This window comes from Pezoporus occidentalis, unplaced genomic scaffold (assembly GCF_034315485.1).
Source record: "Pezoporus occidentalis ecotype Australia unplaced genomic scaffold, CSIRO_AGI_Poc_V1 ctg333, whole genome shotgun sequence".
Lineage (NCBI taxonomy): Eukaryota > Metazoa > Chordata > Aves > Psittaciformes > Psittacidae > Pezoporus > Pezoporus occidentalis.
In genome coordinates, this window is record NW_026915302.1 from 261,778 (window position 1) to 321,985 (window position 60,208).

The 60,208-nt window shown below is 43.7% G+C and overlaps 4 long non-coding RNA genes across 6 annotated transcripts; all 4 read right to left on the reverse strand.

Annotated features, from left to right (window-relative positions):
* Positions 1-11,863: 11,863 nt before the first annotated feature.
* On the reverse strand, positions 11,864-22,574 carry LOC134169130 (uncharacterized). 3 transcript variants are annotated; one of them, XR_009966784.1, is made up of 4 exons: positions 22,381-22,574; positions 14,430-14,539; positions 13,970-14,253; positions 11,864-11,960 (listed from the first exon to the last, which is right to left on the reverse strand). It is a non-coding gene; the product is annotated as an uncharacterized LOC134169130 (long non-coding RNA). The 3 variants fall into 3 exon arrangements; XR_009966786.1 differs by having other exon boundaries at positions 11,864-12,023; XR_009966785.1 differs by lacking the exon at positions 22,381-22,574 and having other exon boundaries at positions 14,430-14,560.
* Positions 22,575-23,180: 606 nt separating this feature from the next.
* LOC134169131 (uncharacterized) lies at positions 23,181-28,440 on the reverse strand. The gene is made up of 3 exons (XR_009966787.1): positions 28,287-28,440; positions 24,240-24,371; positions 23,181-23,312 (listed from the first exon to the last, which is right to left on the reverse strand). It is a non-coding gene; the product is annotated as an uncharacterized LOC134169131 (long non-coding RNA).
* A 1,274-nt stretch (positions 28,441-29,714) lies between these two features.
* Positions 29,715-36,585, reverse strand: LOC134169132 (uncharacterized). The gene is made up of 4 exons (XR_009966788.1): positions 35,765-36,585; positions 34,369-34,427; positions 33,062-33,267; positions 29,715-29,876 (listed from the first exon to the last, which is right to left on the reverse strand). It is a non-coding gene; the product is annotated as an uncharacterized LOC134169132 (long non-coding RNA).
* A 4,520-nt stretch (positions 36,586-41,105) lies between these two features.
* Positions 41,106-46,847, reverse strand: LOC134169133 (uncharacterized). Its single transcript, XR_009966789.1, has 3 exons — positions 46,490-46,847; positions 42,987-43,131; positions 41,106-41,873 (listed from the first exon to the last, which is right to left on the reverse strand). It is a non-coding gene; the product is annotated as an uncharacterized LOC134169133 (long non-coding RNA).
* Positions 46,848-60,208: the final 13,361 nt, after the last annotated feature.

A 60,208-nucleotide genomic window follows, 5' to 3' on the forward strand; every position in this document is an offset into this window, starting at 1 on the left:
AGCTCCCTTCCTGGTCTCTTGACACGTTGCAAGTTAGAATCTTGCACCACAAAGCCTGAAAAGCTTCCTAAAGGACAAGATCTCAGTCGCAAATCCAGTTTGGCATCAGCTCCTGTTTCCTAGCTAAAAATGTGTTGTTTCTTAACTGTGGTTACTCCTACCTTGCTAGAAAGCAAACCCTTTACTCACCTTGTGATGAGACATTCCAGGCGTCCAAAAATTCTCAAAAGCCCCATGTTGCCTAGATTTACAGTAGGAAGGTTTCCATCAGTGTTGACTAAACAAACCCTGTGAGTGTTAGTACTGAGGGCTCGCTTCTAATCTAGCGTAAGATCATGAACAAAAGCAGCTAGTAGAGGATGCAGTTTCTTATACTCTTATTTGTAGTCTCACATCTGCTGCAGTCATCTAAAAAAATAAATCCCAGCAGAGTCAAGGGCCAGGTCATGGGGCCTTGAGTACACCTGAACAGTGTATATCCATATGAGCATTTTGGTCACTGTGATCTATTAAGTCCACAAAAACATATGTATCTCAATTTATGCCTTCTGGGAAGGCTTTTCTTAGGATGTTATTTGAGCAGGTACGTACAGGTAATCCTCAGGCTTGTGTGGAGATGAAGAACATAAGCCTGGGTGGGACAGATCCATGCCCACACCAGGAGCTGAGCTTTGCAGCTTATTCTGATTTTCAGTTCAAGCCTTACTGGGCTTTGGCAATGGATGCTGGTCTCTCCCCAACCTGCTCCACTGGCTCTCATGGAAACCTGCACCATTTAAGCTTAGCCAAAGTTAGAGCCTGAGGATGCGAGTGCCTGGCTTCTATACAGGTCACAGTGGAACAGAGGCATCTGCCAGTTTTACCCAGCTCAGACCAGTGACAGATGGGAAAATCCCTGATGCTTAATTCCCAAGAGTTATCTGCAATGCACAGTCTTTCCAGTACAGTAACATTAAATAGCTACTTCCCTTGTGTGTTATCAAGGTTGTTTGAACAAAGAAAACCGTATCTAAGTTAAGCACACAATAGTACTTCCAAAGCAGGAGACTCTGATGCTCACCTCTGCCCAGAAAGCCAACAGCAGCCTTGCTCTTAAAGCTATGGTGATGACAAAGACGAGTGACATTTGTTTAAGTTACAGTTCTCCTGCTTTCTAGGTTAATTGCCATGCAGGAGCAGTATGTTGGCTAATGGGTCATTACACAAAGGTAACACATCTGAAATGGAATCCCAGCTGCAAGTACTGGCAGTGATCCTCCAGGATCAGAAGTTACATACAGAAGACTCCTTTCTTTAACAGCCATGCTCACGAGCTCCTTATTTCTCAGATAGCTGCAAGCTTGGAGAAGCAAGAAGGCATTACCAAAAACACAGTCTTTACTTACTGCCAGAGCATTATCTCCACCAGCCACTTCCCTTACTGAGGAGGGACCACAGGAACAGCAAAAGCACATGCTGTGCTCCCCAGACTGCCTTTGAACTATGAAATGTCAATTGTCAAGTCACCTCTTTTTCCATATCCAAAGTTTCATTGTTTCAGTGCAGATGCAGAAACTTATTCTAGCTCCTGGAACATGTCAAGGGCTTTTGGCGAGGCAGTGGGAGGTAAGGAACAGGAGCCGCATGTCCCTCTGTGAGAGCTGATCCTTCACAAGGAGCAGGTGAGGTTACAGAAGAAGGAAACACCTCTCAATGTGCACCTGAATGAATTCTGTAGGAGCTAATTGTGCCCCAAAGTCAACAACACTCTGAAGGAGCACAGCTGGGACCAGGCACTCACCTAGTGATGTCCCCTTATTTTCTGCTGATGTCTTTGGGTTGTTTTTCTGTATCGTCTCTGTCTGATGTGTTGTTTTTTTCCTGTGTGCGTAATATTCTTTTCATCCCCCCAGATTGAATTTTTTGACTTGTTGGCTTTATCGCTTAAAATTTTCGTAGAGTATTTGGGTGTGCTGCTGACAAAATAATAATTCATATTGTATCAGTCAGTATCACTCCATTGTCTTAATCTTTCATAATGGTTTTTCTGCAGCTTCCAATTTTCCCCAGAATAAAACAAATTACTTAGCAAGTGGAATATCTTCTTGTCATAATAATTTAATATTAAAATGTCAATAAGATTTGGTACACACAGCAGAGGGCACAGAGGTACAGAGACAGAGTAGAAATGAAGTAAACTTAATAAAGTGAGTGAGAAGGTGCAATTGGGATTGAGTCTGGCTCCTACACTGGATATGAAAGAACCTTTTTATCCTGCAGTGCAGTACAAGCATTGTGTAAGCAATAATATGATTGCAGGAGCACTTATGCATGCTGCCTGCCCACTTATGCTTAGTTCAAGTCCAATACCAGCGTCCACCCCTGGGGCTGTGTATCCTCACCAGGGAAGAGATGAGGGAGCACTAGGTGCTGACAGTACATGGCACATCATGGCAAATAGTGGAGAAGGAGGGGATGGCCCGTGACTGGTCACGGACCCTGGCTTCTGCCCAGCACCATCAGAGGGGGCTCTTATGAAGCAGTTGAACAGTTTTTGTGGCTTGTAGGTAGATGAAAGCACCAGCCTGTGATTCAGCATCCTGATCCAGACACTGGGTTAGGATCCGTGTTGGGGAGTCTGATCATGGCATGCACTAGATCAGACCTGAGCACTCAGTTTCATTTTGATGCAATCCTGGAAGGGTAAATTCTCCTTCTGATTCAAACTTACCGATTGCACTGGCAGATGAATGCCAAACGCTGTGGATTTCTCTAGAACATAGCAAGCTTCCTAAAATTGTCTGGAAGGCTCAGGAGTACATCCATCCTTTCCCTCAGTACAAGGTGGACAGCAGGACAAGGTTTGGGAACAGTCCTGCTCTTCCCTGGGCAAATCCACATACCTCTGTAAAAAGAAAGGGCAGAACAGCAATCACAAACCCAGAATGATTCAGGTTGGAAGAGCAATAGAGATCATCTATTCCAACCCACTGCTCAGAGCCAGGTTAACTTCTAAGTGGCATAAAATCAAAAAGGAAGCAAATTTGCATGAGCTCCAGGAGCTTATTATCTGGCTCTGTTATGTCTTAGACTATAGGAAAGCCATTCCTATAGCTAGCAACTCTTTTCTCTTTGCAGCCATAGAAATGGGTGTTACATTTAGCAGCTGACTCTTTCCACACAAATATATCAGTATTTGAAGTCCCCATTTTCAGCACTTAATGTCTATTTCTGTAAAAATGGGACATAGGTCTGGCTTTGAATGTTCGGTCTTTTCATAGTCCTTGGGAGGCAACAAAGAGGAGAGCTAAAGAAACCAAAAGGCTATGCTTGCCTGGTTTCTCCCTTTTCACAAAGGAATATTCTATGCCGTAGTTATTGCCCTGCATAGCAAGTGGGTGACACTTTCATGCTATTTCAACCAAAGGCTAACCAGGAGTTAGCTCAAATATGTCTTGCTCTCTCCTACAGGTATTCACAAGCAAGCACAAGGGTGCCTGCGCCACACAGGAGGGCAATGGGACACCAGGGAGCTGCAGAATGTTCCCACCAGCTCAGAGCATCAGAAAGTTGGTGGGGGTCATCTTGTGCTCACAGTTTTTACAAGGATCAATAAGGAAGGTTCTTCATCCACTCTGGGAGGCTTCTGCTTATTAACTGCTGCCCTTCTGTGTGTAAAAATAAAATTGGTAAACAGCAAAGTCCTTCTCACAGTCACAGTATTGAATGTCAGGATGACTTAACTGTCAAGAGCTATACACAGAGCTGCTAGAAAAGGAGGAGTTTTTGAAGCCTTGTGCCAGTGGAAGGCTGTTTTCTGCTGTGCAGTTTCTTTCCCAGTTCTCAGTCTGTACCAGTTTAAAACCACTCAGCACTTTCCTTGAGAGCTCATTCAACAGGGCTAATTGCTCCGATAATAGGAAACTGATCCTGATGTTCAGCCAATATTTTCCCATCCTCCCTAGTGAGCACTTTCTGGCTGCCACCAGGAATCCCTGCCTCTTTTTCTATCTACATGTTAATGCATCTATCTACATCTTAAATACTTGTGGATGTTCACTGCATTTCTGCCTCCCCCAGTCAAATTTTAGCTCAGCAAAACTGCCACAATACAGCTTTTATTTATCAGATAACTGTCACTCCTTCTTAATTGCTTTTGTTAGCTTCTTTCTGGGGTTAAAATGGTCATAACTGAATACAATTTTCTACATGTGCCCAGCTGCTGTTTTATAGACTGTATTCACAGCCTTTCTCCCTGGCTATGTCTCTGCTCATTCAGACCCAACAGTGTGATAGACTCACTTGCAGGCATGCTGCACTGCCAAAAACACATTCTCAAATATAAACCATTTGGGTCCTTCCATAGTGCCTCTTCCTGTGTGTGTACCCCACATACCAATGCCAATGAACGTCACCTACCAATCCATCCATCCATCCATTCATTTCATCTAATTGTATCTTGTCTCATTTCTTTCCTTCCTTGGTCCATCAGTGTTTTTTCCAGGATGGTTTTCCCATTGTTGTTTGCTCTGCCTCCCAATTTAGGCATCACCTGGGAATTTAATTAATGTGCTTTTTACCTGCTTTTCCAGGTCATTAATAGTGCTTTTGAGCAAGGCTGGATGTAATAAAACTCCCAGAGGTAATCCTAGTACAGCTTCCCTAACTAGACATTGCACACTGATGCCTGTTGTGCACAGCTTTCTAGATGCTTCCCAACCCATGCAAAATGGCTTAGTTCCAAGGCAATTAAAGTGAGGTAGTTTTCAAGGGAGGTTTTGTGGGCAATTAAAATTATTTACCAGAGTAGACATAGATTCAGATACAGACATAGATGATATAGATATTATCGATATATAGATATAGATGACATAGATACCATAGATATATAGATATAGATACAGATATATAGATATATATCACAAAGTGACCTCATACTGTAAAGGTTTAATGTTCCTGCATTTTCACATTTAATAAAACTAGCCCAGCAAGTTTCCTTCTAGTAAGAAACAACACCCACTCCCCCTTCTATATCCCTCCTCTTCCCTGAGATTTACACAGGGTTTGCTTGCCTATTGTGCATCAGTAACCTTAATGTTAGCTCCCTACCAGGGATTTTCCAGTTTTCTCATTCCATTCTGCATCCTGCCCTGCCTGGTTCTGTCTGGGAGTAACAGCATTTTAGCTGAAGGACAGTGATGGGTTTCTCCCTCAGGGACACCACCAGCCTCTAGTACCTGTGATCACACTGTGTGCTAAACACGCATCCATGGTCCTTCACGGATCCACACCAGCCTCCTCCCAGGCAGATTGTGTTCAGACATGTGTCTGTGTTCAATAAAACTCACCATGGAATGAGTCAGATGTCCCACTGGCACACAGATTGCTGATTAGCAAACTGTAAAAGTTACCTATGAAGAACTATGTCTAAAACCACTCAGTTGTACGCGCTGCGTTACGTAGCACTGCTGCTTTTCAAAGGATTGCCCTATACGTGAAGAAAAGCCCTTTAGTTCCTTACTCCTTCTGCAAAGGACTGAGGAGGAAAACACTCAGAAATTATTTGTAGGATTATTTATCAAAATCATTTCAAAATATTAAGGGGGCTTGAAATATCTTCAAAGCTCCACAGAGTGAGATAGTTAAATCAAGTATAAATTATGCATTATTATCTGCCTATCACACAGAGCAGTGTTGCATCCTACAGGGTACTGCATGTTCATTGGTGGGCCAAGAACTTCATAGAAGTAGAGCTATCACCAATTTATAGCCAAACCTAATGAAGCAGTATGTGTAAAGCACTTGGGACCTTCAGTTAAAAGTATTATGATACTATAGCACTTAGGGGCATAAAAGCCAGTCTGATAACCAGTTGCAGAACAATTAAATCCAAGTATGTGTCCACACAGAAACAACAGAAGTGGGTAATTACACATGGCTGACAGGAAGAACGTGAGCAAGAGATGCTGCACCAGTGCCTCTGCTCTGTGGCAGTCCCAAACGGCACTCAGAAAACATTTCAAGGGGATCAAAGCTGCCTCATGGGCACTATACAAATTCACCATCGTAAACACTGAATAATACATTACAGTAATCTGATTGCTATTGACTGTTACAGTTGCATGTGTGACCTTGGGCATACATTAATCAAAGGGAGCCGTTCATATTTCCATCCTGTATCCTGCAGCGATGTGCAAAACTCATCTCAAATCTCTGCTTGTCCCTGTATCTCTTTCGGTTCCATCTGATGTCACTTGGAAATGCAGGCTGGTATTTGGAGGGAAATGGCTTTTTCTATCCTCCCCTCTTTGTTTGAATACACACACATGCGCCAATATAGAATAATAAAAGCAGGTACCTTTTTGTCCACCCAGCGCTCTCTGAACCCAATTTAGCAAGTGGTGTAATCTGAAAGAGCATTCAAACTTTAGAGTAATTGGTTTCTCAGCAGAAACTATAACTAATCCAAGGCTCCATTTGGAATTTCACCAAATGTGCTTATTATTTACCCTAAGAAAGGATACATTGTCAAAATAAAAGATCCCATTGCTTTCATCTACCTAGCACAATGCAGTGTGTATAATGTGCTGCTCCCACAAGGTGCATCAAGCCTTAGACTGGAGAAACCAATCTCATCAGTTCCTTTTCCTTTTCTCATTAACAGAAGACAGTGAATACAAGAAAGAGCTGACAATGTGTTGAAAGCAAATTGAATAGGCATTGCTTTGCCTGCAGTGATTCTCTTATCCTTCCCCCAAGGCTCTCAGATGATACTTAGCACATGATAGTGCAAAAATCTCAGGTACATGCTGACTGACATGCTGCCTCCTGCCCCAAGGTGGTCTTTGAGTAAGGAGAGCCTTCCCCCAGGCTGTGTGTTTAATCCCAAGTGAAGGGCTCTCTCAGAGCTTGGTGTAAAAGTTATAAAACCAGACTGGGTTTGGTATGGTTTCAGAGCACTGGCATGCAAACACATTTTTCTAACAACTTTATTCCATCACCTGAGAGCTAAGCACAATAGTCAATAATTCAAGGTAAAGGACTAAAAAAAAGGCTGGGATTATTCCCCAAGCAAGTATTGTAAATTCAGACCATTTATATTCCAGATCAAATTTAAACAAGTTATGGTAATACCAATACTATATGAGTAGTTTGCTCTACACCCACAGCTATCTGCTTTTTAACTGTTTGATTTAAAAATAAATAAAAGTTTTAAAAGCCTTGCAATGCCTTTACTCCAAGCTCTCTCTGTGCTTTGTCAGAGTGTCGAGGAGCTGCTGAAGAATACCTGGGCCTGAAGGAGACATAAAGAGGAGCAGGCTGTATGCTCACTGCTGACAATCAAGCAGTCCTCCCTCCTGGCGATGTGAAAGCACAGAACTTAATTAAGAAGGCCCGTTTTGTCTACAAAGCCTTTTATGGTCCACGGCCTTTGCTCAGATACACTTACTTTTTCCATCAGTCACATCAGGAGCTGCGGGTTGCTGCAGAGCGTTGCCTGGGGACCCCCTGGAAGCTTTCTCCTTTATAAATCTTTCACACAGGTTCTATTACCTGGAGTGGACTTCCACAGCCTGCTCCCTGCAGACCTTCATCAACCCTATGTGCATATGCCACGATGAAGAAAAATAGCACATGTAGACCACTCTTCCTCCTCTTTTCATTAAGCAGCAGCTCTTCAGCCCGTAACAGTGTTTCAGGATAAATTAATAGATGTTTTAGAAGTGGTCTTAGAAAGATGCACCAAATTTCGTAAGGAGAATCTCAAGGCCTTATTAATCCCTTGGTTACAGCTATGAGTGGCCAGGGAAGCTGGAGAAGAAATGTTAGATGTCGGACCCCCTTGGAAATGAAAAGTGATTGCAGAGTTGTGATGCCTTTGTGGGCTGCTATCTCAATACAGAATGGTCATGCATTGGAAATCACGCTGCAAAAGGATCTGTCTTGTCCCTACTAACTTCTCTCCTCACATCCCACAAGAAAAACTTTATTCATCCCCACATGGAAGTCCAAAAGGGAGAACTGCTGGATGTAGAAAATAAGAATGTTTCAAGGGTAAAAACTAACTCTAGGAGAGAGATCCAGGAATTCATTCCCCTGAACTCGAGGTTCAAGAAGTAATTTGAAAGAATGGCTGGAGACTGCAATCTGCAGTGCCTGGCTATGTTGTCCTCCTATGAGCCATACAGCTGATCTTAAAAGCTGCTCTCCCTTCTCACTAGGAAAGGCTGGAGTTAAGGAACCTCAATCTCACTTACACAAGTTTATAGCCAGCATAACTTCTGCCTCTTGTGGGTGTTACTTTTGATTTATACTCATGACGCCAAGAAGAAAATCAGATCAAGGGAATATAAATCAAACAGAGATCAATACTGAGCATCAAGGTACTAATTCTATCTCCTGAAACAACCCATACAAGCTGCAGGAGGCTGGGAGACAACTCCCTTGGGGCAGGCACAGCAGATTTATCTCAAGCTCTGGTCCTGGTACAGGGGAGATGTTGGAGGTGGAAGGGGATGGGTCTGCACTGAATGCTATTAAGAATCTGTGTCTGTCTGGGCTGTCAAGCAGTCTGTAGGCAGCTTTGGGAGGTTGTCATAAATCAGTGCACCCTTGCACTGGGGACTGGTGATGAGAGCCAACTTGGTTTAAAATCATATTTCACTGTGTTTTGCTTTCAGGAACCACTACAGAACCTCAGCCTCATGCTTCTTCTTATAGAAGGTCCACAGGATAAGAAACAGTAGGTGGCTGAGAGCTCTTCCCCAAAACCAAACTCTCCCAAATGGCATAGCAATGTCTTCTTCATCTCCCTCCAGTGACACCACAGCAGTAAAGCTGGTCTTTAAAGTGTGCTGAAATGTTTCATGACTTGAGCAAACGTGCACTGGCTGGAAAAAGGCTGCTCTGTTGGTCCATGGGAGGACACAGTGCAGTGGTTCAGTGCTCTGTAGGCAGCGCACAAAGTGCCAGGCAGATGCTCACATGAGCCAACAGCTTGTCTGCTGGAGTCTTAATTTGATTTTAGGAGACATAGTAAAAAGAATGAGGCACTTTGGCTGCTTTATGCTAGCACTGGTAAATGTGACTCTATAGATTATAGAAGTCTGAAATCAAAAGGCTCAGAAGCGGAGGAGTGGGAGAGAAAGAAAACAGGCAAGTATTTCGTACATTAGGAAATTTTACACCTTATTGATCAAAGCACAAATTGTACAGGGCCTTACTTTGTAGAAATTTGCAGAGAAGTGAGATGGAAAGGGGAGGTTTGTTTGGGGTAGAAGAGGGGCTGGTCAGGAGAGATTGATGGCATGTTAAATTGCAATAGCTGATAGCATAATTAAGTAATAAAACTCTCCAAGCAGTAATTATAGTACATGTCAAGCAGAGTTATAAGGCAGGAGGTCAAAGGGCAAGTGATTAACCATCTGAGAAGTGCAACAATCCCCTGGAAATGCCCAGCCCAGACTGCTGTTGCTTCAGTGAAATACAATTTAATAAGTGGCAGAGAGCAGGACCAGCTTCCTGTTTCAACTCTGAGCTGATGGCAGCGCCTCCCATCGGTCTCCAGTATCCATGAAGAAGAGTCAGGGGAGCTGCCCAGGGCCCTCATTATGAGGCTGAACACGCGATTCCTTACTTTGTGCCTGTGAAGCCCAGACTTCCCTTGACTTCCCCTCCTTGGAGCTGGGCTGCGGTACCCAAGACAACGCTGTTTCACCTGTCCCAGCACTAGCTGAAGCCAGCACACACTGAGCTGCTTGATTTTGCTCCAGACAGGACCAGGAGCAGTCTGCTGAAGATTCGTTTTAGAAAGCTCTTCCTCACTGTCCTGTTGCAATTGCAGCAGTCTTCTAGCAAAGGTGTGGTGCTTTATTTGAATGGATCTAAGATCTCTATTGAAACATGCAGAGGATAATTCCTGTTCCTGTAGATTTCACATAGAGACGTTTCTACTTCATTAGTTCCAAAGAAATAAAGGAAAAAAACCCTGATCTCTATCTCAGTACAGAGATACATAAAATCGTATGTTTCTCTGAAAGTCATTCTGCCTGCTGCTTCAGCAATAAATCCATTAATGAACTAAGATACCTTCATTCAGACTTCAGAAACTTGTGGCTGGGCTGAGCTCATGACCCTGATGGTTTTTATAGGTCAGTACTCCTTATGTACACTTAGACATCATTCATACAGATGCCAGTCTTCTGCTGAGCTTTGCTGCCCTGTTGCTAAGTATAGAAAAAAGGTCTAAATTAGTTGCTTTTTAATTTCATGTGCTTCTTACTCAAGGAAAAGGAGTTCTTGACTTAACTTCTTTAAACACTTTGCTATTTTTTATATCTCTCTATCATCACCCCTTATTCCTCTAACGTCTAAGATATATTGTTCTAATCTTTTAATCTCTCTACACACTGCGGCTTTCTATTCCCTTAATCATTTTCACTACCTTCCCTAGACCTTTTTCATTTCTGTTCTATCCTGCTGTAAGACTGGAAAGCAAAGCTGAGCAAAGTATCCATGCTGAGGTGTCACTTCATGTTAAAGATACGCAATAATTTTGTGCTTTCGGCTAGCTTTTTCTTATACAAATGAACATTTTGTATGGCCACCATTTCTTATTAAATAAATGCCTGTTGGAAATGTTACCTTGTTCCTCTCCTGACTACCTACAGTTAATTTAACACCAGCGTCACATATGAGTAGTTTAAATTGGGTTTCTTTTTCCTTTCAGTATGCTTCACCTTATGCTTACTTCAACTGAGCTGGGCCCTGAAGTGTAGCCCACCTCGCTCTTCAAGAGACTCCTGAAATGATTTTCAGTTTTATTGCTGCTTTTGGCAATCAAAATCATTATTTTGGCTCAATGATCGGGCTGGTCTGGAGCATTACAGCACCAGTCTTACCCTGACATGGTTATTACTCCTTCCTTCGGAATAGAAACGATGCCCATGTAGCTGATCACTCTCCCAAGAAACGTTTGTAGGAGACTATTTAAAACATCCTTGTAGATGGAAACTGTTGAAAACCTTCTCCACACTGCTGCAGGAACATGAGGAAGTGTCATAGACTGGAGAAAAAATGATTATTTTTTCACAGAACAGTATGGGTTTGTCCATGAGATAACATTAAGCAGCATTTTATAACTACCATATTTTTAGTTCATTTATTTGATTAACGTGAGTATTGTTTCTCCTTGCTTGCCAGGTGTTTCTTAATATGAGAACTCCACAGATATTATGTAGCTGAGACTCCTGCAGCACACTGTGCACCTGGCACTACATAAGCAAGCTGGTGTGTTTGCTCCTGACTTATGGTCAGAGAAGTAGCATCTTTCGGCTCTATTTCCATGTCTGCATAATGCAGATCACAATGTTGACTTTTTTGTTTGTTAAGTACATTGAACCCACTCATAGCAACTAAATTACAAAGACTTTTTCATCTATCCATGTGATGCATGCAGGTACTGCAATATCTTTCTATTTTGCAATAAAATCCCCTCTTAAATCGTCATAACACCAAGTTTCCATTAACCCTACTGACTGTAAATAACCATCAGTGCTAGAAGGACACTTACTGTTATTTGCCATTTCAAATGTTCATAAACACAGCCTTATGAGCATCCAAGGAGGCTGTGTAGGCACAAGAACCTGCCTGTAACTTCCAAGGACCACAACACTCACCACCTGCATAAGCCAATAAATACATAAATAAGTCAAATAGTACTAATTTCAATGACAAAATTTAACTCCTCACTTTAATAGGTAATAAAAATTCCTGCCTTCTTCTCCCTTCACCCACACTCTTCCCCAGCCTCAGTTATGAATCACTTCTTTGTTCCAACATAGTGGCAGAGGAATGCTGTCTCCAGTGCTATTTCCTTACTGTGTGTACGTGTATGTGCATAAGAAACTTTTTCCTCCTCCTTTGTTCTCTCTTGGGTCTTATTAAACGCAGCACTCTCCAGTCCCTTGTGGTGAGCAAAGCTGGGGAGGATGAAGGAGATGCTCCACTGGGTATAACAAAGAGGTTTGTGGTAGAGCTGATGGCTGCAAAAAGGTAAGAGTTATTCCTGGAACAGCAGAGGGAAGGAAGTATTTCCCTCTGTGAGGATAATTCTGGAGTTTATTATACGAGAATGAGGAAGGGATTCCTTAATAATGCAGAAATTAAAGAAACTCAAAGTACGATCATCATTGCTACTAACGGCCTTACAACACACCTTTAATGAAGCGTGAGCATATATCACATTTCCAGCTTGAAAACAGGAGCACAAACACCATTAAATAGAAACTCAATTATACAAAACTCTGTAATGGGTGTTTCTATGTTTTGGCTGTGCATTAAGCAATGTTCCTGAATTGCCTATCTTTGCAAGTACTGACAAAATTAAATCATTCAATCTTTGTCACAAATGTTTACTGAGTAAACATGACAAAAAGTCTGCAAATACAGGAAATCTATTATGAGGCTAAGTGCTTCCTTTGCATGGTGGACCCTTTAAATACCCACTTCAGTCTCAAAACCGTATTTCAGGAGGTACCTTTCCAAACAGGGAGGTTAGCTGAGCAGCGTGCCAATGATGGCAAATAGGCAACCTAAAATAGATGAGAAGGCTTGTTGAGATAAATTTCTAACTCTACAGCCGGCAGAAAATAAAAGATGGCAATTCATGCAAACAGGCTTCAAAATGCAGCACTTCTTTGTGGTTAAAGATACTGACACTTCCTGAGAGTTTTCCTCTTTTCGAGCACAGAGAGAGTACGTGACCCTCCCTGTGGGCCTGGCATTAGAAAACTCCACGTGGGAGTTTTGGTTTCTGGGAAATGGCGAATTCTTAAGCACAAACCCGAGTTTGGAAAAGCCAGGTTTTCCTCTGAAACGGCAATCTCAGGTACACTAGCTGGCTGTATTGAGTACTTGGTTACTGACTATCACAGTCTAAGTGCTCCCCCGTGTGTTTGCTCTCACCCTCTTGCTGTAATTTTGGCATAGAAATTCCCTACAAGCTTAATAATAAAAAGAATAAAAAGCTGGGTGAAAACTCAGCACATTTCAGCCCAATTTCTAGCTCATCTCTATTAAATACCAAACCTTTCTCAGAAAAACCTTAGATATTTCGGGTTCTTAGTCATGGTCACACTTCTGTCTCTCTGGGGTTTTAGGAATCAGTCTCTGAACTGCCTGATGGGTGGATTGAAGCAGGTTCATTGCCAGATCAGGTCTGTGTGGGATGGGAGAGGTGCTGTGGAGTTGTCATCTGCCTCTCAGATGCCCCCAGGACTGGAAATAACTCAGAGGGATGTGGAGGCAAAGGAGCATTTTCACCCTGTTGTGGAGCTCAGAGAGTCTCTTCAGGAAGACCCTGTGAAGAATAAAACCTTTTCTGCCAAGAACTTGGTCCAACACACTGAGCAACAGCAAAGAAAGCATCGCAAACTGCACACGTTGACCATTTGTGCCAACCAGATGTCTTGGAAACCCATCAGAAATGAAGCTGTAGCTGATAAACTTTCCTTTTGTATTTGTTTGCTGCTCGTTATGAGGGCTTCAGGACAGCCCATGTGCACTTGGATAACAGCAATGGAAAGTTTTCAAGTTCTGATGTGGTGTCTGCTCTGGAGGAGCAGAGTTTGCTAAATCAGGCTGCAGTGCATACACCAAGTTACGTGACACAGCCGTAGATGAAGGGCAGATATATTTCTGAGTTTGCTATCTGATGTACTCCATTGATTTTCTAGGCAAATCTTTTCAACTCTGTGCCTAAGATTACTCCTGCCTTCAATGAGCAATGTGCGATATAAAGTGGCTGCCTCTCACAGACCCTACGGGCCTTTAACTGAGGTTTGTAACATCAATTTCGCTCAAGATGTCACTAATAATTCAAAAGCAACAAGTGGCATAAATGAGCCTTGTACCTGTGAATAAACATTTAGATTTGCAGCAATCATTTTTCACCTATAAAAGTAAAGTTTGCAACACCATGTCCTTGTACCTTGGAAAAGTCTTCCAGGATCTCTCCTTACCCAGGCATCAAGAGTTCTTCCTCTGTCCTGCAGACTCCAGCTTCCCATTTCACACACAGCTTTGTAGCCACTAATCCATTCCCCCCGCATGGTATTACATGGATAATTGTGTAGATACTAGACGTCTTTCGGCAGACTTACTGGAATATCTTGCACCACCATACAGCACATCTCTTTTATTTAAAAACTTCAGATGGTCTGTTTAACATTCATCTTTTTTGACATTCTTCCATCGATTCACTTCGGCGACTTCCTAAGCAGATGCAAGAATACATTTTAGCTGAATTTCAGGGGATACTTATTGCATGTTAAATACCACCAGGCAATTATTTAATGAGGTTTAACAAGTATGTAATAGATAGATTACTTATGACCTAGATGTGAAACCTCAACGAATATGTTTAATCAATTGGCATTCAATTAACATACATTAGGCTTTTCCTGCAGCACAGTGCTTTATTTTAGCTGTCTGGCTGACAGACCAGGCTTGAATACTTGTTAACCACTTACTGGCTGTAAGTTTAGGTTCAATATTGTACCTGCAATTAAAAAAAAAACAACCAAAATTATTTGCAAACCTGCTCTTGGTGAGTTTATGGGCCTGTAATTACCCATTTAGAAGTGTAAGTCTCATTTGGTGCATCAATATTCTCTATCATCTTCTCAACATTCACAATTGTTGGGACCTTTCTCTGCCCCAGGCAGTTATGTCCATACCTTGTCTCTTATTCAGCAAAAGAAACTAGCTAGACCCTTCTTTTGAATGTCAACATTTTCACTGGCTATGAGAAGGTAATATAGGATTAAAGTGGCATATAAAGGAGCATTAGTGATGGATGTCCTAGGGTGGAAACATTACAAACAACCCAGCAATTCCTCTTCATCTCTGTAGTGCTATAGCTTTAAAAGCTTAATAAGGAACAACAAATTTGTATGGCTCTTTGTCCAGTTGTATTCATTAATTTGCATGCAACTTGTGCTTTTTGTTCTCACCATCAGTAGGAAAACTGTCTCTCTTCAAAAACTGTCAGAAATACATAAAGCACTATTAAATAATGTTGAAAGCAAGCTTAGCCAGGAAAACTGATGAGAAAGGAATTCATTTTCACACCAAGTGCTACAGAGGCTGTGTGACATGTCATGTCTTCAGCTTCACACAGGGATTTGGAAACACCCTTGTCCCACCTCTGTGAGCATGAACAGCTAAACCGTTTGCTTCATCTGGTTGATAAGAGCAGAGGAAGGCAGAAAGCATGGGTAATGCTGAATAATAAACAGGTTGGTTTTGCTACAGAGATGTATATCTACAGCATGTTCCACGCAGAGCTCTGCAGTATGGTTTCTAAACTCTGTCCTTTAACCCCAGTCTAATTCCCCATCTGACTTTCCAGGCTTCATGTCACCATTTGCTGCACAAGGAATAAGGCAGAGTTTTTGGAAAATGGAAGGTGGTTTTGTGAAGACAGAAGCCACAGTGGGAGAAGTGAGAAAAACGACCCAAATCTTGGCGTACTTCTAACTGGTTGAAGAATACATAAAATACCCATTTTGGTTCAATTTCCCATCTTTCAAACAGAAGCCTCAGTGCACTCTGAGGGAAGAGCTGGAGAGGAGGTTAAAACATTGCAGCATCCTCATGCGTACTCTCTGCACATCAAATCATAGAGTCATAGAATAGTTAGGCTTGGAAAGGCCCTTAAGATCATCTAGTTCCGATCCCCCTGCCATGGGCAGGGACACCTCACACTAAACCATGTCACCCAAGGCTTCGTCCAACCTGGTCTTGAACATTGCCAGGGATGGAGCATTCACAACCTCCCTGGGCAACCCATTCCAGTGCCTCACCACCCTCACAGGGAAGAATTTCCTCCTTATATCCAATCTAAACTTCCCCTGTTTAAGTTTTAACCCGTTACCCCTTGTCCTGTCACTACAGTCCCTAATGAAGAGTCCCTCCCCAGCATCCCTATAGGCCTCCTTCAGATACTGGAAGGCTGCTATTGAGGTAAGACAGAGCGTGGGCTAGAGGAATAGCTGTGTGCCTTTGTCCTGTTTGAATTCACATCTTTATCTCGGAGGAAGTTTCTTTCTAGAAATTCTGTGGCTTTGGCTGATTTACCATGTTCTGTACTTTACAAACACGACTTTCCAGCACCAGATCTCACAGTTGCAGGCAAACTTGGGTATCAAGATCTGAAAGGCTGCAAAGCAAGAAGATACATTTTGTTCTTTTCTTCTGCAGAAAGGACACCCTGCAAGATTAAAGTAACTGGATTTTGATCAGCATTTCCCATTTGCACTGGGCTCTTTACGAATTGAAATGTAAAAGGTCAAAGCTCCAAAAGCATTTTTCATTTCTAAAGAGGTTTGTTCACCACTGTAATTTAATAGCCATGCCAAAGCTGATAAGATTTTGGAATCCGTCCATGGCGTGTATTGATGTCACAGGTCAAAAATAAAGGCTTCAATGTAATTTATTTCTCCAAGCACAGTGAAGATAATAACTCAAGCACAGAGCAATATGTTAAAACTAAATTATATTCAATAAAGATGACTTATGCCAGTCTTCTAAAAACTAAATACACTTGGCTCAACCCGCATGTGCTCATTACTCTGCTATGATGGCCTCCAAGAGGTACTTTGGCATCGTGCAGTGGCCAACCTATGATTCTGGATCTAGGCTGCGGGGTTTGAGAGCACTGCAAGGGGATAAAGCTTGTTCCTCCTTTCTCTGTTGCAAATCTGACTTGAGAGAGCATTTTCCTGCACCAGCTTCTCCTTCTGTTTTGCTTTCTGCTGGATGGAATGATGCATAAGAACAAAAATTCATTCCTGCTATAAATAGTCTGTGCATGTGATACAAGGGGGAGGAGAGCAGATGCTGCACACATAGCTTCAACTGGAATGTCATGCTTCAGCACTGAGTTAGGGATGGGGGAAGGGGGCTCTTTCCAAACACTGGGAAAGAAAGAAAAACACTTTCCAAACAGAATAGGTACACAGCAGAGGCAGCCATATACAGCATTTCCTCTATCACTCACACTGTAATTTAGAGATTCTAACACTGAGGTCCAGCAGTTGGCTCATTCTTAGTCTTTCATCCACTGATCTGAAGGAAATGATTGACAGTGATTCTGTTCTCCCATGTGGATATTTACTGGATGCAGGAAAACCAACATTGTCATCAGTGGAGTGTGGAACTTCACCCATTCATCCAAACAGAAATCAGAGTTTCAGTACCAACCCTGAATTATCTTTTAGCTTTTGCTCATTTTTATAACTGTTTTAGCACATTGCTTCTGGTTGTAAGAGTTTTTCACATGATCAAGAAGTTCTTTGCATGCCTCTCATTTGAGGTAACGAGATCTGATTTGGGCTACTGGCTTCTGACTGGAAGCCACCAGACTATTTTAGGCAGTAAATCTTCCTGTGAATGTGTAAAGTCATAAAAAGGTTGTATTTGATTTGAAAGAATTTCATAGGTTTGTGCCATCACGGTTTAGTTCTCAAGACTCTTGTAAGAACTGAAGAGACAAACTGTGCCTCCCAGATGCAGGGCTATGGAGCTGTCTAAGCACTGGAGATACCATCAAGGAGAACCCAGATTGCTCTGCTCACAGCCCCTGACTGAGATATACCCAGGGAGAGGCAGCAAACCTGTGATCTCAGTATGCAAGCAAACACCAAGGATGCTGCACTGGATAAACCTAGAGGATCCGTGACGAGCTCTAGAATCTATAAACCAAAGTAACATCAGCTGGTGTGCTGCTCCAGAGCTGCACTTATCTGTAGCAGCAGAGTCATGCTGGGAGCAGCAATACCTCTGCACAAGTTTGCATGGAGTCTGAAATCTCTAGGTTACGTGGATGATTAAAGTTGTAGTACAGTGTCTACACAACTAATAATTTTCAGTAATTTGTGTGTCAGAAGAATTGCTTATACACTGGTATCTAGTGAGCCGATTGTAATTTACCTGACAGCAAACACCTACAAAGAAGTACAGGCATGAGTGGAAGGGTCAGGTCTGTAGCTGTTTCCAGACTCTAATGAAAATCCTGGCATGACTTCCTCTAAACAATGGGAGATTTCAGTTGGGAAAAATCAAGCACTGTGAGGAAAAGCAATCAAATAGCAGTCTTCATTATGCAAATCAAAACGGCAAAAGATTGGTGACATTTACCCTGCTCTCACAGCTGCAGTTGCAGAATGACCATTGGATACAGACTGAATGAGGCCAGAAGGAATCATAATTTGCATGGGAAGGTTTAGGATTAAACTAAAAAGCAAATAAAGTCCTAATTCATTAACCAAACTGACAGTGAAAGGCTGTAAGACAAGCACAGAATCAACTTCAATTTGAACTGAAAAATGAATCAGGCACTACAAGGCTTTGATTTACAGATCATACATCTTCCTGCAGGATGCCATCAACCAGTAACCACCACTGCCAGCTTACAGGTAAGTAAACCTCAAGTCGGGGTAGGAGAGGTCATCTAGATTATGTGTGAGAGAGTTGAGACAACAATATCAGCTTCTCTGAAATGATACTCACAAACGCAGGAGCAGAAGTTCTCTATAAAACAAAGAACAATGCTGGAAAATGCCACGTGAGGCAAGACAAGAGGAATGAGATGGATCATGAAACCAAAAGTGGCTTCTCAAAGAAGTGACAGGAAAACACTTCATCCAATTGCTGAGGTCCTTAATACATGCTACAGCAGCTGGAGCCCCTTTTAGGGATTAATACAGAGAGATTTTTAACAGCCAAAAGCAAAAGGTGAAGTGGCCAAACCACTTTTAGAAAGCATAAGACAGGCAGAAACTGTATGGAGCTATTAAGAAAAACAACAGTGAAACACTGCATAGAAAACTCAACAGCAGTTTTGTTGAGGTCCATCAGGGCTGCTGATGTCCATCAGTCACTGTTTGCTGGGAACACAGGGACAAACACTTATCTGCTCTGCAAGGCCTCAAAACCTGGTGCCTGCAAAGCTCTGCACCGGCATAGCAGAATGGCTCTGCAACCACGGCAGAGAAGAAACAGGGTGAATTGGGGTTTTTTTTGAGTGTTTTTCTTATCAAAATAGTACAGTTGGTTATAGTAAGGCCTGCAAGGAGAGTCTGACCCAGAGGACTGTATGTTTACTATATGAACAAATCAAAAAAGCATTGATTGTAATGAAGGAATAAATAATCAGCAGACAAGTCCCTAGGCTCAGGGAAACATCATTTAACTTCTATATTGCAAATAAAACACTCAACAGTGTCCACTGCAAGTGTATCTGGAGGTATAAGCCAATACAAAGATGTGCCCTCTGCCAGGTGTTCTCCCATGGTCAGGGTGAGCACAGTGGCAGCTTGTTTGCCTGATGCTACCGCAGTGCTGAAGTCAAAAGTGAGTTCTCCCACACCTACTACTTGGCCTTGCCCCCAGCTTCACTGCAAGAAACAAATAACCATTTCCCTTATGAAATGCAGAACGTGCTTTCAACGACAGCTATTCTAAGAAAAAATAATCAAATATTGTAATGACAGCATCACTCTTGTAAATGACAGCTTAGCCAACACTGAAGTGAGGACCAGAAGGCTTTGCAGAACTGTGGGGAAAACACTGATAATATTCACATTGAAAACACTCTTAGCACTCACTGCAGTAAAAACTCAAGAACAGCTTTAGAAGGTAGGGATGACAACCAACTTCTTTACATATGCTGGCAGCAACTATCTCCTGTGCCATGGAGATTTCAGAAAGGAAATAAGGCTGTGAATTAGCAGACGGGCATTGCCTGTACCACCTTAAAAATATTTGGTTATTGAAATTCCACAGCTTAGCATCAGAAAGGGCTTTTTTGCCTTTTTCATTTACATCTTAACATATGGATGTGAGAACTGAAAATCCATAGCAGATACAAGCAGATATGAAATGCCTTTGAAAGCAAATGCCATAGAAAGCTCTTGATAGCAAGCAAAATTCCCTTGTAAAAAATCAGGGAATGATCAGATCTCAGCAATCACACTCTCTGAAGTTATCCAAAAGAGAGAGTGTGATGTGTCTGCTAAGGAGAAGGTCAGCACAAATGCCCACATCTGGACCACAGAAAGAATATGTGGGGGATCTGTCTGAAAGGTCCCCTCCTAACTCTACTCGCCCTCTAGTCAGAGGAGAGCATTTAGTACATTTAACAATATAAGCTCCATGCAAAGGTAGGCTGGATGTAGGATGTCTTTTAAAAACTGCTGGGGAGGTCTGGAATGAATGCAGTGGTGTGAGACAAAAACTGTTGCATTGAGCTTAAAAATAAACGGATGGGTAGGAGGGGTGGATAGAGCAGGGAGCATCTGGAAGCAACAGAGGAGGAAGGAAATAGTCCCTGAAAGAAACATGAAGAAGGAAAAGCTGCTGATAACAAAAGGCCTGAGGGAGGGCAAATGCAAAGGGAAGTGATTTGGAAAGCAATAATAGGCAAACCAGTTAAGTAGGAAACTGGCCAGCTGAGAAGTTTCAAAGGTGTCTGTATGCACATGCGAGAGAAAGAGGACAAAGGGAATAAAAAATAGTATGCAGAAAATGAGGAGGCTGCGGTGGATGAGGAGTGCTGCTCCGCAGACAGCCATGGGGCACTGCAAAGGACGTACAGCACGCAGCAGAGCACATGCTGGGGTCAGAGCAGTGAATCAAATGGGTCAAAACTGATTCTGAATTTGCTAATTCCTTCAGGACCATCTAGACAAAACACTGAGGGCAGTAGTTCTGGCTTCCTGACATAGCTCAGCTTGCTCAGAGGGGGCATCTCACACACTTTTCCTCTCGAGGTCAGGAGGAAGCAGAGCGTTAGACCACATTCCCATTATTAATACCCATCAAGCCTTTTGGCTGGCTTCCTAGATCCAGGATGGATGATCTACAAGTAGATCTGAGCGACAGGTTTTTCTGTTTTGCCCACTGGTATTACAAGACTTTTTGCCTCTCCTCTGCAATCCTCCCTGGGGGTCAAGCAATGCGGAAGGGATGCCAGACTCTCGCAGCCCATCCTCTTAGGGAATGTGTGCTCCCCTCTGGTCTTGATGCTCTGCAGCTGCACAGCCTTGGAGCAGCTCCAGCCACAAGTTAGAATTAATTTGCTATTAACTCAGCCTATTTCTAATAAAAAAATAATAGCAGCACTACTGGGTCAGACCAAATGTCCATCTGGCCTAGTTTCCTCTAAAGAAAGAGTTGCTTGATACAAGGTGAGTAGAGGTGGGTGAACATACTCAATCAAATTCTATAGGTTTAACACTGTTTAGTGCAAGGGGAAATATATTTCTGCTGCTTATTATGTTCTGCAGCAGGTTCAGGACTATTCTGCAACTAAACTGATAGATCAGTAGTAGTGAAGGATACTAAAAACATTGGTTTAAACAGATTTCTTTGTTTGCTAGTCAACCAGCCATGGGGCAAATGCTTGCATCACATAGAAAGTGAACGGGGTCAGGACTCTTACAAACAGACCTCAAGAAGCATGAGAAAGGTGACTAATTTTGGAGGCACTGTAGCTCCAGAAGACTGGGGTTGTCTTAGGCAGGGCAATGGGAAAATCCAACAGAGAGCTGAGGTCTCTTATCCCCACTGGCCTTGATCTCTGTCACAGAGCAGGTTTGCAGACAGGGGAAGACTTCGAAGCCTTTTTCTGTCCCAGCAAACTGCAGTAGATGTAAGCTCAGGCAGCACACCTGTGGTCCCATCCACCCAGCACAGCCCAGTTACAGCAAGAACAAGGATTCTGGCTTTCAGTGAGCACATCACTTCCGCTCAAATCCAAGCTTCTGCGATGAGCTTGGCACCCCCAGCACTGCTGCACCAGGGGAGCAAACCCCAGTAAAGTCTGTGCATCAGCTGCTGGTAGCCAGGATGGTCCACGCTGATAAACAGCAAAACCATCTCCTGTACCGGCCACCGAGGGGCTGGTGACAGCCTAATGGGAAAATATCACAGGGCATAAATATAAAGGCATCCTTCCCACTGCTAGCGGCTCATTACAGCTCTGACCTCCAGGGATACGGGCTCATTTCTGTAGCTGGTGGAATTAGTGGTTTACATACAAATTATCTGATGAATGTAGCCTTGTTTTCTGTTCATGAATCATTCATGACCTGAGTCAGTTTTGGCAAAAACATGCTTTTTCTGTAAGTGTCCTCTGAATCCTTGAGGAGCACTGAGCTCACGCATGTGCACAGCCTGCCCATTACAGCTCTTTGCTACTCACAGCCTGTGACCAGGCAGGTAACTCTCCTGATCTGACTTTTGCCTCCTTCACTTCACAGCTTAACTGTTTAAAACCAGGTGTAAAATGATAATGCTGAATAGCAGTTTTCTTCAGACATGAATCCCTCTGCTTACCTTCAAAGATGTATGTGTCAGGAACTGTACTTGTTCTTCAGACTTCCCTATAGGTAAATATCTTCTTTACATGCATGTGGGCTGCCATTACACAGCATACTCCAGCACACAGTACTCAGGGTGCCCAGTCCTTACCAATAAACATTGCATAGGAATATGTTCTGTGGTCCTGACACCCAGGTCCTGTTGGTTTCTTGCAGATCCATTAAAACACATGGTAATATACCGTTCACACTTCATATTACATGGCTGTTAAAGGTGTTTGTCCCACTTCTGGCTATACAGACTTGCTCTAATTTCAAGCCTAAAGTAATTATTGGCTTATTTAATCCATTTGTCTTCATGCCTTATTAGTCCTTATCACTGTTATTTCTTCTCAGCAATAATTTTCTCCTTTGGGTGTTTGCCTCCCTGCACATTCCACTCTTAGTCTTTACGTAGCTAAACTCAGTGCTTTTTTCTTCTCTCAGATGAATGGCCCTTGCATTCCTCTGATTGTCCTAAATCCCCTCACTGGACCATTTATGATTTGAATTCTTCACTCTCATACTTAGGGGAAGAGAACTGCGCACACTCTTCTGATGAGGTCAGACTCTGTAAAATCAGCTTAGTGCTTCCCTAGACTTCCAGCCTAAACTGGAAATCCAACTTGGGTATATCTGATCAGTTTTTCTTCTGGCACTTAGTAGTTAAAAAAATAGACATCCAAGTGCACTTGGGTTTTTCCTCATCCTCAGTCATTTCTAAAAAATAGCTGAAATTGTCACTGCTGCTCCATAAATACTTGTCCATACCTTATAAACTAGTGCATTTTGTGCCTTTTCTATTACTTCAGCGTTCAAGGTCAGTCTTCAGTTAAGAGCCCCATCTTGGTTTGCATTGACGATGCTCCTACCATCTCATGGGCTGTGACATTGGCATACTCAGCGTTCCTTTCCAGGGTCAATACAAAAATGAAATATGCTCAGTCCCACTACTGATCCTCAGGGATGTTTACCACTAGCCTCACTTCAGAACGATCACTCCCTCTCACTGTCTCCCCTTCAGCCAGCACTGTACTCACTTTACAGTTCCTGTATAAATTCTCAGTGCTTTCACTTGAGCTGATAATTTCCCATGTGGCTCTATATCAAATGATATCTTTGGTCTAGATAGATGGGGTATCCTGCAGTTCCTTTGTCTAGAAAGATCATTTATCTTACCAAATTTATCACAGATGGACACGGTTTGCCCAGAAGAATTTAATCAGCAACAGGACAGTGGCTGACTAACAGAAAATCCCCGGAGCTCTGCTGGATGCACACACTGCTCGAGGGGACCCCAGGGCCACAGACAGTATTTCCTGCACTGCTGCCCCTTGAAATGACCCACTCTGCCACCAGCAGATGTGACTAGGTGGTGACTCTCATTCCTGGTACGGAGGTTAAAGTCAACACAAGTGATGTATTTCCATACATCGAGCAGATACAGCCCAGCACTCCAAGGAGAGGAGCTGAAGCATTTACCTGCTTTATTTTGGTTGCTGTTATATATCTATTTGTTTATTACAAGAGAAAAGGGGCACGTTTTTTATACAAAACTGATATGTTTAGTGCTTTCATTTTATGTTTTGAGCACTTAAGCTATTCAGTGTTTAAAGGTAGTCTTGGTTCTTTATAACTCTATGCTGACAATAAGAGTCTAAGATAATGGAGCCTAAAGAGAGATTTTGCTGTTCCCATATTGTTTCTGAAATATGGAGCAGTCAAATGGACTCAGTAGAAGGTTTCTAACAGTAAATCTTCAGAAAAAGTGCCTTTAAAAGTAAGGTAGAAATGCTGGGGAAGGGAAAATGGCTTCAGATTTTGGTAAGAACTCACCAAAGTTTTATGAGATTTCCTTAGAGGCCCTGGAGCAAATTTTCTCTAATTGTGATATCAAAATGCCTCTCCCGTCCTCGTCATTCTGGTGCTTTGGACCCATTTCAGCAAGCTCTTCAGTACTCAGCATTCCTATCAATTGGAACAGAAACCAAACATGCTTAAAATCAAGTATGGGCTGATCTGGTCTCTGCTGTGAATGAAGAAGCAGACTTCTGGGAGAGCTGAGAAATGGGATGCACTTGTCCAAGTGTCAGCCTCCCTGCAAAGTGATTAAAGGGTGTTCACTAATAAAGGCCTCTGCGCAGGGTAGTCTAAAATTCAGATCCATCCCAGAACAGGCAGGGTGCTGCCATGTCCCATAGACCTAAGCACACTGAAATCCATGCTGCTGGAAGGAAAACTGCTTCAGCCCTTCCCCATCTCACTATTCACATAAAGAATGAGAACCCAAGGAGGAGTATTTGACTTTTCCTCATCTTCTATGCCTCAATTGCCTTGCACTAGGCTGAAGAGGGAATGGTTAACATGAGCCATCCTTTCCAAGCCCAGCAATCACTGTCCCAGGTTTAGAAAGTTCATGCTGTCTTCCTTCAAGTCTGCCCCTGCCACAGGGTATCCTGAACATGCATCACAAATATTTTCTCTGTTTCTCAGGTTCATAATCTTCCCCAAATCCTGCCTGCTGATCGCAGCCCAAACGTTCATTGTTTCCATCCTGCTAAGAAGTCCTCCTCCCTCTTGGGTGTCTGGTTTTAAATTCTTGCCAGTGCACATTTCCTGAAGTGAATAGAAATACGGGACTCACCTGCACATGCAGTTGATGTGATCTTCCACAAAACCTGCCCACGGGCAATTATGCATTGAAAGGGCAATTACACACAGAGTGACCCAATTTGCATACAAAATCTAGATTATTGCCAAGAATTGCATGTACATATTCAGAAAATAGGGCCCTGAAGACATAAACCATTTCTTCTGCTATCAAATCACTTTCTGCTTCTGCAACAAGGAATGGAATACATAGGAGTCCTATTAGAAAAAATGTTATTATCAGAAAATGAGGCTGGGGAGATCAGGTCAGAGTGCAGGCCTGTCCCCACCCTCACATCTCTCCCAGTTGGAAGGATGAAGATCAGCATGCCCCAGGGCTTGCTCAGCACACTCTCTCAGCCTCTAGCAAAGTATGGCTCAGTGACTTTCAGAGTCAAAGAAGCGATTTTAGCATTTAATAGCCTGGATTATTCACTAATAAATGGACTACTGTTGCAGATAAAAATTCTAATGTAGCATAAACCAATTCTGTTTGCTTACATTTGTCCATATCAATACAGTATCTGATGAGCAAATATGCCACAGTGAGCAGATTCCCTTTTCTGCCTCTGCATAGCTCAAGGGATAGTGAGTGAGGAAAGAGGGGTGCAAACACAGGTGTCTCTGCTGTGTCTGCAGAGTGTGTCTGTAAAGAACTCTGCCAGCACAGCAAGATGTCAGAGGGAAGTGATAGCCATGCCTTCTGCAAACCTTCTCACGGTGCACCTTTAGCCTTGGCTGCAATAAGGACCAGCAGCAGAAACATCTGGTTTCAAGACATTTCAGTGCAGCACTGGCGGGAGTTGCTGGTGGTCCTGCAGCTTACACCACAGCACCTGTACCCCCACCCCAGTATTGTGCACATTCTGCAATCATAGAATGGCTGGGGTGGAAAGTTCCTTGAAATCATCAAGTTCCAACCCCTACCACAGGCAGGGACCCCTTCCACTAGAGCAGCTTGCTCCAAGCCCCTGTGTCCAACCTGCCCTTGAACACTGCCAGGGATGGGGCAGCCACAGCTTCTCTGGGCACCCTGTGCCAGCGCCTCAGCACCCTCAGTAAAGAACTTTTTCCTTGTATCTAATGTAAATCTCCCCTGTTTCAATTTGAACCCATCACCCCTTGTCCTATCACTACAGTCCCTGATACAGTCCCAGCATTTCTGTAGCCCCCTTCAGACACTGGAAGCTGCTCTGAGGTCTCCACGCAGCTTCTCTCCAGGCTGAACAGCCCCAGTTTTCTCAGCCTGTCTTAGTATGGGAGGTGCTCCAGCCCCTGATCATCCTCATGGCCTCCTCTGGATCAAATCACTATTTCATCTACCTCAGAGTTTCAAAATGTGGGATTTGAGACGAGGTTATTTCAAGATGCACGAAGACATCAAATTGATAAAATAGCGACATTTTTACTGTCCTGAAAGTTTTAGTGTCCATTCCTAGGAGACAAAAAGAAGGTGGGGGCAAGCAGGGAAGCCAGACAGCAAGAAAATGTTTATTTGCTTCATAAACTCCCTGATAGAGAGGCCGAGAGCACCTTCCTGCATGACAGCCCACAAAACACCCAGTGCGCTCTGCATTGTCACTGAGATGTGGCCTTTATGCTGGTAAATGTTCTCATTTAGCCAGTATATTTCAATAACCCCACTTCCCACTGTCACAGGTATTCAGATTCAGAAAATAAAGCCACCCTTTATAAAAGTACATTTAATGAGAGTTTAATGTGCATGCTGTAAATCTGCAAGCAGCTGGATGTGCTTTTAAGTTTGCTTGACGTCTTTTATTTGTTTAATACATGGGTCTATAAAAGCTGTTTCTCTGAGCCTGCTAATGAGCAATAGGGGACTTGCAGCTCTCTAAAACCTGGAACAAGGCATCAAAATGAAGAATGCAGTAAAGGCTGCTGGAGGAGGGAGCTCCAGATGTGACAAGTGGTGTTTCACGGTGCAGGATGATGGAGCGCCAGCCATGTGGCTGTGGTGTCACACCAGATACAGGCTGGCTTGTAGGAATCCAGGGCCCTTCTTTCAACTGAGCTGAACATGAGCTAATGACTTGTTCCTGTGGGTGCTAATGAGCTTGGCTTTTGTCCAAGGTGCAACAGGAGACTCAGCATGGAAGGCTTAAGAGGGTGGGGTAGGAAGAGATAGGACCTTTGTGGAGGACCCCTATGAATTTGAAATAGACTTCTGTGGCTGTAGACAGGCTCTGAAACACCTGAACTGCAGGGATGTCTCTGACATCTGTTCCATGCAGCTCATCCAAAGTGAGGAATAATCCCCAAAAGCCACGCAGAAGGGGGGTCAGGGGCAGTACCAGCCAGCACTGGATTGTACATGCAAGTGCTGGGTGCCGGGTTAGCTCCCAACAGGCCATGGTAGTGCTGCAAGCCCTTGCTTCTAGAGGAGATGCTGTCTTGGAGAGCACCACCTGTCTCAGTGCCCCTGACCCCTCCTTGGTGCTGGGGATGCTGAAGCTTTCCATGAGAAATAGCTATGAGAAGCAGTGCTCCCCCATGTACATCATGGTGTACAAAGAAAAGTGAGCACCCAGAAGCCCTCAGAATCAGCTGAGGTTGGGCTTTCCTCTGAACATGTCCCATGAGAAACATGAAGACACTCACTGAAGAAAAGATTTTCCTAATATATTTTGGTTTGAGAAGTTGCTTTGGAAAAAGAAATCTTTAAGAAAAAAACCCTAAACTAAGGTGTTTTTTCTTGATGTCTTTGAACAAAGCATTGATAAGTTACAGAACAAGACATTTATTTTAAAAGAATAGAATGTGGATAACGAAATGCTTTTCAAGAGAAAGATTTTTTACCTTAATTTCACTAAACAAATTTTCTAAATTCCATCAGGTTGATGTGAAACGATTTCTTTTTACATTTTCTTATTCAGGTTGTGCAACAGACAGAAAAATCAGTTCTTTGCACATCTTTACTCTTGAATATATTGAATTCCTCAGTGAAGATAGAAAGGATGGGAATCCTGGCGAATTGAGTAATTCAGATGAATAGCGTCTTCAAAGTCAATTACCACTGTGCAGAGATGATATCTACTTCTGTCTCATCTGGACTCTCCAGCTCAATTTTTGCTCTCCCCAGAACATTCTCAAGGTTCTTTATTCTTTTTTCCCCAGGCAAACTATCAAGGGACCTCTCTGTTGTGCACATGGATTAATTAGAGCAAGGAAAATCTCAGAATCACAGTCCTGCTTTATAAAAGAACTCACCTCTACCTTTTCACACCTTGGTCCATACATCTTTGTGATTGCTCTCATCCCATCTGGTTTGGACTCATCCAAAGTGAATCCTTGAGCCTTTCCGCAGAAAGCAGATGGGTGAAAGGCAGCTCCAAGCCACCACAGGGCATCAGTCTGCTGGGATCTGGTAATGCATCACAGCAGATTCCTTCTTGCAGACTATATCAAATTAAGAGAAAACACCAGTGACTATGTTAATATCATTAATATCATGTACATTCTGCTTATGAAAGACAAGCATTTAACTTCCCTGTGTGCCTGCTGGTTTAAAACAGGCGAGCTGACTGCAACACTGGCCTCTGCCTGACTCTTGAGTAAGCAAAGGCATGAATTAAAGCACCTTATCTGCCTGCTGTAACTGTCCACCATGGGCAGAAAAACAAAGTATTAATTACTTCTCTCCCAATGTTCACGTCCATCATACGCCTTCCTGTTTAGACCAGCACTGTGCTGTTACACTCCCTATTCTCTATTGCTTAGGAGATAATAAATAAGGCCAATTATTCTTACCAGAGTCATAGTAAGCAAGCTTACTTCCTCCAGTGCAATGTAAATGCCACTTTTCATTCTTTTATGATTCTTTGGTCAGTTGTAGATTCATGGAACTGTGCTTATATCAAAGCTGGTTTTAATTTATTTCGAGATTAAAATTTTATGAGCAATTGCATCAGATGCTTTTCTAAAATTCAAATAGACTGCACTCACCACATTCCCTTCAGCCAGTAACTGTAACTCTACTTTAATAAGATATTGAATTTGTCTGCAAGATTATTATTTTTTTCTGCACAAACCCAGCCTCAAAGAAGTATTTATCTCCCAGTATTTGTTTCAGATTTAGGAAATCTGTGCATGGGAACTCACTGCCCTTCTTCCTCTGGTTTTCTGATGAGTAGAACAATATTTGCATTTCTCTCTTCTTCTGGTACTCCTTAGATACCTCCTATAGTTTCCCAGAAATAAGACAAGTGACTCCATCCTTTATCATCCTGGGACGAATATCACTTCTCTTAGCTGGGCCGTGCATTTTAAATTTCCCAAGGAGTTCCCTAATTTGCCTTATCTCTCTTTTGGGGCTTTTTTATTCATTGCTCTCTTTTTATTTGTGCTTAAAACTGAATATGGATCCACTACACAGACAGACGTGATTTATTCTATCATATATCCCAGTACAAACCTATGTACTTGCATCAGAATGCAAGCACAGTTCTGTCGGCAAAGGGGATTCCCTTGAGCTGTGCCACCGGCAAGATGGAATTCTCTGAGCCAACCAGGACATCTTTGTCTGAAAAGGGCTCCCCGAAAGAGGTGTATCAGGAATGTCACTCCATGATAAGCCTCCTACTGCCTGACAAGAGACTGTTTAGCTATAGCATACAGTAGGATGCTAGGATGTACATACCCTGACTCACAGTAGTTCTTTGTTCCAGAGAGATTGAATATGCATCAGTGTGGAAGGACGTCCATAGACCAGCCCGTGGCCACCTCATATCCAATTCCCAGTTGTCTGGATTACAGCAACATCTGCCTCATTTTAGTGTATTCTCATCTCAGGCAGCCAAGTTGCTTCTGTCAATAATAAAAATAAGTAGCAGAGCAACCAATGTATTATTGATCAGATACTAAATATTTTATTGGTTTTCAATAATTCAACATGGTCTTAAAAAAAAAAAATCCCAACCCAAAGCCCCATGAACAATGGAGAAAACTCCCCAAGTCCTGAGAGGGCTCTGGGAAGAATGCTTCAAGGATAAAATCCGTGTTAAAAGTAGCCATACCTCTCTCATTTTAAAGAATGTTTTCAGGTTCGATAACATAGGAAAGGCTTTTATGCACTTAATGATTGGCCTGAGTAGGGTGGGAGGGTAAAATATCTTTCCTATCTCAATAATTTATTAGAAATAATGTTGCAGTGGGAAGTATACAAAAGGTTGCACCCTGATGGAGTAAAGCAGCGAGTATCTGTTTCAATACCATGTTTGCAAGTGACTTTACTTTTATGTGCTACCTCTTTCTTTCCTTAAAGAAACTCAGCTCCTTCTCTTACACTAGAGTTTGTGTCAGATTTACTTATTTTTACCCCAGGTGAAAAAAAAAAACAACTCTTCTACTTTCAGTTGCAATAGACTGTGAAATCATACACCCGGTGATAGTTTGCTGAACATCAAATACTCTTGTTGCTTTTTCTGCATTTACTGGCAGAGCTATCATGCAAACAGTGTAGTTTTTAAAACTATAAATATCACATTTCTCCTCTCAAAAGTGACTTTGTAAAAAATGGCACTGAGGAATTTCACCATATTTTCCTCATTTATAGCTCCAGAGGGATGGTTTCCTCAGAGCCCAGTGCTGCATATTCACCCATACCTGATAATGAAGCTCCTTGGCCCTGAACCAGTAATCAGTCAAAACTTCAGCAATGACTTCATTTAAATGATGCCTGCACTAGGCAGGATTTTGTTTACTCCCTGAACTTCCACCAATACCTATGAAATGATGGAAATGCTCTTCTTCCCTTCGTCTTCCTGCAAGAATCGCTTGCATCAGCAGTGTACACACTGCACTGAAATAATAGGAAGTGGCAGATCAAGATATTTGGCCAGAGGTTCCTTTCCCAAGGTTCTTCCTCTGCTCTGCTGTTCATGCTGCAATAAATTTTGCTGTCGTGAGTCCAATCTGTGCCCATTCCCAGGCTGCGTGCATGGATTTAGAGCCTGTCAAACCCTGGACTGGGTGAACCCTCCAGCCTCGCCATGGGCAGTGGTCCCGGCTCCAATGTCTGCAGCACCTTCAGGAAGGCTGAAATCACTGCTGAGGGATCAAACTGAAACTGCTCAGTATCACCTGAGCCTGAGTGACATAAATAGATCTTGGGCCTGGGTTAAGGGGCAATTGTTTAATTAATTGTTTAATTAATTGGCTGCTGGCAATTGGCTCCTGTATAGAGATGATGCAGTGCCCATCTCCCATAAAAGAGAGGCTGCATCAGAGGGCTTATGAATTCATGTCACTGTGAGAAGAGGGTAGATTGATAGGCATCATTCTCTGTCCTTTTCCAGTTCTCTGGCTGTCGCTCCTCTTTCCATGTTCATAGTGAACACTCACGTAGCTCCAAGAAAAACCTTAACCCTGGAGGATGCTGTGAGACATGGGTCCAGCTCAGATCAGTGCAGTTCAACCCCAACAGAGATGCAAGCAGAGAAGCTGTGACAGTGCTGACACTTCCCATGTCCCTGGCACCTCATACTCTCCTGTGTGAGTCCACATTAAATGTTCACACTGCTGGGGCTTGGCTGATCTTATCCCTTAGTTAGAAGAAAATCAGCTTTCTTTGCCCAGCCATTCTTAGAAAAGAAGATGCCATTTGATTTTATTTTAGGTGCAGGCATTCAGTTTATTAATAATTCTGTGAGCTAAAGCAGCATGGACTAGACCTAATTTCCATGAATGGCAAGCTCATTGGGAAAAAATGGCCTAGCTGGGGGATGAATCACCGTTTTTGTATCAAAGCGGGGAGATTCAGATGAAATGTGTTCCTGATGCTGATTCTGTCCTCACTAAGCTGCAGTTCCTAATGGAGATCAAAGATCCCATTAGCCAGATTTGATGAAGAGACAGTCCCTCATTATAGACTTCGAACGAGCTGAACAAAACCCATTAAAAAAAACAGGGCCTGCTCTTCCTCTCAGCACAAACCTGGTTCCTCTGCTTTGCTGAAGCATCCCAAGTGAAGATTTTATAAGCTCTTTTCCAGAACTTGCCAGAGTTCTAAGTAATCCATCCTGCTCTCTGACATGGAGGAAGGAATGCAGGAATAACTCAATAGTTTAAATAAAACAAGTGGGAAGAAAATGCTTTGAAAAGGAGTCATCAAAGCATTAAGGCTGTGAATGTAATTTAAATAACAGCCTTCTATGGGATGCAAGTGAGAATTCAAGTACTGGAAGAATTCGGGCTTTGGGGGTTTGGGGTTTGTTTTCCTCTGGCTTGCACACAGGGCCATCGGCTGTGCTGTTCCTGCTAATGCCCAGGAGAAAGGCACATTCAGCAAGGACTGGGAGCAAAGCATTGGTTAAGGGAAGATATTCATTAAAGGCTCCTATCCCAGGCAATCCTGCTGTCACTGACTTACAGAAGAGCTGCTACGTTACCACTGAAGCCTGCACTTGCTGGCCAAGGAGCTAAATCATCTTTCCAGCAGCATTAGTGTAGCCTGCAGCAACTGGGAAGGCTCTGTAGTAGCCAAAGACCTCACTTCTGGTGCTTTTCCTGTCCTTTCTTGGCCATTGTATAAATATGCATTTATCCTGCCATGCCTTGAGGTCCCACAATACTGAAATCTGCTAATAGCAACATATGCCAGATACCAGGCAGCTAAAAATCAAGATTCGCATTTCTATGGCAAACATATTTCAAAACTTGTCATTTTGTGTTGCAACTTTCTTCACCTTAGAATCACAGAATCACAGAATAGTTAGGGTTGGAAAGGACCTTAAGATCAGCTAGTTCCAATCCCCCTGCAATGGGCAGGGACACTACACACTAAACCATGTCACCCAAGATTCTCTCCAACCTGGTCTTGAACGCTGCCAGGGAATGGAGCACTCACAGCTTCCTTGGGCAACTCATTCCAGTGCCTCACCACCCTCACAGTAAAGAATTTCTTCCTTATATCTAACCTGAACTTCCTCTGTTTAAGTTTGAACCCATCACCCCTTCTCCCCATTAATCAATATTCCTGGAAAAAAAAAAACCTAAAACATTTAAAAAGACTGCCTCATCTTACTGGCCAAAATCTCTGCTCTTCATCAAAAAAAGTTCAGCCTCATGCACTTTTGAGTTTTAATCTGTGGGGTGTTTCAGCTCTCTGCTGCCTTTATCTCCTCTTGATGATAGGAGATGTCTTCTCCTGGAGACGAAAGTCCTTACCATTTCCCAGCTCCTGCTGTTCCGCTCCTACCTGGAGAGGATGGAACAGAGAGAAATCCAGCGCAAGACGCCTCCAATTTGCTCACCTTAGTGCAGCCCTGCGGCTGCAGCCTCAGTCAGCTTCCCACTAAGTACTTTAGTTAATTGGCAACAAATTGGAAGAGATGAGCTGATTGCAATAAATATTTTATTAATGTTAAAACACAAAAGGTTGCATCCCTCCCAGCCCCATCTGATTGGGCACAGTCACACCTATTAATATGGAACTGCCGCATCAATTGGCAACCCCGGGCTCAGAAGGAGCTCATTATGAAAAGTACTTATGCATGGATCCTCAGTAGGTGTCAATCAGCATCGTGCCATTGAGATCAATGGAGCCAGGCTTATTAAGAGAGTTAAAGCTCCAATAATTCACCTGGAAAATGAACCCTACAGTCTGTTCTCATATAGAAGTTGGGCAAAGGAAGAGCAGGTCTTTCTGTAGTTTTTATTTACAAAAAAAAAAAGCAGTTTAGCTGTATCTAGATCTCAACTATTCTTGGAAACAAGTATTCAGTAGGGGTTTACTAACTGCAAACTAAAATGCAAATATTTTAACCCAATACTGTTATAGTTGTCCACAACCCCTGTTTGCCATCTTTTGGGGGATACACTGCGCATGTAAGTCCTGAGTTACTGTAGTGCTGCTGGTAGGGCCAAACTTATTTCCATCCCCAGCAGTGTTGCAACCCCATACCAACATGGTACAGGGACTATCTCTGGCCAGGGGGATGGGAACCCATGTTATGCCCATCCCAGCTCCAGTTTCAAGGTTTCAATGATCAAATCAAATGTGGTGATGACAGAAACATGGACAAAACAATTACAAGAAGTGGAGGGAGAATATATTAGTGATGAGCACAGCCCCCTTCCCAGCTCAGGAAGGCTCTGAAGTATCTCTGAGCTGACGCTTATTTTTCTGAAACATTTTTTATTCTAGGGAAAAGAAAACAATTTTTCTTCTCTTTGCTTTTTAATTTGAGGGTTTTCTGTAGAACAAAACCTCCTGTTTCTGACCAATTTGTTGTGTGGATGGGATGAATAATTTTTCAGGCTGCATTTTCATCATAAGTTGTTTACTTTGTCTACTCACTAGTCATTCGGGGGGATATTTGAGCTGTCACTGGAGTCATTTTGGCTTTCCTTCTGCTCCTGGAACAGAGGACAAACTGTTTAAACAGAAAAAAAACACCAACCAATGAAAAACAGCAAGTAAAGAAATGTAAATAATTCATAAATACTGGTTTGTGCTCGGCCTGGCATCGGTGCACAGCACAGCCGCTCTCAAACAGCTACGCAAACAGAAAGCTGTTTGTGCAACGATGCTCCATCCCCTTTTCCATCACTATTTGTAAACAGCAGCTCGAAAGCAGAGCAAATAGTTGCAAGAAGTTATGCTGAAAGGGGCAAGATAAGGCATCGCAACAAATATTTTCCCATCAGAAAGACGTGTGATTAGTCCAATCTCATCAGTATTTTATATGATACTGAGTTTTGCTTTATGTCAAGGCTCAGGACTTGCAGTGTGGTGGTCTGCCCATCAAAGTCACACATCAGAAGGTAATATCATGAGGTTAAATTCCTCATCTTTCTTTAAAGTTTGGGGGTTTTTAAGTTTTTCACATCTGCAGATGGGATGTGTGTTTTATCAGTGCAGTCTGGGATCCCAGGGTACCTGAGCCAAAGATGCAGTGAGGATGATGTTATTTATAAGGAGCTTGACTGAAGGTAAAAGATTGGCTTAAGGTGCTGAAAGAAAACAGCAAAGCATCTCTATTTAAGAGGTAGAGGTAGTAAAATATCTGTTGAAACATTAAGGTATTTAAAAATGCATAAAACAGCTCCTGAGGGCAGAAGGCTTTCCATGAGGACCGGAGCAGGTTGGGGCTATGGGCGCTGCGGCTCCCTGGTATATGGGGCAGGGGAGGAGCAAGCTGGACTCACAGTAGAGGGCCCCGCAGGACCTAGAGAAGTAACCAGCTTGTGCCAAGGAAGGATGAGTCAACCCCGAGACAACAATGTCTCAGGGAGATTAATGCCAGCAATGACGGTGGCATTTCCCAGGGATGCATGTCTCCATCTGACTTTCCAGAAGCATTGCATTTGTCCAAGAAATAGAGCCAGACATTTTTCTTGGCAATTCCTCCCCCTTTCCCACGGGTCTCTGGTGCCTCTGAAGCAGATATAAGTCATTGAACAGCCAACCAGAACATCACGGGCTGCTCCAGGCTCCCAGGACCCCGCACTGGCTGCTCAGATACTGGCACAAAACCAGATCTTCTAATGTGGTGCCTGTGGTCCACCACAAAGCTGCTTCACAATAGCTCGTGCTAGTGGATGGCTCCAGGAGATGTGTGCAGAGCACTCAACCTTTCATTTAAAGGTGCACTTCAGTAAATAAACACCAAAGAATAAAGCATTTTATACTTCCCAGTTTCAGGTAATCCCCTAGTGACAGGTCCCCAAGTGACCACAGACTAACCGCTTACCTCCAAGAAAATACAAGCTCACTGCTGGCTCCCTTCAGACTCTTCCTTAATTTTCCTCTTCACCACCAGCAGTCAGTTGCTGTATTTTTCTTCTCCTAAGCAAAGGGCTATAATTTATACAATATACAATATAATTTATACAATATTTCTTATGAAATAACAAAGGGAAGAGAAATGGGTGGCAGGAGCGCCAGGACTTTCTCATGCTATGAGTGCATCAGACACTCTCTGCAGTGTTTTATGGTAGGGCAGAAAAAAAAACAAACAAAACAAACCAACCATGAGCAGACATCCTACTTCACCGTGCTTCCAGCAAAGGAAATTTCCAGGGTCAGAGCTGGACAAATGAGCTTTTCCAGAGATCCCTGACGTCACCTTGCAGAGAGCCGCCAAGTCCCCTCTCTCTTAAATCCCTCTTTGTGTTTTGCCCAGCCTAATTAAGTTGCTTAATTCCATTTTGTGGATACATTGTGGGAGCAAAGCTCTGTTCCAACAATGAGCTTGGGTTAGAAGTTAAAGCCCCCACTAATGTGTTTAAATGAGTTCTTACCCGGAGCTTTACAATCAGCTGGAAGACGCTTGGCTTGTGCTTTCCATGGCGGTGGGACGGGGCAGGGTCAGTCTCAGGTTAAGGTCCCTCTTCCCCACCTCAACGTTCACTCTGAGCTCCTCAGATCAATCACAGCCTGCTGAGACCACCTAAAGGAGCTGAAACATTCCCACCTACCGCTTGAGCTTTGCCTTTCCTAATAGTTTTGAATGCTGATGATTTTGGTCTTTCCTAAATGATTCTCCTTGGGACGTGTCTCCATCCCTGGGGGAAAGGGGACTTCACTGCAGCTGACCTCTCTCTCCTGCCAAGAATCCTCCTGGTGTCCAGCAGCTTCTTCACCCTCCCAGGATCAATTCTGCAGAGATAATTGATGGCTCCTTCATCCAGTCTTTCTTCTCTCAGTAAATACACTTCCTCATAGCTGGCATTAGCAGGGCCAAGTGAACTCTTTACAATCAATGGCTGAGGGTGAGGAAGTTCCTCTGAGAAAAAGATTGTGTTAGCAAACTTGGAGGCTTGCTGCTGGGGCACAGTGGGAGCACTGAAAGGAACAGCACTCAGCTTCTCTCGGGCTGTTTTCTTCCTATACTTTTTGTGCACTTTGCATAATAATGCAATAGACTTGACAAAAGATTTATTCCTGGCGCCTATAAAATGACACAATACAATGAGTTTCAAATGGAGAGGAGAAAAAAATTCAAGAGAAAAGGTAAATAAGCAAGTTCTTCTTAAAGTCGGTAAATGTTATGGACAAAAATTCAATTAGTGCAGAGGAAGCTGCAGAAGCTTCATTTTTCCTTTCTTTTTTTAAAGCCTTTTAACATCCAGGCAACGGGGCCTATTTAAAAGATGCCAGTTGTGCCTGTGCACGAGCATGCTGGCACACACAGGCAATATAAGTCTGCCTGTGTATAATTGTTGCTGTTCTGCTTTATATCCACACACAGCTGCTCTCTTTCATGATGGAGCACCACTTGCTTAACCAGAAATATTTTTACAGATTATGTATAATCTTACATTGGTGGTGCTCAACCACAGGCTATAGTGTGTGCGTATGGCTCATATAAAGCGATAACTCGCACAGTGCACATTTTGCTTTGAAGTACATGTTTGGACTGAAAAAGAGTTGTTGATAGTGCTGGGCACCCAAACCATCTACAGCTTGCCTTTCTCTTTAAGGCCTTATCATATTCACACCCTGAATTGTAACAGTCCCCAGAGAGGACTTCACATGGGTGTTTATCCTTTCAGAAGTTATTTTTGAGGCTTTATTTTTCTACCTGCTGATGCATCCTCTCAGGTACAAAGTGTCATCAGCTCCCACGCAGCCCCTCATGGAAACCTAAACATAGAAGCTGTAATTGCCATAATTTAAAATGTGTGGCTGGACAAAGCAGAGTGGTAGAGCAGCCATCTCACCCAGAACCAGCAGAAGACAGGCTGGATGTGGTCCTGAGCAAGATGATCTAGTTGAAGATGTCCTGTTCATTGCAGGGGGGGTCGATTAGATGAGCTTTGAAGGTCCCTTCCAACCCAAACTGTTCTATGATTCTATGATCCCTGTACCAGCTGCTTATGACAAGGATGCGCTGCCCCAGAGATGGATACACCTTCATCACTACATTGAACTTCTCCAGCCCCACCTCGCCTGGCTTAGTGCCTCCTACAAAGAGAACACCATTAAACAGAAATCTCACTTTATTCTTCCCGTCAAGAATTCTCTCCACCTGAGAAGCGTTTTGCAGAGCTGTAAACGTGGTGCTGGCTGACAGAGGTTTCTTTTTCTGATGGACCTCCTCAGGAGATGGTGCTTTCAAGAGCCATGGAAAAGGTGGCTTCTTGCCTGTATGCATGTGTAGCCTCAGCACCTTCTTGAAGGACATGTTGGTAGACTGTGTGCATGGTGATTGGGGGCCATCGGGAGACGTAGCAAGGCTAATAACATGCTTGGGCATCTCCAGCTTTGCTTTCAGAAGGACTGTTTCACTAGGGACAGCCCTAAGAGCCTACAACCTCCTCGTGCTATGTCTGCAGGCAGCTAATGCAAGCCAAGAGCACCATCTACTGTTGTGCAGTGCTGGATTATCTGTCTTTGACAGGTCTGGGGTTCAATAAGGGGGCTGTTCCTACAGTCAGGGCTCTTGACTGTTGCACTGAACATTGTTCAATAGCTTATTAGAGTTTACTGATAAGGAAACCTCTCAGAGGAATGGATTTCTCTATTCAGCAATTACATCACGTGTGAAACTCAACATTTACAGGGAGGCACATGGTGCAATACTACAATAAAGTTAATTCCCAGGGTACGATAACGCACATTATGGACTATGCAGCTAATTAAAAGCACTGGTTTTGGCCGAGGTGACACGCTGGAACAGCAGCAGGAGGAACACGTTATCCTGCACTATGGCAGCACCACACAGAACTTGATAAAAATAGGGTATGAATCACATGGCCCCGGGCTGGGTCTGTCCTCTCCACGCTGTGCAGAGCAACCTGCTCTCAGCCTCGCAGCAGAAGCACTTGCTTGGCAAACACTCCTACTCAAGTGTTTGCCCACAGATACCCCAATTTCCTGGAAAACCGAACCTTTGTCCAGAGCATGGGAGTAGGATGAAGGCAACAACAAGCTATGAGGATGTGGCTTCCAGCTGAGTGGGCAAGGGTTGCAGATAGTGGACATCAGGATGGCTCTTCATCTCCCTGCCCAGCCACCCACACCAAGCGGGGTCCCCTATCCCCACCAATCCCAACACTCAGGGTGCTGCACTGGGACAAACTGACAGCAAGTGGAGTTGGACTGAAACCTTGCACTGTGCAATCCCTGGTACGGAGCAAAACTTGAAGTCTTTCCCTGCAGATCTATGAGCAATGACTTTTGATTACTCTTGACAATCGTTTCACTTCTTTCATATTTCCTTTGTGGGTCTTTAAACTCTGCAACAGCCCTGGCTGGGAGCCCCTACTGTGACTACAGGAACAGAAGCTAATCAAAGGAATAACTTATCCTTTTCTCAGTCATCATTAAACCACATCTGTACCTGATTTTGGGCCACCCAGCAGAACCATAAAATGGTTTGGGTTGGAAGGGACCTTAAAGCTCATCCAGTTCCACCCCCTGCATGGGCAGGGACACCTTCCACTAGAGCAGCTTGCTCCAAGCCCCTGTGTCCAACCTGGCCTTGAACACTGCCAGGGATGGGGCAGCCACAGCTTCTCTGGGCACCCTGTGCCAGCGCCTCAGCATCCTCACAGGGAAGAGCTTCTGCCTAAGAGCTCATCTCAGTCTCCCCTCTGGCAGGTTCAAGCCATTCCCCTTGGCCTGTCCCTACAGGCCCTTGTCCCAAGCCCCTCTCCAGCTTTCCTGCAGCCCCTTCAGGCACTGGAGCTGCTCTAAGGTCTCCCCTTCAGGAGCCTTCTCTTCTCCAGGCTGACCCAGCCCAGTTCTCTCAGCCCGGCTCCAGAGCAGAGCTGCTCCAGCCCTCACAGCATCTCTGTGGCCCTTCTTTGGACTTGTTCAAGCAGGTTCATACCCCTCTTGTCTTGAGGGCCCCAGAAAATAACTTTCAGCACAGTCATAAGCATAAAGGTACTGATAAGAGTATGGTATGCATCTGGTAGAGCACTGCCAGTTTGATTCAGCAGCCTTTCATACCCACTTTCATTTTGTGTAATAAACAGCCAAGGCACAGGTCAACTGGCCTCATTCTTACAGGAAGGCTTTTAAGCCCTTCCCTGCCAGATCAAGAAATGCATCATTTGCAGTCAGTTATCAAAAATAAAGGTATTTTGATGCACTGTGTCACAACCAAGGTGGAGCCTGAATCCCAAACCTGAAGAAACGCATTTACTTCATTTTCTATTGTTTTTATTTTGCACTTTGCAAATGGCCCAAGTTCCAGCAGTTCACAAAGCAGCTCTAAGAGCTGGGGCCAGGCTGCCATCACAGGCATTTGCTTCCCAGGCCCATAAATCTCTCTCGATGGGGTCTCATTTTTCTTGCCATTGCTCCCACATCCCCCATGGACACAGAACAGTGGGGTGCATCATGGAGATGAGCACTGCCAGGGATAGGGCTGGGCTCCCCAGCTCCATGTGATTTGTGAGTGGTACCTGCAGCGTGATGAGGCACTCCAGAAAGCAATCGATTCTCTTTTTATGTGTTCTTAGAAAACAATTACCAGCAGGAGTGATGAATGCACTTCTAATTATATCCTGGCTGTCTCACCCCCTCCTAGTCATGAACTACTTTAATAAGTAAAGGGCATTCAGGAAAAAAATGGTTTCATTCAGTGACAATTAACTCAGGGTTTCCATACCTGGTTCTGGGGAGACGTTCACAGTACCCAGGGCAGATGTTGTGGAGGGCTGAGAGTGGAGAACCAACAGCTGGACTGAGCCCCCAAGATGCCTTTGTGTTTTTGCACATCAACTCTGTCACCCCTCCATGCAGTGCTGCCATTCACAGCAGTGATTTGGGCGGTGTAGCATTTGGATGCCTGTTTTATTCCTTTCACTTGCTGAAGTAGCTCCTAGCTCAAGCAGAGGCACTCACGTACCTGGTGACCCTTTAAAGCAAACCACTTGCCTATGCTGTATTTTGACAACAGTTTTTAAATGAAGGGTGAAAAACACCTTTCAGCTATTACCTTATTGGACAAAAACTATTAACTGAGGACTGCCAGTGTTAGCGGATGAAGACTGATCAAGTACCTGATTTGGAGATGTGTCTGTGCTTCATCAAGCACAGATGTGTCTGTTAAATGGCCCCAGAGAGGCCATGAAAGCATTCATTTCTTTAGGAGATTACCACTCCAGCTACCTGTCCCTGCTGCCAATCTGAAAGCAAACATCTCTGCAAACAGCAGCAGGGATGGAACACTTCAGTCCTTCCAAACTCCTGCAAAGATTTGCATCCACCTCATTTTAATTAGCCTTTGCTGGGCCTGTCCTTAGTTTCTCTCAGTTCTTCCTCTCATTTCATCTAAATCATTTGCATTACATAAAAGCTCTGTGGTGCTCAGCTTGTTTTGCAAAGGCTGCACCATGAGACTGCCTTTCTCATGTGCCGCTATTGAATCAGCTTCCTATTGTCTCAAAGTACCTTTTCCCTCCTCCCTCCCAAAAGGCTTTGAGAGACATATAATACCCTCTTTAAAATGGCTCATCATGGATGTATCACCTGAGGATCTATTTCTAACCAAGATTCACAGTGAATAAGCATTATCCTTGATAGACTTTTTCATGCATTATATTGGAAGCAAGCATTGATCAATGCAAGTTAAAATAACTTTCAGCTACATAAATATAGAGCTCTATTTTGTAATTATTTGCAATACTTGACTATAAGCTTGAAAATAACATCTTACCTCATCGAGTGTGACCTTCTGTATGTGCCAAACACTGAGCAGCTTTTCCATGGGTGTTTCAGACTTCTCTGCGTCTTAGGAGAGGGCATGGTTTGGGTGCTGGAGAGAAGTCACCGTTTCTAACCTGGGAGTGCAGAAGAAAGGGCAGCTGCAGTGAACTGACATGATGCCCCAACCTTTAAGAAACCTGGGTTTGCAAAATAAGTTAAAAATGGGTTACTATCTAGATTGCCAAATGCCAGCAAATAAATTGAGCATCTTCACATCTTCTTCTTACACCCCTCTGATTACAGCCCTGTGGTGACTGAGGTTACAATCCCAGCTCTTTTTGACTTCACTGGGGCCAACTCAGTTTAATTTTAAATCTACTCTCCCAAATCTATAGCACACTCTTTTTTATACTATAATTGAGACTTCTCTTTTCCTCTGTGGATTTATTCTTTCTTTAGCTGGCTCATGGCAATCAAACAGATCGCTTCATCTTCCCAGGAAAACTTCCACTTCATTAAAATCCTCCTCTTTTTTTCTTGTTCTTTTTGTAATTAATGTGAGTCACAGAATATTTTATATTTGGAATCATGTTATTTGTAGACAGTAGTCAAACGTGTTTGGTTAGCAGCCAGATGCTAAGCATATGCAGCAGAGGAGTGAGATGAAAGGATGTAGGTAAACAGGGAAGACACATGCTGATCGCTGACTGACCCTCCCACCCCTCTCCATGCTGCTGTACTTGCTATAATAGATGCCAGCCTGAAAGGTAAAGGAAAGCCAAATTCAGATGGAAAGCAGAAGTAATTTGGAGGATAAATTTTTAATTAAAAAAGCAGTATGGGATAGCAAGTTTAGAAAGATTGCTCCTAAAAGCTTAAGGCTCTGTTATTCTGCCCTCTATCTTTAGCTTTTTTATTGATATGAAATGAGGAAAGAGCTTTTTCTGGATGCATTGTAGGAAAGCACAATTCATGCTCTAAACATCTTTCTCATTTCCATCCAATATTACTGCTCTGCCCCTTGAAAGGTTGCAAAAAAAAATACAAATAGAGAAGAAAAAGGCTATCTGCTTGCCAAATTATATGTTTCAAGCAGGGAGCACGCCGATCCAGAGCTGTAATAGCTTCTCATTATCTTGCAGGGGTAATTTAAATTAGTTGAGTGTGACATTTATTTCTTTGTATTGCAGCCATTCTTAAATGCCTTAATGCAGGATCAATATCACTTTGTACCAAGCACAGACCTACACAACATGCTACTCCCCAGAAAGCATTTGTTTTTGCTAGCCAGGGCTTTTTGCTTGACCCACTTCCAGTGAAGAAGTGAAGGACGGGGCCCTCCAAGATGGTATTCCTTCCTGGCTCATGGCTGTTTGCTTGTGTGCAGCTCCTCGTGTCCAACCAGGCATTTTGCAGTGATGCCACCAACTCACCGCAGCACACGTGGGCTTTTGCCTGGATGGAAATAAATGAGAGAAAGGGAGGACATGAATGTTGCTGGGTACATCAGAACAGAGCACATGGAGAAAACAGAGCTGGAAAACTCACTGTATATAATCTAAAATAACCCCCCTACTACACACACTGCAAATTCACAATGCATATCTATACAACAGTGAATATGCTTTGAACGCTCCCTTTCCTTTATCTTGCTGTTCCAATCATCCACCCTGCTAGATGAAATCACCAAGCAGCATTTAGGTGGTGCTCTGCAGGTTTCCTCTCTGGAGCGCTGATGGCAGGTGAATGCGAATGTTGCCAAGCAGCATCTGCCTGTGGCTTCAAAAGTTCAAGCTTTTGATTTGCTTTGTGTAGCCACAAATGGATGAGTTTAGTAAAATAAACTACTTGTGTGCCATCACGTGATAGAGACACAGCATCTCAGCAGAGACCAGGGAAAACTGTAAGTAATTGTTACAGAAGGAGGATAATCTGCAATTTAGTCCTCCTTAAGGTATGTGGAGTTGGAGACTGGAAGCTGTGATGTGAGAGAGATCAACACTGAAAAATCTTTATAGAGGAATTTCTCAGATGACAGATCCCTCTGCAAGATGTCACCGTCAGAACTCCATGAGATTTGGTGCTGCACTAATGTGGTTAGCTGATATTTTTAATCACTGACATCTGTGAGGGCAGAGATGAAGTAATGGGGGTCTACCCACTTTGAAATAAAGAAGGGCTGGAGCTCCATCCACTCTCCACTCGCTTTCATAGGATGCAAAACTAAGTGACTATAAACACCACTATTCACCTTATTTTTCTGGGTCATTTTTTTCTGATTCATTTTATGGTGAGATGTCCCCTGTTAAATGTTTTGGTCCAAATTCATGCTAAGGGAACTCCATGATCTTCAGGAGGATCAGATCAGCAGTGAACTCAGAGCAGGTTGTAGCAGACACTCAATTCAAGGCCTTTGCTGTTAGTGACATCTTGTAAAGGCACTTTGAATCTAAACAGCACATGCTCAGCCTACCTGGATGAAGGTTACACAGAGGAGTGCTGGGGGTAAAAGTGATGCAGCACCCAGCAGCTCCAGCACAGAGGTCACTTAGTGCTGCTGACACCAGCTCCAGTTTTGCACATCGGCAGATGAGTTCCTGAATGCCAGGCTGGACCTGGCTCCCAACAGCACTAGATATGCAGGCAAGCATAGAGGTAGGAACAAGGCAATTGTGGCCTCTTTAAAAAAAGACACAATAAGAAATAATGTTGTCACATTGCTCTCATGTACCTACACATGACAACTTTAAGAATCCAGAATCTTTACTAATTTAAAGACTAGTTTATCTACCCTGATCTCCTCTTCCAGTGCTATTTCCAGTTACACTGATGGCAATTCCTCTACAATTACACATCTGTCTGTCTGCAAGAATGGAGCTGGCTCTTCTGAAACTTTGGAGTAGATAAATCAAATGAGGGAGGCAAAAGCAGTACTTGAGTGTGATCTGACTTTAACAGATAAAATCAGAGCAGCTCCAGCCAAGCTAGGAGCAATAAGCTGAAATCAGAGCAGCAAGTCCAGAAATTGTCTCTAGAGGACATTTCACAGTTCCCTGATGCTACACCCCAGCATTAGCCTCAAAAGCCCTGCAGTAACATCCCTTCTGGTATAGGCAGAGGTATTAGAGATCCAAGCCAGTGTGGTTAGCTAACACTGTCTGGTGCTAATATTCACCCTCATTCAGCAGCCTCAGAGGACAGCTGATACAGCACACGATTAAGCACAACAAGCTGAACCTCAGAGACGAACAAGCCTGTTGATAAAGGACAAACAAGCATTATATTTTTATGATACCAGAAATTAGCATATCAAAATCTTGTTCTTTCTTCCCATAGCCCACATTTCTGGGGAGGGAGTACGGAGTTGCAGAACAGAAGACTTTTTTGCATTGGAACATATGTTTGTGTCACTGCTCGGCCCGTTGAAGTTCCTCATTAGAAAACATCATTTGAATTCCTAAGTAGCTGCAGAAGATCAGTGGTTAACAGGGATGTGTGGCAGTGCTTTAAGCTTGAGGATGCCAACTTCATACAAGGTCTCTCCCTTAAAATTGCAAGGTATAGACAACAGAGGCCACTCACTGTCAAGATGAAAAACTGTATTAGCAATTCCTCCTCAACATTACTGCTAAACCACCTGAGGCATGTTTCACTGTGGCTATTTCAGGAGGAGCAATCTCTGCTGTTTGAGTCCTGTGGCATAAAGCAAAGGCTGCTGGAAATGAACCAAACCTGCCAGCAAACACTTTTGTAACTATCACCTTTGCTTTCAGCTCCCATGTGGCATTAATTATTTGCCCACAGAAATAACGTCTGTGGAAGCAAGGGAGCTCTGATGGAGCTCTTTGTCCTAAGAATCCAGATGGATTCACAGCTCAAGGTAAGCTGTAAAGGACAGGAAGAAAAACTCTTGCTTTTGTGACTTCCTCCTGCAAGAGGCTGAAAGAGAGGATGAGTAGGTGGGGGGAAGTTACTGGGCCCATCAACTAAGCTGCCCAAACTACTTCTATCAGATGTATTTTTTACCCTCTCACCTACACAACACACACAACTATGAACCGGGGCTGATAAAAGCTCGTGTCTCACCAGCCCATCTTGACAACAGGAAACCTTGACATCTTCCAAGTAATTCAAAACTCTCCTTCTTAGAGTCAAGATTGAGGGGGGAGGGGGTAATTTATTTTTAGGCTACCCATTTAGAAGAAAACAACTGTGAATAGGAAGCTACCCATTGCCAAGGTTAAGCTTCGGAAAACTTCTCTCTAGCTGTAGCCTAACGATTTTTTTAATAAGAGCCAGACACTTCAAAGCTCAAGATAGAGTCCTTGTTTGAGCTAAAGCCCAGCAGCTATCTACCAAAACAGAATTAATTCCATCCGCTTTCAGAGGGAACAGGTACCCCATCCCAGTAGCGTATTATGAAATGTTCAGTGTATGCTCAGTTGCTCCCTACTTAAAGGTAGCTTGTAATATTTTATTCCTATTTAGAGGAATCTCTAAAGACAGACATTAAGAAAGAAACCACGCACAAAGTCTGAGTGTGTCTTTGGGTACAGCAGCACCTGAAGTACAAGCTGCCTAAAGAACAAGACGCAAGTTTTGTGGGGAGGTCTGATACACCTTCTGTTAGCCAAACACACACTGATATAAGCAAACCAGGAAAGCAGAGACACAAAAATTACAAACAAAAAGTGCCATGTGCCAAACCATGTACATCCCTATTTATAAACCCAAATGGACACACAGACATTGTTGTTTTAATCCAACATGGTCTTTTTCTTACTTTGGCAGAGAATCTGCTAAGCTTATTTACCACTGGATGCTTTAGCTCTGCTGCTTGCTCCTGGCAGAGGTGGGGTATCTGGGACTTGCACTTTAAAGCATTAATATTGCTCTCTGATATGCTGATGGGGTTGCAAAAAAGTATTCTGGTGAAGGCTGACTGCTATCTGCTCAGAATTTAAACGTGGGAATCAAATGCACAGTGGGATGCACCAGCCATAAGAACTGGAGACAAATCTGCAAGGTCTTCCTTCGACATGCTGGGAACATTTTTCCACTCAGCCTTGAAAGAGTCAGGGTTGTCCCAAGTCATCCAAGTGAAGCTAAATTGTTGATCAGCATCCAGAGCAGACCTGCCTGGTCGAGGTTACAAAAGAAAAATGGCTTTATTAGGGTCTGTCAAAGCATAAACCCATGCTGAAGACGCTGCTTTACTGTCTGTGATAAAGAGCCTCTGTGTAATGATAGGTTCAACCCCAAGAGAAAGAAAAATAGGCAGCAGAGCCTGTCTGGGTGCATTGGATGTGTCCCCATCAGGGAGCTACTGTGGAGGACATGGTAGCTTCAGCTCTCCAAGTAGCAGCTCAGCTGGGGTTTAACCTTCTGGGGCCTCCTACAGCATGAATTCTCCTGTTATACATGAGCCCCATGTCTTACCTGACTTGCACACAGCATCTCCAGGCTACTCCAGCGTATGGGAGAGGTGCACCCACTGAGCCGTCCTCACCCAGGTGATGTGGGTACCGCTCCAGGGATTCAGCTGCAGGATTCAGCTGCAGCGTCCTCAGCAGCATGGCCAGCACCAAGTCAGACTCCTGAGAATACACGAGTGTGTCAGCCAGGGAACTCTTCAGTTCAGAGGGGAAATGTAGGCAAAAAACCCTGGGAATACCACTGCCCTGCAGAGAGCAAGCTGAGCTTCCAGGGCTGCTGCTTTCTCCCTCCAGAAATTCCTCGCCTGAGTTGCTTTTCTACAATTAAGTGAAGCATTTCAGGGTATGGGCCAGTACTGTCATAGAAACACACCAACTTCTGCTATTTTGATTCACCAAGACAGAAAATTAAAAGAACACAAACTTGGAGTTGATAAAGATGCAAATCTTTATCACAGCCTTGTCTTGTTTCTTCTGGCCAAGGCAGGGTGAGAGCTGCAACGGCAACCTTGGGCTTGTTTATCTATTGGGGTGTTTGGATGGTGTCCAAACAGAGGACATCAGATCTGTAGTCTTGTAAGAGTAGAAATATAGTTCAAACCATCCTTAATCCAATTCTGCAAAACTGAGAGGGAGGAAAGTTGTAAGTGGCTGGTGTGTCCAACAGACAAACTGCATGATGTGTGTCTATCAAACCAAATCCAGAGTCTCAAACTCCAGTCACTGAAAGGTAACCATGTGTCATCCTGCGCTACTGGTGCTTCAGCAGGGATAACTCTCTAATTTTGACAGGGAGAAATCATTCACCCTGGTACTTCAGGACCCAAAGTGGTGTCAAGGATGGTGTCATACTCAAAGGACATTGGGATGGACAGACACAGCCGCCTGCTACCACCGTCTTGTCTCCAAAACAGATACAAGACAGCTATAGACCAGATGATCCTAACAGCCACATTAGCATGGCATGGAGCACAACAGAATAGCCAAGCTTCTCTGTTTATTCTCACATTGTATATACGTGTTTGTAGTCTTTAAATCACAGGTCCCTCCCATACTAAATGATCCCAAACAGATACAACAATAAACTGCAATATGAGACAGAGACTGTGAGACAGAGCTGAAAATAGTACTGGTGAATCACAAACACTGAAACAAAATAAATGAATCAGTCCTAAAGAGTCTAATTAATAAAGGTTAATTTATTTATTGTCCTGGCTAACCTGATCTCTCCAAACTCATCTGACAATGCAAAATGAACAAAGCACAAGAAAGGCAGCATTAATTGCAAAGCTTCAGTAGATACATTTTCCAGAAGCTTCTTTTTCTGCTACATAAAAGGCATCCTGGATTCATTAATACACCAGTGTGGTCAAGGTGCACAGACATGCTCACTCACATCCTGACTGGCAGCAGCATAATTAAAAGGATGTTAACAGATGAGTTAGAGACAGATCTTTCTTCCCTTTATCACGAATGGAACCAGAGATGGTCAGCAAGACCAGCCCTACCCACACCTAAAGAGATGCTACATCTTACCCAGTGCAGTCTGGAGCGAGGAAGGCTTCACCACTCCCAGCAAATCAAGCCTGGGACACTTACAGACTGAGGAATAACTGTTTACAGAGCCTAACTACAAAGTCAATCCACTGTAACATGCTACTACATTTTTACATCTGTACCTGCTCCCCAGTGGAGCATAACATTCAGCATCTGGACTAGTGAAAACATCACTGCACTTGCTGGCTCACAGTAATTGTAAATGCAGCTCCCTACAGAACTGAGCCCTCCCAAGAGAACACAATCCCCCAGTCCTGATGCCTTCTAAAACAAAGTCTTCCTTAAGACTGAAAACTTAAAGAAGTTTCATGGTTCACCAGGACAAAGCTAATGTGAGCACTGCACTCCAGGCTGGCACCAGGGGCATCCGCAGATGCTTCCACCCGTCCTAAGCTGTCCTACATGAAGTTCATGCAACAAAAATCATTGTCTGATACTTGAATAGCACAAAGAAAATCTAAGATTTGTGCTTTCTGTAGCACCATTCAAAGACTTCAACATGTGATAGGCAAACTCAAGCTTCCCATAAAGCCATTACCCCTTTTTAATTCAGGAGCTTCACAGGTTCTCCCCTTGCATTTTGGCTCTGCGGTATATGCAAGTTGTAAGACTGATTTCTAATACACTTAAACAGGAAAATAGTTGCCTATACCTGCAAACACTGTTTCGTGTTGCTGATTTCCGAATTTGTTGAGGATCTCCTGAAATCAGCCTTTGGATACTCCTTCAAATCCCACATACTCAGTGGCTTCTCCAGGAGGTACTTTTGCCTTCCGCCAGGAAGGAAAGATGTGGCCTTCACCAAAAAGCTTCAATTACAACCTACAAAACATGGCTTGAAATAGGGAGTGAAAGAAATCTAATGGGGGTAAAAAAAGTAGAATCTGAGTTTTACAGCAGAGTTGTGGTCACAAAGCTACTAACTCCCCTTTCTTTTTAAGAGTCCTGGATTACTGAGTCCTCTACACTGTAGGTGGCTGCATTTCATTTCTAAAGACCTAAGTGCCTGTCATTTCAGAGTAACTACCTGTAGGAAATGGTAGGAGGGCATGTCAGAATGTTCAGTTTCAGATGGGCATGTGCATTTTCCACTAGTTCTTTCCTTGACAATTGTGCAGATGTTAAGGAATTCTTCCCTCTTTCACACACAAAAAGAGAAATTTAAGACCGTATTTTTCTGGTTTTAAAGAGGTAAGTGCAGGTTTTGGAAATGAAGATAGCTTCCCACTCTGTCTGAGAGACCTGGGAACTCTGATGTGTCACCAGAGAGAACAGCAGAGCAGTTCTGGGAGGATTCAAAGGTCACAGATTAACTGAGCTGTAACTGACTTTCAAATATTGATCCATTATTATTAGTGTTTGTTTAAAAATCAAATGGTATTTGATTTAAAGTTATTGTGCTGCTTTCAGAGGCTGGAAAACACCCCATTTGACTCCACTAAATCGGGTCATTCCACCAAAACACAAAGCTTTCAAGAAGCTTTTCTTCCGGCAATGCTCTCTGCTTCCCCTCACTCCAGACTTAACTTTTCCATACCCCTCTGCCTGTGGAGACTTTGCTTAGCTCCAGAGCAGCTTCTACTTGACTTTGACTTCATTATTATGAGTACTACCCATTAGAAGACAACCCTGTTTCCAAGTTCTGGGTATGGCCAGCAAGATTCTTCAGAAGTAACTGCACAGTGAAAACATCAATCTTCTAACATGGGTACTTGAGGTAAAACAGCTCCTTTTGTGCTTTGTGTTACATTGACCCATGAGAGGCAACCACAGGCTGCGGCAGGAGCCACCAGAAGGTCCCAGGCTTCCATCAGAAGGTTAAAAACTTTCACATTTCATTTCTGCTGGTCCAGATGACTATTGCTGACTTCTTGAAAAGACACACCACAGCCTGAGTGCCCAGGCGGGTCATTGAGAAGCAATTTCCAGTTCCTTATTTATTGACTATTGTAGGGAAAAGAGCTCCAGATATTTCATTTGATTAACATCATTTAATCATGTTTTTCAACTACCAGGAAATAAGAAAACAGACAGCTTAAGAATTGTGTATAACTCCATTATTACCAGACTTTGTTGGAATAGAATTGTGATTAATAGTCCCAATTCTCATTTCAGCCCGAGGTTGACAAAAATCAATGTCATCTTAACCTTAATCTTATACGAAATCCTTTCAGTTTGCTGGACCTATTGAGGTTTGAATCTTTAGAAAGTTAAGTTTTCATAACAAAAATATGGATATAAACTTCAGTTCCCTTTTTCAAAGCAGTGGTTTTCATACAAGCATATGGCTCCACCTGGGACTTCAAAAATGGTCAAGTGCTGCAGAAAAGCTATGAGCCACAGTGATTGACTGGGAAGTGTATGAAGCTCCCGGGACACTACTTAAATACAGTCAGGTACTAAGCATAATGAGTACTAACAAGTATTAGTCCCTAGTGCAGGGGCTGGTTTTGTTTGATTCTGCACAGTAGCTAGCTGGACCTGAGGCACAACAGTAGTATAACAGAAACCATTTGGGTACTGACCATAAGGGACCGAACCCAGAGCTGGAGCAAGAAGAGTTGATCTGCTGCAGAGGACGGAACTGTGCTGTTTTATGCTGAGAAAATGGCCCAAGAGCTGATCCTGTCTGTGGGAACCAGATGGTGTTCAGATTTTTTTTCCCCCACTGAAAGTTCCTCAGACCAGTAAGGGAAAAGGGAGAGAGGAGAGATGTATGCAGCAGGCTGGGGGGTAGTGATGTGGAGAGAGGAAAACAGAGCACTATTTTCCTAGCTTTGAGAAGTATAAAGTAGAATGAAACAGCATTAGAGACTAACCAAAGTGCTTGATACTCTTGGATATGAATATATATTCCTGTCTTTGGATAGAAGCTTTGCTGTCTTCTGCTCCACTGAAGCCAACATGGGACCTGGCTGGTTTACTCCAGCTGTGGGTCAAGTCTAAGTCTCCTACACATCCACCCTGTGCCCCTCCTCATGCTACTGCTAACGAACATATAAACCCAAGCATGTTACTCCACGCTCTCTCTACCCACACTTCCCACATGGAAAGAGTAAACTACTACTCTACTCTGATCCTTTTCCTTTAGAAAGAGTCCTACTAAGTTGAAATGCTGAAGAGCAACAGCTCCACAAAGTGCAACGAGGAGGCCAAGAAGCTCTTTAAGACCTTCCCAATACCTTCACCTTTTGGAAGACGTTAATAAGCTGCTAAGCCAGGCAGCAGCACAGAGAGACTTTTCAGAAGAGAAGAGCTCAGCAGCAGCTCTGCCTCGCTCGCTCTGCCAGGCAGAGGCTCCCCTGGAGAGCTTGCCTGCTGGATGGATGGCAGGAGCCTTGGCAGAGCAGCTGTCAGGTCACTGACAGTCCCAGCATGAGTGTTCACTTGGCCTTGTGCCTTTCCTTCTCCATATGTGCTGATGCAGCTGTGCACACATAGACATACATACATTTATGACATCTCAGTCAATACTGTGGAACACGGCTCTTCAAACCTTGTATTCTGCAATTTTGCAGTAGAATGAAAAGGTATTTTCATGGCTAAGGAGTGTCAAGTGATTGTCACCTAAGTGGGTGCTGTACAGGCACAGAGATCCCTTGCAGGATAGCAGATATTGTCATTCCTGGTCAATCTTAAACTTGAAAGAGCAGCCAAGGTAGGCAGAGCAGTCAGAAGTTACACTAAGACACCCCACATAGTCATCAAACAAAGCATAGTGATCGTAATCACCCATTTCCTGCTAAGAACCAGCTCACCCTCCAGATCATTTGGCTTCCATTGCTGGGCTGGGGTAGCTCCTGCCATCTCCCCTCAGCTGAGAGCTGACGACAGCAGATCTGATCTCCACATTAGCACCTCAAGCACCTACTTCCAAATGTAGAGACATTTGCCAGGCAGCAAAAGCACAGTGGGAGCTGTTTATTCAAAGGCAGGGAATGGCATCAATAAATCCAGGCAGAGCCTATCTGCTTGCTGGGAACACTGCAGAGAGTGATGAAACCTCTGATACTGCTTCTAATTACAGCTTTTGCCCCTGGGAGCTGCAGGCTTTATTAATGCAATTATGATTTAGCCAAAGGCAGGGAATGTTTCTGATGACCTTGTAGGGGAACAGAGGCCTTTAGTCACCATGGGAATTGCTTCCTTCCCCAGCAAATGGCACATAAGCAGGTATGTTCCCGTTCCTGCAGATTCACCACCTTGTCATTTGACCAGAGTATGCAAATCGCTGTTTGATGCCACCTCCCTCACCCCTACAAATCAAATCAAATCCAACAAGTTTCAAGTCGGTCTTTTGGGAAAGGAAAAAAAAAAAAAAATCAACCAAAAGTAAAACTTAAAATTCTACTAAAGTACACTTATACCCTGATTTACAACAAGTAGCAATAACCCACACAGTCCTAATTACAACTTCTGTCAAGCTCTGCTTCAGTTGATGTCTAAATGCATTCAACATGGAGACCTGCTCTCCAAACTATGTTTCCATGAATTGGAACTGTATCATGGCAAGAACATGCCATTAACAACAACAGGGTGTTCCTGGGAAGATGTCGTAACCATTCGGGAATGTCATTTCAGACCACATGCTACAGACTTAGAACCAAAGCAGGTTCTAACCTCAGAGCATCATCTACCCTTAGTCAAAAGAGCATTACATAAGGTTACCATATGTGCTTTGTAAACACAAAACCAAAAGAGGATTACCAGTTTTGCTTGGATTTTAAAGGACCAAAAATACCTCTCTCCAGACATTACTCCCAGCACTTTATCCCCAATGGCTCTAAAATTGCACTGATGCTCATTGAGCTTTGGGTTTCCCATGTAATAGACCAGTCACAGAAACACATAAGGACCATCCCACGACTGGACATCTCAATTTGACTACTCAAGGCAGACAGTGAGTGGAAAAAATGAGAACTGTTACTTTACACACAAATATAGCGAAACCTGGAGGAGGTTGGCATGGCTTGGCCAGGCTCATTCAAGGAATTGTCAACACAATTGTGGAATCTCCTGGCATTGGACCTACCTTATCTGGTGCTGGCTGTGGTGTGCTGTTGGTGGCTGTGTGCGCCAGCCATGCGGTCTTTGGCTGGGCTTCACTGCAGAAGAAAGCAAAAAGTCCACCTTCAGCACTTTTCACCCCTGAACACCTTGCTGGGGGTTTTGGGGTCTTGTAAGTGAAGGACACGTGCAAGATCTTTTTTCAAAGTACCTGAAAAAAAGCCCTACAAGGACATTTTGCAAAGCAGAGAACTGAGAATCAGGATAACTAAACAAATGCAGAGGCATGGGTGCAAGTTGGGCAGGCTGCTTGCACCTCCCCTAAGGACCTACCTCTTGGTGCAACTGGCAGACACTGTGACAAGGCCCTAGGGAACCATGTGCCACCAGCTAAAGGCCCACAGAACTTGGAGACCCTCCCATAATGTGAGGGAATGAGACATGGACAGATGCTTTCAGTCACATGAATCATCTTCAAGAAGCCTGAGGGACAGAGTTTTAAAAGACATTATAATGCATTAGTCAACCTTAAAGCAAAGGCTTCTGTAGACCTCAATATCTTTAAATAATTATGCCTTAGAGACTTGCCTGAGGTTGCACAGAAACTCTGACAGTGCAGGGAAACAACCATGTTCATTACAGCCCCAGACCACTGAGCTGCTCCTCAGTACAATCACAAACACCCATTAAGGAGCAAAGGGGGATTTGCATGAATTTCACTGTGCTGCTTGCAGCTCCGGGTAGCTTTCCATTTTGCATGATGCTATAGTTTAACCTCCTACTGTTAAGCATGAAAAACTGCCATAAAGCAACAGCTGGTGCTAGCAATATCTGCTCAGTCCTAACACCACCCAGCATGTACCAGTACTGAATATTGATGAAACTCAAACCTTATTACAGTGTAGCACAATATGTTCCTTGCCTATAGACACCCTTTGCAGAGTTTTCTCATTATAAAGCAACCAAGACACAAAATGAGGACCCAGGTCAGGTCCAGGTTCAAAAAACCCACTTGACCCAAGGTTTTGGGAAAGTCACAGGGGTCTTGCTTAGCTCTAGGAAGGAGTGTTTCCTACTGCAGGAGTCTAACCCAAGTGAACCCAAAGCTGGGGGATGTCAAGTCTTGATCCATTTCTCCTTAAGAACACACTTTGTTGCAGTCTGATATTGTGTCCTGAAGACAAAGGCAAATTAACCACTTCAGACCAGCAAGTGTTTCCATGCACAGCAAATGTTCTCTATAGAATCCAAATTGAAAATCCCTGTTTACTCAATTCACTTCCATTCTGATGCCTTTTTCAAGTTCAAAACTGGAAATACAAAATGTTATGAGCTGTATCAGTCCAGAAATAGGAGCGCAAGTGTAAATTACAAGACAATGCTATTCCAGATACAGATAAATTTTGAACGAGTTTTACTTCTGGGAATTTGGTGAACTTAGAAGATCTATGCATTATTGATTCATATGTTGGTAGTGGTCCAAATTACACAAAATCCACATTATTAACTTCTGCAGCTGATAAGTCACATTATGAATTCACACATTCACCCCCTCAACCAAAGAAATACAGAGAAACAGCAAAAGCAGTGTTGTGAGTACTCTGGTGGTCTGCAAGTCAGTAGAAGACGCTCCATAAAACAAGACATGAGAGTAAGTGGCAGGGGAACATCCTCATTATCACCTTCCAGCACCCATATGCAGGACTGGTCCCTTATAGCTTGTAGCCATCAGATAGCAACCAAACCACCCTCTCCCACCTTATAGACCAGAAGTAAGGAGGGAAGAGACCTCAACAGGCCAGCCCTCTGCAATGGGGGAGAATCAGCCTCATGCAACTGTATCTTCTTTCTCTTACACCATGCTTGTGCTGAAGCTTTCACAGTACCCTGGGGCAAGCAATGGAAGTACTTGATTATTCTTCCTGTTGGAAAGTTGTTCCCAACAGTCTAAGGAGACGAAACCTAAACCCGTGACTTCTCCCATGAACAGTGGGCATGGGGAGCATTTTATTCCTCACCTCTTTGTTCAAACCAGTTTTAAATCCTAATCCTTGTGACATATTTGCTGTGGAGACCTGTTTGACCTCATTTGAAAATTTAGTAAGAACAATCTCTGTCTCATCCTTAAGATCATTAATGAAAATACTGATGGACAGTAAACCCAGGATAAAACTGTGCAGAACCTCTGCAAAACCTTCTGGTTTGAGAAGAAACAACTTTCTAGCATGACTTTCCCAGCCAATTTTGAAACCACCAAATGAAAATTCTCTTCTAATGAGCTTTCTCTACCTCGAGTATGAAAATTAATTGGAGAAAAATCAAAAGCTTTATTAATGTCAAGTTATACGATATCCACAGCTTTCCTTTTGACCATAAAACTGGATTGTACTGACACAGGAGAAAAATCACAATGTCTTAAAAGCCATTTGTTCATGCCAAGGCCCATGGGATGCTGCTGACTTCCTCATTATGTGCGAACAGTTGCATTATTTGTTCCGGTGTTTTCCTGGCAGATAACATCAAGCTGCAGGTCTGTACATGGAGGTTCCTTAGCCCCATTTGAAACAGAATTATTTCACCTTTGCCAGGGGGCATCACCCATTCTTCATAAGGTCTCAAAACCAGGGAACAGCTCTGAGTTTGCTCCAGGCTTTTCTCTACATCTCAGTGGTTTCTCACTGCACCTAGCAGATTTGAGAACAACAGTCCACATGTTTTCTTGCTTTCTTCTGTGTTGGCTGCCTGGTGGCAGCTGCACGCTTTAGTTGAAGCTGAAGGATTTCAACATGAAACTCTAATGTGCTGGGCATTGCTCATCCACAGCCTTCCCTCTCCACTGAGGACCAGGCCAACACTTCCCCATCTTCCTCTTGCGTCTAATGTCTCATCCTCTGTATCCTTCCTAGTTCCCTCATCATTTTGTGCCTTGGTCATTTTGTTCTGTCCTCCCAGCTCACACACTGTTTTTTTTGTATTCCTCCAGAGTAATGTGACCCAGTTTCCATGGTCTGAACTGGCCTGCTTTGTATTTGTAGTGACCAAAGGCATCATGACTTAGCACTAATAAACAAAGCCCATTAGATGCACAGACAAAGCACACCAGAAAGATACTGGCCACCATCACCCCTGTCCAGCACACCCTATTTCTCTCTGCATACTGACCTGAGAGACTTTTGCCTGCAAAAAAGTAGGAAACAGCCACTTCTCTGGAATGCAATTAGAAATTATTTGCACTAATGTCTGCAGAACTGGCCTATGAGTCAGGTTCTAGATGTTCAGTCTAGAAAGTCTCTTCCTTAGTTGAAGGTATCGCATGCAAAGCTGATGGGATGGCAGAGGGAATTCTGCCAGCCCCTGGGCAGAAAGCTGCAAAAGGCAAAGTGCAAGAAGCTGTTCTGAACTCCTGCGCATCACTCATTCCCTCTATGATTTACTGCTGCCTCCAGCAAGATGAGGGAAGTACTAAGGAATCAGGGAGACTATACTGGGCAGCCCCATGGGCAAAAATCCTGGGTCAGTGGTTTGCCTGGTGTCAGGATTTGAATGCGCAAACCAGATGTTTAAAAGACCCACTAGATTTCTCATGATGATCCTTACAGGCAGTATGTCCAGGCATAGGAGACTGTGTAGAAGAGGCCACGAAGAGGCTTGTCAAGAGGGTAGATTGGCATCAAGGAAGCAATGTACTTGAAGAGTGAAGACAACAGCTTTGCTGGCACTCGGGTGCTGTGACAGGGATGGGGAGGAGCAGGGGTGCAGGCAGACAAGACATTGTCACAGCATATTGGTAAAAACAAGGTTCCAAGAGATATATTAACCGAGCAGAGTGGGGCAGGACTGCATTTCCTGAGGCATGGACAGGGCAGTAGCAGAGATGAAGTCACATTCCCAAGATTCTGGCATGTCTGGGTTTACATACTTGTGTGTGGGAGTCCATCTGAATGGGAAAAATCTTGATGAGGGGAAGAAAACAGGACTCAGGGCACTTCTTCAGGTTTTCTATTACTCTGGAAGCCCAATAAGAAATGGGGGTTGGCTAAGGGCATCTACAAACCTGCCTATGCACAAACCTGCAACCATTTGGTCAAGCTCCAGACCCACTGTGGATGTGAAAGTCTTTAATAGCCCCACCCCACTCCACCACCCCCCCAGGCCGTGTATACCTGCTAGCACGAGAAGAACCCCAGGAGCCCTAGATAAGCCAAGAGGCACAGACACCCTACCTGCATAGATGGATCAGAAGGGTTGAATTATAGAAACGTTAGGCAGAAAAGCCTGCAAAATTCAGAAGTAGCTTCAACACCAGGACCCAGAAAGAAATCTGAGTCAAAGACAGCCATATGAGCTGACCTGAATGATAATCATGGTACTGGCAGCAGATCAAGGAGGGATGAAGGGGAGAGCACGGGGAAGAGACTGAGGTCTCAGTCACGCAGAGATTGAGGTGATGACTGCATCTCCAGAGGACACTGAAGAGACAGGCTGAGATTTTCATGTGGACAGGAGGAGACAAGCCTGGAGTGATCAGAGTCACCAGCACAGACTCAGGAGCTATTTCTTTGCAGAAGAGATTGTTCCCAGGCAAGACCTAAGGATACAAATATGTGAGTCAGAGGTGGGTGTCGTTGCTGCAGACAGTCAGAGCAGGCAACACCACATTGCAGCCTTGGCCCCAGGTCTTGCTGTTGCCAAATAACCCCAAGCCAAGAAAAAGAGCCTGGCATGACCACGTCGCTCCAACAACAGTCACTGTAGTCTTAGAGCAGGCAAGCATAATGTCACAAAGCAGGAAAGAAAATTGTGGGGAAAGATCCCACTGTAGTGGCTGGGCTAGGCAGAAGAAACAACTGATCATCTTTCTTACTGCTGTAGAAGCGAAGCTTAGAATACGTGTCTGGAGAGTAACAAAGGGTGCAGCTGATCAATAGGTAGCATGACAAAAATCCAAACCAGGATTGCTTTGGGTTTGCCACGTTACAGAAACAGGTTGCAACTTGTGTTATGCTTCTTGGCCAAACTATTCCTCAGAATAAAACTAAACAGAAAGACAAATTCAGCTAACTGAATTCACTAAGTGCATTAATAGAAGCCAATGAAACCACATTGCCTCTGGTGGGCCCCAGCAGCTCTCCTGCAGTACAGAGGCATAAGCATCACCGGGTGAGAGCACACAGCTCATCACCTGTCTACACACAGGCAGGACCAATCCCACACCATCCCCATGGTGGGAACACGGGCAAAACTCAGGAGCTGCCACAAATGAAGGTTTTAAGGACCCAGGCACACTGGCAGCGGCTCAGCTGCTGCTGGACCCAGCCTGTATGTTGGAAGCTGAGGGGATCTCCATATTCATGGGCATCTCAGTGCACCCTTTGGCTCACAGCATGTTTGCATAGCAAGCACACAGCAGTGGGAATTCCTGCCTAAATTATTTAGCCTCTCTCAGTCCAGGCTTAACTGGTACCGAATCACTATGAGGAAAAATCTTCCTTTGACTTCAGAGGACTCCACATCAAACCCCAGTAATGCTTTTATTTCTAGATGGAGAGGCTCTGAAATTAAAACTGAAAACACAGGTTGACATGCAATTCCTGGCTCTTTTTGTATTTTCTACAGTATCTTCTTTCAATTGGAATAACATAGAGCTTGGCTTAAGAAGAAAGAAGGATCCCTTTGGCAAATACTTGCTCACTTATTGTGAAAGATTTTTCTAAGAACTGCCCACATTTTTCAGGACACTGATCAAAGAAATCATTATTAATGAAGAACATCATCTGACAGAATATGTTCAGAAAAAAAAAACAATTTTCCCCTAACAAGACTCTCAGAGATCAGGAACTCAGCATCAAAAATGTCCCAGACAGCCCCCCCCTCCCATGCACAAAGCATCATAACTGGAGGGGAAAGGGTTGTGGGACAGAAAGCCCACACCTGCACTCCAGTGCCTATGCATCCAGGGTGACCACATGCCATAGAACCATAGAATGCCAGCCTAGTTTGTGTTGGAAGGGACCTTAAAGCTCATCCAGCTCCAACCCCTGCCACGGGCAGGGACACCTTCCACTAGAGCAGCTTGCTCCAAGCCCCTGTGTCCAACCTGGCCTTGAACACTGCCAGGGATGGGGCAGCCACAGCTTCTCTGGGCACCCTGTGCCAGCGCCTCAGCACCCTCACAGGGAAGAGCTTCTGCCTAAGAGCTCATCTCAGTCTCCCCTGTTTCATTTTGAACCCACTACTTCTTGTCTCATCACTACAAGTCCCTGATGAGGCGGGCCATAAGCTTTGTGCCAAGCTTGCAAACCCTCAGGACTGAAACAGAGACAAGGATGCAGCAGAACCATGCAGGTGTGGGGGGAATAAGAGCTGCAGCTGGCCCTGGGGACACCACAGCTATAAACAACTCACTAACAGTCAGTTAACCAAATGCAGACCTGGACCTGGGCTAAATTGGTTTTAGGCAGAAGAGAAGCAGAATCTAATACATGGAAGGGCCACTGCATATGATAAGTTTTAGATGTACCACAGCTGCAGGC